Source organism: Rhipicephalus microplus, chromosome 8 (assembly GCF_043290135.1).
Source record: "Rhipicephalus microplus isolate Deutch F79 chromosome 8, USDA_Rmic, whole genome shotgun sequence".
Lineage (NCBI taxonomy): Eukaryota > Metazoa > Arthropoda > Arachnida > Ixodida > Ixodidae > Rhipicephalus > Rhipicephalus microplus.
In genome coordinates, this window is record NC_134707.1 from 94,065,184 (window position 1) to 94,137,272 (window position 72,089).

General features: G+C 44.4%; 1 protein-coding gene across 6 annotated transcripts; it reads right to left on the reverse strand.

The window, feature by feature from the left end:
- Positions 1-1,394: 1,394 nt before the first annotated feature.
- On the reverse strand, positions 1,395-51,565 carry LOC119185278 (uncharacterized). Of its 6 annotated transcripts, XM_075872345.1 has the most exons (6): positions 51,360-51,565; positions 21,249-21,328; positions 17,082-17,257; positions 7,944-8,041; positions 5,579-5,680; positions 1,399-1,583 (listed from the first exon to the last, which is right to left on the reverse strand). In XM_075872345.1, the coding sequence occupies exons 2-6, from the start codon at positions 21,249-21,251 to the stop codon at positions 1,432-1,434; spliced, it is 531 nt and encodes a 176-aa protein (XP_075728460.1). In that variant the 5' UTR covers positions 21,252-21,328; positions 51,360-51,565; the 3' UTR covers positions 1,399-1,431. The 6 variants fall into 6 exon arrangements, 2 of the variants coding, with proteins under 2 accessions (XP_075728461.1, XP_075728460.1); XM_075872346.1 differs by lacking the exon at positions 17,082-17,257 and having other exon boundaries at positions 1,395-1,583; XR_012885729.1 differs by lacking the exon at positions 21,249-21,328 and having other exon boundaries at positions 1,402-1,583.
- Positions 51,566-72,089: the final 20,524 nt, after the last annotated feature.

Here is a 72,089-nt window from a genome sequence, read left to right on the forward strand (position 1 = left end):
TTTTAATGCCCGCGCGCATGCACTATATATATATATATATATATATATATATATATATATATATATATATATATATATATATATATATATATATATATATATATACCACCAGTACACACGCGTCAATATATAGTGCGTGTGCGCGGGCAGTAAAAGCTCGATCATTCGGGTGCGAAGGGGGCTTTAAAAATGTTCGAAATAAGAGTAGTTTGAATGAGCATAACGATAAGTATAGCACGAGAACAGACCGACGACAAATAGACAAGAAGGACACGAAGGACAATTCCTTTTGTCGTCGTTCAGTTCTCGCTCTGTAACTATTGTCATTTCATACCAACTAGCCCAAGATGCCACACTTCGAATGAGCGGGCACGTGCTACAATTAACAGAAATCGTTTCACACTGTGATGGGTATCCCAGATACGCCATCTTTCAACTCGTCCCCACAAATACGTTTACACTACACGCTTGTAATAGGTAACTTCCTAAATTAGGTCTATAATTTTGCAGCACCCGAAATTTTCTCATCACTCAGCTATACGTCAGAAACAAGCAGATACTTGCATTCACGTGACCAGTGAATCCAAATGTCTACATAAACTATGCTTGTGATACAAAACACATGGCAACATTAGTGCAATCAAATTTTATGGTCTTTTTTGTTAATTTGTAACAATACAAAATTGCCGAAGAGGACATGGCTAAAGTCAAACGTTGTTTGTGTGGGCCGTGCCACCCCATATGGAGCAGTAGAGCCAGAGCGAGGGCATGTACGGCCATAAAAATATGTGTGCAAATGAACTACTACACTTTTTTTTCCACTACGAAAAGTAATAAGTAATTACATAGAATCACAAGGAGGTGTTTCGGCACCAAGGCACAAGTTCGAATTAAATTTAAGTTGGAACTAACAAATTTCTAAATAAAAACTTTTTACTGAAGTCTTATGATCCGACAAGCTAGGTCAACGCGTCGCTCGACGGCTTAAGAGTACCGTGGTAAAAATTACGTGTGATAAAGAAAATTACTTTATTTTAAAGATTCTGGCGTTTGCGGTCTGAATTGAGTGTTGAGTGTACAGACGATCATAAGCAACAGCTATGAGAATCCCACAACGGGCCCATGACTTACAAAATTACGTCTTATTATGTAGTACTGCTTCTTTGAAAGCTATAAGATACAACTTAGAAAGATTTGCTCTATGTGCATCATGCAAAACTGTTGCGTATAAGGTTTTAGCTCTTCCTAACTTACTTTGAATGTATCCAGCCAGTGGATGTTCATGCAGGGTAAGACAATTCTCATGAAGCACAATGAAAGTGGTAGATGTCCCCAAGAACACTATAGCGAAGGAACCTAAAGCAGGATTGAGTACAACGAATAGATATGAAAGATACTGGGGGTGTACGGATTATCAAAGCTTCTTTAGTTCTACAAAATATCGTTTCCTTTATTTGTACACTGAGAAATGTAAGGCCTATATTGTTTGCCACGGCATTTTTGGTTGAAATATTTCTCACAGCCAGGTGTGGGTCCACTTCTGAGGTGACTTTCTCTTATGTACATTTCGCACTTATGAGAATCTGAAAAAAGACAAATAAGTGGCCCTAAAGCGTTGTCTTTAAGAGTTGAAAGTGATAGCGATATCCTGTTCCTAGTGCGTAATTTAAATACTAGTGCATGAAACGTTTTAGAGCCAGCTATGCACACTACGTGTCCTTGAGGGAATAGGCTCAGTAATGTATGTGCCTTTTGTAGAAGGTGACCACTTTTGAATCATGAATTCCTTATGACAATCATATGTTCTGGCACCCGATGACAAAGGGGCTTGTACCACAGATTATTATTGCCATATTTCATGTTGTATTAAAAGGCTTATAAACAAAATGCATGTGTTTGGATCATTGTGACAAGAGGAGGTCACTTCACTAGCCTGTAAACATGCATCATTGGTGGCTCAGTGAAACAGACGGCGTTATTAGTAACTTCAAAACCATGACAAAAGTAAAAAACAAAATTTACGAAAAACAGATAGCAAAATTAGAAGAACATTCACTTTATTATGACCGTGTGTGTTATAACAGAATTTCAAGGGCTGCGAAGACTTACAACGAAAACCAAAAAAAATTGAAATAGTGAAAGTGTTTAGCAAAAAGCACGCATGTACAGTGAGATCTATTTAACTGTGATAGTGCTAGTACTTTTTTCTGCTACGAAGGAAACGTTACCTTGCCTCAACATTTATCTGTACGAGATCCTACAGCGTCGAACTTTTGTGTGAGGAAAGGTTCGCGAATTTATGTGTTCTGCTGCAAAAGCAAATCTAATTCTAACAATATTGTATTAGGTGTTAGTTTATCAAAATAATAACTGAACTTATATGCCTGGACAGAAGTTTAATAAGTAGTCTTGCGGCATGTGACTTCTGGGTATTCAAATACAGTCTGAAAGTAGTTTGCCTTAAATTTGGTCTGATATACCGAAGCTTACCAACACAGCATTCTAGCATGTAGACAAGGTTGCTTTTCACTTTTAAATTCTTTTTTTTGGCTCAAATCTTGAAGCTGTGCTCTTGACAGTAGTCTTCTTCATGGGGATTCCATACCGGGAAAATTATTTTCTTGCAACGATGGCAATCGGGGTGAAGTATGGCGTTCATTTAGATGACGTGATAAGTCGAATATGTTCCTCTATCTTTGATTTACTCCCATGAAGGGTGGGCGAACCAGCAAACAATGTTCAAGGTGATCACAATGCCACACCAAGTTTTGAAGCTTCTGAAGATTGCTGTTGCTGCTGGGGGCTGATGGGAGTCTGGTGATACCAAGTTAGTTTTTGAGAGCATAACGTTCTTATTTATTAAAAAGTTCCTTGTGGTCAACGCCATAAGCCCATTTCATGACATCGTCTATATATTTCAGGTTCTGCCGAAGTTTAGCTCCGTTCTCTGTGAAGTCTGATTCATAAGTACACAGTTTTCTAAAACGTGTTCTAAAACACAGTTTTCTAAACACTATGCTTGGCTGTTTAGGAGAGCTGTGAATGAGAACTTTCGAAATGAACGTAGGATTGCCTATCTACGTGTTCCATAAACATTTACTCATCAGTTCATTAAAATAGATGACCACAGTGGCATAGAAAAAAGTGATTGGTGTGAAAGATTACGATTCTCAAAAAGAGATGACTGGATGAACGTAACTGAAGCCTGTAGTATTGACAAATGTTTCTTCTCCCCGTGATGCCAGATCAAAAATGCATAGTCGACACAACGCCCGAATTAAAACTATATTAGTCTGCAAGCATCTAAACATTTATCACCAAGTTCACTCGTACACATGTTTTCAAAGGTTGGCCCCGTCTCCGTTCCCTTAGAAGTTCCACTAACCTGCACATCATGTGCGCCATCAAATTGAAAATTGTGTAATGGTAGGCTCAGATCTAGTACCAGTGCTAGTGTAGCGCTGTCCGGTGTTTTGATAGAAACCTGAATTGGAAATGCCTGCAATACTGCAGTATACTGGTAACCGCACCCACACACGCGCATACGCACACATATAGGGCGTCTCAAGAAATCTGCCCACTAGTATTGACACATTACAAAATGGAGGTATCAGCGTGCTATTTGTCGTGCTCCATTTACTGTGGCACAAAGCACTTTCAAGTGCGTGTTAGTGTTAATTATGGCAGTTTGACAGAAGTTGAAGAAATAATCTTTTTAAACAGTTAGAATAAGCATTCGAGTCAAATGGGCAAGTTTAAGTTTGTTGTGCGAATGGTCCGCATTCATTTTGAAATTTCTGAAAGGCAGCCACTGCCATTCAATGCAGGGTGATATGCCCGGGGAGGGGTTGAGGCTGCCACCCAGGATCCGTCGAAGGACGACTCTTGCTACGCGTCTTACGAACAAGTAGAAGATGCGTTTAATTTACATATTTGCAAGAGAATAACTTTGCAACGAGAGCGTACAGACGCGCCTTTCCATCATAAGGGCCCAGAGCGCACTCGAGACGAGCGGGCCAGCGAAGTCCAGAGAGAGAGAGCTCCGACCGCACACACGACGCGCTTTTTATACCCCTCGTCCGTGCACGTGCATCTTCTCAGACGCAGACTGTGTGTCCCAGCGACGCTCATGTGCGTTTCCTGCGGCGCACACAGACGCCTCCCGCGTTCCTGCAGGACGCGGACAGCGTTTGACCGTTACGCCGATGAGCGTCCCTTGCAAGCCACCTCCTTGCTGTGCCGGTCATAACAAGGGCAACTAATTCTGACTAACTCAGCAGGTAAAACTGAAACCGATGCACAAAACAGCGCATCAACCTTTACCCAAAAGCCCCCTCCTCGATGACACTATTTTTTTTGCCGTTATTACATTCAATCAACATGTTTCATTGCGTTGCAGCACGTTTCTGCTGCATGGCTGCTTCTCGACGCTAGCTTATAGCCCTCCCCCAATGCGAGGGAAACAGTGTCATCACAGATGACATCTGCACTGGTTGTGAGGTACAAGTACTGAACACCTCAAAGCGGCGCTTCAGATTTAGTGGAGTAGAAACGCTGTCATTGGTTATCGGTGCAGTGCGTCTTGTTGTATATGCCGGGATGAGTATTAAAATGTGAAGCTTCTGAAGTTATTATTGAAGGGGCGGCCGTATTCTGAAATGTTAAATGGGTGCACTTAGGTTTTTTTTATGCTGTGAGATATGATGACAGGCGTCTACCGACAGTTCTCTCTGTGTCTGTCGCGTGGGCCAGTTTATAACAACCAAGGACCCGTCTCAAAAGGCACGTGTTTTCGCAGATCAGTTATGAGCCAATGCAACACGCGCATGTTTGGTGAGCGGCGCAGCAGTGGCGATGAGATACATTTCCCAAGGCTTCGCTTTCGGTAGCAGTAGTATGTCACTATGTTCGAACAGTTGGCATGCATTTTGAATAATTTGTTGAATTTCCGGCTCTAACTCCGAATTTTGTTGCGCCCTCCAATTTTTTTTCTTTACGGGCGCAGTCGAAAAAGACTACAAATTATTGCAACAAGTGAGTGGTCTTTATTGATCTCACGCTAAGTGAACAAATAAAATTGCTTTTTGTCGTTTCAAGAATCTTGAACCTAATTGCTTTGACAACTATCCTCTGTATTTAAATGTAAAACATGTTAGTACAGCTTCGCTTTCAGCAGGAAGAACGAGATACATGACGAAATCACAGATGCTATGCTCATAGAAGTCACATAACTAATATGCCACCCAGCCACTTTTAAATTCGTTAGCAATCATACATATGCATGTATGACTGCTTTTAACACTTTTTTATATGTCTCACATGAACGGATGTGTAAGCAACCCTGTTGTTGAAGTTCTGCCAATAAATAAAGCTCGACTTGTGTTCTTCCTTCGCTAAGGCTTTCGGTCGTGAACTAATGAAATCCTAAACTATGAATCTTTATAAGTGCATCTGCATTTCTTTATTGCAAATGGCGCTCGTATCTTCCATAAGTTCATTGACTTAATCACTCTTTTAAGAGCGTCTAGATAGTAGCTGCTACTGTTAGGAGGATGACGTTGACATGATGTTGCCTTACCATCTGTGATCTTGTTACTCATGAAATATACGGTGAATACACTGCAGGAGTAAGTATCTGGTTCCGTGTATTCAAGGATTGTCTGATATTCAGCCTTCGTTCCTGAAAAAAGTTTTTGCAAAATAAAATATCTTGATGAATATTGAAGAAAAAAAGCATGCACAGAGAAACACAAACGTTCATGTGCAAGAGACCTTTCGTTGATGGATGGAGCATGGTAACCTTCATACCTGAACATCAGCTGTAATTACAAATAAGTAAGAAAATACCAGTAAGTGTGGGTAACACAAAATTTTATGAATATAGTACCTATCTGTACATAGGTGGCTAGACATTCATAATTATTCAAGTCACATATTTAAACTTGAATAAAACATTCATAGCCCTTTCAGAAACGACGTTTCAGTATCAACCTTTAAGCACGTCAAGCTTTCACATTCTTCTAAGTGCGTGATGTTCTTTCGGAACAGCGGTAGCTTCATTCGTTGAAATATTTGTTGGTAGTTTTTTTTTGCCGAATAAATTGAATGAGCTGTTCTTACAAAAACCAATCATATTCTCTCTCTGCGTATTTAAGACAAAGCCTTTTAATAATTTACAAACTAATATCTTATTTTTTGGTATAACTATCTATCAAAACGAATTAATCACATTTTCAATTGGCTCCCGCAAAGTAGCACTTTAAATTTCTCGTCGAACGTAGTATTTGTTCAGCATGATAAACATAGGCAAAATTACGCTGCAAGTTTTGGTGAAAATAAAGCGCATTTCTTGTGCAGAAGGCGTAGTATCTCTAAATAAAAAAGTATGCTACTCTTTCTTAACCACCAGTCACAATCTACAAAAACAAACTCGGACACACCTTTGTGTCTAAATACTCGCAATTGGTTAAGATGTTTGGGTCCAAAGCGTGGCCCTTCACGTACTCAGAAGAATGCGCATGACTAAACGGTTAACACCAACGCTTACACAATCAAAATAAAAGAATACATGAACACACGGCTTCCACTTGCATGTACGCCACTACAGAAAAATGTGCAAGAGGAAGCTAGCCCCTTCTTGAAACTTCAACAGTAATGCAAGAACATGATTCATGTCAAAAATTTGCAAACCTGTGTTTCCAAGTCAATTATAAAATGATATGATAATACGTAAGGGAGCAGTGTGAGTGATACCTGAAATTATCATGCAGAAGTCTCTGGTTTGTTAGTCGAAGGAATGAGTGTCGTTTTTTGGTGTTGTGGCAAGAGATGTTCTTGCAAGTTTTGAAATAAGACGTTGTTGGGAGCAGTGAGTAGTTTCGGGGACAGTGACGCTGAGAAGGCCTATGGTAACCTCCCAGGAAAGGTAACAACTCTTCAGCGCTGTAGCATACGTGGAGAGACTCGTCAAGTCGGTGAACATAGAACAGCTTTAACTTTTCTGTTCTAGAGTATTTTTGAGTGTTTCTATTTGAACGTATACGAATGATTCCCCCCGTTGTTTGCCACACTAGTTTGAGTTGTTTTGAAACAGTCGAATGTGTGTATGGGTGATGTTTACATTGACGTAATTGTGTTACATTATGGTTGTGGTAATAACTCTTGGTTATGACCCCATCTTTAGACCACATTGTGCGTTCAGTGGCATGCAAAGAGAACATGAGGTTAAAATGTTCATTGTGTAGTGGTGCATTTAGGGGGGCCGATACCGCTGTCCTTCGAATCTTCCCGGTGATTGCTTCTTATTAATGGCGTTAGCGAGAGACCCAAAAGCCAGGAGACTTACGTGGCAGGCACATCACATGAAAGAAGAATAACTTCAGTTTAGTGATATCCTGTCGCCGAAACTACGTCTTCTACTGCGACATTCGTATCACTACATTTACCCAGATGGTTCTTTATTTATATCCAAATATACTACACTACTATGGGTTTTTCGCTTGCGTAATGGACGAGAAGAAAGCAAAACGCACCTCATGGTTTATTTGATTAGGTCTTGCATTCAGTGGAATATTGTAAACGAGTTTAGTCACATCTGTTAGCATTGATCTCTGAAACTTCTAGTGCATAAAATAGTACTATTTGGAAAGTATAGGACTAATCCACACTTATTAATATTTAAAAGGAGTGCGCCTGAGTCAAGAATAGTGTATTGCTCGTCGTGTTCTCTCACAGCATTTCTTGAGTGTTTCGACAATATTAGTAAAATAGCAACGTATAACTCACAGAGCAGCCTGCAAAAAAAACGATATAGTTCCCCGCAAACCATTCTTCACCGACGTGCTTCATTCTCTTCGGTACACACCTTTAGATTGTGTGGTCGTGCTTTCCTTGAAAAGAATAGACAAGCTAAAAATTAATTGGTTGACACAAAAAGTACCTACTTCCACTTTCGTAGACGTTCATGGATGTCGGGGGATGCATATTATGATTTAGATTTTTCCTATCGTATATAAATATTCCAGTATAATTGTCTCCGATGCTGCAAGGAGAATGTTATGTGTTAACACAATATCGATATACGCGAATGATTTTATTAAAGGTTTGTTGGAAGTACTCAACAAAACAAAAAGAAAGTAAGCAGTTTTTCCTAGGTAGTGCAAAGCCAATGCACAAGGAAGCTGATCAATATCATAATTTTCTATGGTATATTATTGTTAAACCTGGCTGCTTCAAGTTTATAGCCTCGCCATGCGTGGCACTATTACGGTTACAGTTCACTGCTCGAACATACCCCTATTCGGGATTGGCTTGTCGTTGCGGTTGTCCTTTAGGCGTAGCAGCAAGTCTCTTTTCGCGGAATGCTGGCTGCTCTACGGGAGTACGTACCTTCTTGTTACAACCAATTTCAGGAACTTCCTCGACATAGCGCACTTATTTTTTTCCTCCTGTTGGGCGTGATTTCTACGCATGCGTGGCTCCACACGACGTCACTCCCATTAACGCGTAGCGATGCTTCACTTGGAAAAAGTGCTACACGGTTATGGACTCGCAGCTGCTACCCCAGCGCAGACGCAGCTTGACATGACGTCTGACCAGATGTGTGAGGTTGATGGTTGCAAGGTGATGGCGCATCAGAATTTTTTCGCTATAGAGTCGGACAAATTACGGCTAGCCGAAACAGCTTCCCTTTTTGAAGTTTTGTTTCAGAATTCTTTGTAGACAAGCTGCAATGACGTACTTGGGATCCTAAGAGGTCTCGATGGGGAAGGTATTTTGATGGTGAAAGCAATTTTAATGTGTTTATCCTGATAATATTGTGAGTAACGGGTTGTTCAGCCAGGCTCGAGCTAAATCACGCTGGTGATAATATTTTCAGATGAAGAAGATGTACAGGTGATGATGTTATCACCGGAATGCCTGAATTAGCACACTTGATGATCCTTCCGCCCAGTTCTTGGCTGATCCCCCTTTGTGGGCGAGTGCCAGCAAAGCTGAAGGTTCATCATCATCATCATCAAAGAGAATAAAGAGTCATTCGCTTGTCGTGCTCACACTAATTCTCCCGCGCGGTGAAAGCGGCTGCCTGGTCGCTTGACAGTATTATGAAATGCGTCGCGCATAAGCCTCGAAACGAGATACGTGCACTATCTCTGTTCCTCGGCAACGATGATCAGGATTAGCTCTAAGAGGAGAAAAGCGGTAATTAGGAGGAGATGCCTGTCCGACCACCGTGTACGGCTTAATGAAGCGACTGATGAATTTGTCGCCTATGCCGGGGACGCGTAGTGGAGTCCATAAAAGAACTTCGTAACCAGAGGAAAAACTCACAACACGACAAGACGAGTCGTAGCGAGATTTTCGAGTGTCTTGTGAGGGGTCGGTGTTAACACGGGCCTGGAGACGGCAGTGTGCCAGACCAGATAGAAATCCTTCAGAGAAAGGAGCCGTCAACGGTGCAGGGGCCGAAAGGAAAGAGACATCCAGAGCGAAACTTGGTGAGTGACGATGGACGAGAAAAAATGGAGAAAAGCCGGTAGTGCGTTGAGCAGCCGTATTATAGGCGAATGTCACGAAGGGTAGAATTGCATCCCAGTTCGTGTGATTGGGGTGAATGTACATGGCGATCATGTCCGATAGGGTCCAATGAAACCATTCAGTTAATCTGTTGGTCTGCGGATGGTAGCTAGAAGTGTCCTTGTGAACAGTGTTCGAGGCACGCAAAACTTGCTCTACAATGGAAGAGAGAAAGACTTTGCCACGATCACTCAGGAGAATGAGTGGAACTCCATGACGCAAAAAGATGTGGCGAAGAAAGAAATCGACGATCTCAGTGGCAGTTTCAGATGGTATAGCTGTTTCTGCATAGCGTGTAAGGTGGTCGACGGCCGTGACAATCCAGTGATTCCCATTGGATCATATAGGAAGAGGGCCATACAAGTTGATTCCAATGACTTCAAAAAGGCGAGGCGGGACAAGGAAGAGGTTGCATTAGGCCAGCCGGAGCAGTTGTCGGTCGTTTTCGCCGTTGGCAATGCACAAAGAAGGCGACGTACTTAGCGACGGCTGAAGAGAGGCCAGGCCAAAAACAACGACTTCGTATTTTGTCGTAAGTCTTGTGATAGCCTAGGTGAGCGGTGGTTGGATCATCATGAAAGGCTTCCAAAGCTTCACGTTGCAGAGAACGTGAGATGACGGGTACCGACTTGTTGCCATCGATGTGGTAAACGCAGCGACATAAAGCATCACCGACAAAGTTAAATTGTTTAAGTTGTCGACGGAGTCTGGCGTTTTGAAGAGTAGTAGAGCCAGTCAAGCGGTCAACAAAGGTGCGGCAGTATGGGTCGACACGTTGTTGTGAAACAAGGACGGATAGGGTGGCACGTGATGAACTTAGCGCTGCAATTGGAGAGGTGCTGTCGTTTTGAAGTATCGATGGTGAGTGGCTTCCGCTGGCCAAAGGACAGCACGATAGAGCGTCAGCATCTTTATGCTTCTTCCCAGAACTGTAGGCGACATCGAAATCATATTCCTGCAAGCGAAGCGACTAAAGACCGAGGTGACCCGATAAGTTTTTCAGCGATGAAAGCCAGCGTAGGGTGTTATGGTCAGTCGCGACAGTAAAATGACGGCCGTGAAGATATGGTCGGAATCTTTGCACTGCCAAAACAACACCAAGGCACTCCTGCTCGGTGATAGTTTAGTTCTTTTCTGGAGCAGTAAGAGCACGACTTGCGCAAGCAAACAGGCGTTCGCGTGAGTTTTTGTCCAGCTGCAAGAGTACCGCACCAGGACCATGACTACTTGCGTCGTTGTGAAGAATGGTGCGTGTGGTGGAATCGAAGTGGCACAGTACCGGATCCGACGTGAGGGCTTGCTTCAATGCCGTGAAAGCGCTTTCGCAGTCTTTGGACCAAATGAAGGGGACGTTCTTTGTGAGGAGTTGATGGAGCGGCGACGCAAGCTCCGCGAAGCCACGTATGAAGGACCGGAAGTAAGAAGATAACCCAAGAAAGCTGCGCAGGTCCTTTTGACGTAGCGGACGAGGAAAATTGAGGACGGCGGCACTGCTTCTCGGGGTCGGGCCGAATTCCTTCTTTGCTGACAAGGTGGCCAAGAACCTTGATTGTCTTGCTGGCAAAGGTACAATTCTTGGTGTTAAGCTGTAGACCGGCTTTTGCAAGGCGTGTGACGACTTCGTTAAGACGTTGTAGATGCTGCGAGAACGTGGATGAAAACATTACTATGTCATCGAGATAGCACAGACACGTTTTCCATTTCAAACCATGCAATACGCCGTCTATCATGCGTTCGAATGTGGTGGGCGCACTACAGAGTCCAAAAGGCATCTCATTAAACTCGTACAACCAACCTGGCGTTGAAAAGGCGGTCTCCTCTTTATCAGACTCCGACATCGGTATCTGCCAGTAGCCTGATCTAAGGTCAAGGCTAGAAAAATACTCGGCGCCCTGTAATGAATCCAGTGCATCGTCGATACGAGGGAGGGGATAAACATCCTTGCGCGTTATTTTGTTTAGCGCATGGCAATCGACGCAGAAACGCACTGTCCCATCTTTCTTTTGAACGAAAACAACTGGGGATGACCAGGGACTCGAGGAAGGACGTATAATGTTGCGCCGTAGCATGTCTGACAGGTTTTCCTCGATGATCTGGCGTTCTGCCTGAGACACGCGATGTGGACGCCGATGTACAATACGAGAGCTGTAAGTGTGGATGCTGTGGGTAGTGGTGGTAGTCATGCTGAGGGTGGGCGAGCTCACGTCAAATAGAGAACGGTGTCTATTTAACAGGGCGAGCAAATCTTCAGTATGATCAGGCGTTAAGTCTGTGCTTATGGTTGCCGACACAGGTGTGGAAGAGGCATAGAATGGCAGTGATTGTGACTTTAGGACATTGTTGTGGTTGTTGTTCGGAAGAGTAATAATCGCAACAGGCTCACTGTCGATTGCGCAAGATAATGTTGAGCCACAGGGGAGCAGTACACACTCGGGCGTTTGACTTATGGCGGTTAGGTACGTAGACCCATCGAAGAAGCGAATATGCCCTGGTGTGATCACAGTGCCCCTACGTAGGATATGACCGTAAGGGAGAATTAGTACGTCACCATCCACAATGTCGGTGCAATTAACACTTATAATTTCTTTGATGTATGGCCGAAGTACATAATCTGAGGTGGTGACAAGGCGTATGCGTCAATCGTGTTCAAGCGGAGAAGAGTCAGGGCATTTAGATGCATGAGGCGCTGATGACAAGATATGAAAGTGGACGCAGAAGACAAGAAATCCCACCCCAGAAAGAGAGAGTGGGTGCACTCACAAAATACCACGAAAACAGTGTGATGACGAATGCCTTCTATGCAGACACGAATGCTACACTGTGCAAGTGGACAAATAAGAGCGTTAGTCGCCGCACGTAGAGGTGGGCCGCCATAAGGCGTGGTGACTTTTCGAAGGCGGGAACGAAAATCAGCACGAATAATCAAAACAGCAGCGCCACTGTGTACAACAGCCTCGACGCGTACACCTTCTACAAACACTACTATCAAATTCAATGGCCGATCGGGAGTTAGCTATCCGGTGGATGCAGTTTTCACTCCTAAAACTGCATTGGGCAGTTTTCACCGTGGGCGTTTGTGGAATGGGAGGTGGGCTGCAGAGGCGACACTGAATGGCGACCTGGCGAAGGCGACCTGCGGCGAGACGTGAGGGAATTCCCAAGCATGTCAGTATGGTAGGTAGGAGACGGTGAACGGTATTAGGACGATCGGGAGGGTGGTCGTAGGTAGTTCATGGTCGGACGGAAGCTTCGATGTTTTCAGGAGCGTAGTCGCGTTGCTCGTCTTGTTGGCGCCTTCGATAAAACCGAGCGATATGTCCTCGATAGCCGCAGTAGTAACAGATTGGTCGAGGTGGGCGCTGAGGTGCGTAGTAAGGTGGTGCACGCACTGGCGGTGATAACGAAGTCACAGGCGTATGGTCTGCTGTTGTAGGCACAGAAGCGGTGGGTGCGGCAGAGAGCGCGGCAACTTCGGCGTACGTGCGCGTCTGGCACCCGCAGGGACCGTTGGAACACGTTGGGCGCGATGCGGAGGCGATCTCTTGTTGAATCAGGTCTCGCAAGCTATCTTTTTCAGAAGGGAAAGTAACTTCCACAGCACGGGAAGAGCAAAGCCCGTGAAGCTCTTCACGAACAATGTCACGAATAAGCGCACGCAAGTCGAGGGGTGCAGGCAAACGAATGTCGGTGGCATCGTAGCAAAGGCGAAGAGACTGAAGCTCGTCAAGTCGCTGACAGACGGTTATCACGTCCTGGGTCGTGGCAGGATTTTGCGTCGCGAGGGCGTTAAAGGCAAAGGTGTTAATGTCTTTAATAATGTGGCGTATTTGGTCGTTCTGAGACATGCCGGTGTTAACGCGCTTGCATAGTGCAAGGACATCCTCAATATAAGAGGTGTAAGACTCACCCGGCAGCTGCGCGCGTTTAGCGAGCTTTTTCTTTGCTGCCTCAGTGAGAACTGCAGGGGCACCAAATATCTGACGAATTTGCTGCTCGAATGTGTCCCAGTCGGGAAGATCCGGGTGGTGGTTCCAGAACCAAGTTTTCGCAACGTCGGACAAGTAAAATGGGACGCTGCGCAACTTCTGTGGATTGTTCCACCTGTTCAAATTGCTGACGAGGTCGTAGTTCTTGATGCAGTCTTCGACATCATTGCCTCGGAGACCGGAAAACACAGGTGGATCACGCAGGCGAGTGTTGTTGGGTGGAGCGGGTGGCGGTGGCTGCAGTAGGACGGTGACGTTGGATGGGCCAGGGTTTTTTTTGGGCCGCCAAGGCAGGGGGTTGTCTGCGATGACCCGAACGGAGCTCCAGTGAGAACGGGCGACCGGACTTGAGGGAACGAAAAGTACCGTCCACCACTCGTGAGCAACCTGTTTATTCAGCGAGGCTCGAGCTAAATCACGCTTGTGATGATATTTTCAGATGAAGAAGATGTACGGGTGATGATGTTATCAAAGAGAATAAAGAGTCATTCGCTTGTCGCGCTCACAATATCATTAAGGAAGAAGCGCCAGATGCTTCATCAAACGCAAAAATTTGCAGTTTACTTGAGAATCTCTCAGACGCAATGTTAGCAGGAGTGACGCAAAAAATAGGGACCTTAAAGCTTTGCCTTTACGAGTTGAACGCTATAGCGAAATTCTGTTCCTAGTGCGTACTTCAAAAATCAGTTCACGAAACGTTTTCGAATTTGTTATGCACCCACTATGCATCACCTTAAGGAAATAGGCGCAGTAGCGTGTGTGTCTTTTTTAGTGGGGTACCGGCTTTCACTTGGGGAGCCTTTATGATGAACACATATTCTGACGCCGGTTGGCAATGGAAGCTGGTACCACAAATTATTACTGTAGTATTTTATGTTGCATTGTGGAAAATGTGTACAGGACGCGTGTGTTTGTTAAGCATGAAACCTACTTTTACTGCATTGCCAAGCAGAGGAAGTTCTTTTCACTGTTTTCACCAGCAGAGGTGTGGCCGTGTGGCTTGACACGGAAACAACCTGGATTCGATCCCCGCTCAGACCCAACAACCCTGGTACGGTCTTCACTCTTCTCCATAGTTTTTTTATATTATTTACTCATTTATTTGCATCGTTCTCGATTATTCGATCACGTATAAAATGATGACGTTTCACTCACAACCACTGACACCACAATTTCCGCCGAACAAGCTCTTTAGCTCTATAACGTTGATATATATTATTATGTAAGCTCTCGTCGACACGGCGTCGCTGTGGTGTCATAAATCGCCAAGTTTATTATTGTCGTCACAATGAGGGGCCCTATTGTGATCTAACCGGACGATGTCGTTTTGTGATATTGCTGCTTGAACAAAGCTGGGTCCATGAAATAACCAGTAAAAAACACGTTCGGTGCAGTATGCTTGCAAAGAATAAATAATTTACGGAGAAATAAATGATCACGACTGTTTCAGTCTCACAGCTGTCTTAGTCGAATGCTTAGGGGCCTGGGCTTTCCCACGTGCTGATTTTGACTGCACGTTATGGAAGCGTACTTATTGAATCTCAAAGACGATCGAGTTTGGTGAAGTAGACATGCACAATGTTGAGTTTGCACATCGACGTAGTCATTGTAACCGTGCTTTCAAAATAACTTCAAGGAAGCATCGAGAGTACCCGAGCTCCAGTTTAACCTCTTACTCTAGGTCGGCCTGCCTTAGTGAGATGACTTCTGTTATCTGGGCAGATCAAACAGGGCGGCAGCTTATTAACTGGCATGGTTGCTAGACTTGAGTGTTTTTAATACCTGGGAAGTGGACTACCAATTTATCACCATGTTTTAGGAAGTTGCTGTAAACGTCTTCTTTCTTTCTTTTTTTTGTTTAATTCCACTGCAAATCCGCCCTACTCAATAGGAGCTGTCGGTCCACAGTAGTTCAGAAAGTGTTCATGATGCGTTGCAGCATGTATAGTAGGGCTCCTTGAAGTTCAGTGGCGTCCAAGCAATTTTCCGCAAAAATGTGATAGACGTGTGTCTATCTCCAACAATATATGTTCATCCAATCTGTTTCTTTCTCGACACTCGTAGAAAAACCACTGCCTCCTCACAGTGCTGATTAAATCAGCGCGTACAGCACCATCGCAGGTTCCCAACGTAGCACCATGAACGACGAGACGCTATCCCAAAACACCGTATCCCTTTCAAAGCCAGAGTGACCACCAGCATTGTCTAAAAAAGGAATGCCAGACACCGCCTAAGGTATGTGTACTCAACTGAACAAAAAATACTTAATATGATTTCCATCTTGAAGCACCACTAGATGATCTCTCGCCCTCATGGTTAGGCTCCAAGGCTAGGCATGGGTGAGAGTAGGTAAGGACTGGAGGAGTGGGCGGTCAATGGCTGGGTTGGGTGCTTCTGTCTGGCACTGAAGAAATAGAGGAGCCGCTGCTGATGTTCGAGGTGGTTTTACCATGGGCCTTCACGGCGTCTACACTGCAAAATGAGGAGCAGGTGAGATTGAATCAAAGTAAATTCCTGTAGATTCCTGTAGATTGTGCTCCTAGTATATATCATGTTACTTTGGTAGCTTCTCACAAATGCTACAAAGCTGCTCATTCACGACTTGGCCAGTAGTGTTCACTTCGCATGCATCTAATCAATTGTTGTTAACATACTACCTATACTCAGCAGCCTAAATTTTCATTGACCTCGATAGAGAAAGCGATTTGGCATTGATGTGCACATTCAAGACAGCACGTAGTGTGTCCCCTTTCACACAAGAAGAATCACAATTACAGATGACCTCCAAGCTTGTCACAATCAGCGGTCATTATAAGTTATTGTTGACCGGGAGCTCCTGGAATTTTCTGCACGCCAGCTTTACTTGTTTTTTTAAGTAATACTCTTCTAGACGTTAAGCAAATACATCAATGATCAGTTGGGTTTTAGTTTCGCTTCGGTGTTGCTCGTGCAGCTAAAATCATTTTAAAATTCACTGCTTATCTTTACTATTGTGAAATGATACCAGATTCACAGAAACATAGCAGTATCATGGTCCTAAAACCACCAGACTTCACCGTCCAAGAACGTCTGCTTCTTTCAAGAAGCATTTGAATTTTTGAGACCGTACTTTCCGCACTAACTTTCATATGACGCAAAGTAGGTAAAGAATAATATGTCTGCCTCTCTAGAGCGCATAATGTTCTCACTACTCTGAACAATTATTAGTTTGAGAATAAGAGCTCTAATAATCAAATGCATGGAAATCAGCACAGATTTTGCCATATAGCCCTAGCACTGTCAACCAAAGTAAACGCATTTTAATGAAGTTTTTAATAACGACGAAATGGTCTAGATGAGGAAACCTGCCTTGTTTCCTGAAGGATTCCTACTGGCTCTCGAGAAATAAAAAAATTATAAAAATTATAAGTTTTAGAACATGTGTTGATACTCAGCGGCTTTTTGACTCATCTGAGTGAGCTCATTGGGACAAAATGTAGCGACTCTTGAAAAGCTAGTGCCTAACAATGCAATACTTACTTTGTTAGTTCCATCACATCAATTTCTGTAAAATTGTATTCCTTCGATGTCAGCCCCGTCATAACACGGCGTATACACGTGGTCTCAATGGAGAAGTTGTTTTTTCCACTAGACATCTCAAAGGAATTGCTGTATGTTTGACGGTGAAGCCATACGTATTCGCTTGTATTGACGACCTGTCGTTTTGCAAGTGTAATGAAAGTTTAAATATTAGGCTTCCGATAAACACGGAGTATTCTAGACGTGTGTTAATGTTAATTAAGCAATCATATAGGATTCTCGTAGCTTCTTTAAGGACAAGAGAAAGGAATAAAATGACTGCTACAATTGCTAATTTTGAAAATTCAGAAAGGAAATGTTAGCTACGTTTTTTTCATGACATTTTTCCTGTGCCGAAGATCTTCAAACCTCTGGTTATATTTTCCTTGTGATTCAGCTGCAACTTAGCTTGTTCGAATAAAAAAACTATTCCGTGGTACTCTTTCGATGAAAATGGGACACAATATCTTTTTTCCTAGCTCACTTGTTCTGGAAAAATCAGTTGGCATAGTATTTTTTCTGCGGCACACATTTGTATAACCTGAAACTATTTACTTGAATAGCTATGCCTGAGCAGCCCATAAAGGCTGCCTAAATTTCCACTGGTATAAACTCATGCTACCTCAGCAACAGTTCGTTTCAAAGCAAGCAAAGCCACACGTTACTCTTGTGAGGAAAAATTGGGATCATCAAGCTTCGTCTTTAAGAGTTAAACGATATAGCAATATTCCACCAGTGTGAAATTTTTCGAACGTGCTGTGAACCTACTACGTCACCTTAAAGGGACAAAAAAGTCATATAACAATTTAAGTCAGAGTGAAAGCTCTGTGTGTGACATATAAAACGACAATATATCAACAACAGTGCCGTGCTTACCGAGAAATTAAGGTAAATGCACAAGTACACATGCGCCGCTGCAAGGCATTTTCAATATGATCCCGATGACATCAGACAGACTACCTACAATTATTCACTATTAAACAATCTAGCTGCACTATATAAAGATTCTTTCGTGCATCATAAGATGCAATAAATGCTGCTTGTTCGTTTCTGTTTGATTCATGGAAAAAAATCGCCAGACGTCACCATGGAGAATATCGCGGTTGTTCCAAAATTCTATTTTGGCATAGGTACAAAGGATAGATAATGCCATCAAGTGGGGCACCGTTGAAACAAAAAATGTTTGCCATTTCGGAGCCAATGGTGAGATATTGATCAATAGCCGTTGTTGCTGCTGTGGCTCCCACTGCTTTCGGTCTGCTGCTACTAGCGCAGTAAATCCGGACCACGCTATGCACGCCAACAGTAACGCAAGTCGACCCAGACGATGGCCATCTTGAGGCGGGTAATTTGAAGGGCGCTAAACTAATGCTGACAAATCAAGCGTGATTTTATTTCAAAGTAAGCCCTTTTGTTGTACAAGAGCAACACTACGAGGCTTCTGGACCACTATTTCGACAATCAACGTCGAATTATTAATTGCCTTTGATGTCCCTTCAAGGGATGAGGCGCAGCAACGTGCATGCCTTCTTTAGTGGGCGGCCGTTTTTAAACTTTGAAGTGATTATGGTGATTTTATGTTATCACAACTAATGGTCTTGTACGCTTGCACCACACGTTATTACGGCAATATTTCATGTTGTATTGGAAAGCATGTAAACAGGACGTGTGTGTTTGTGAAGAGAGAAAGCAACTTTCGCTGCATTTCCAAGCAAAACAAGTCATTGAATGCGAAGCAGCTCTTTGACTAGACTATGTAACGCTGCCCCTGCGTACAAACGCGCCGCTCCCTGAAGTTTTTGGCGCTGCGAAAAGTAGGTCACGCCACTGCTACGCGTTGACTTTACGCTTTCCTCGCAGAGCATCGGGACGTGTCACGCCCAGCATGGTTGAATAAAACTTGCTTTGTCAGAGTTGGTGTGGCATGACATGAGTCTATAATGAACATAAGCGGTAGATCTAGTATGCCATTGTATTTACGAGAACATACGTGCAGTCGTATGTTATATAGTAAATTATGCATCTATGCGTGCATAAAAATCATGACATAACATTTCAGGTCATCACACGAATTACGACTTGACGTGGCATGAATTACTTATCTACATCAATTAAATTTCAATATATGAATTTTAACTGAGTGGTATTTGACAATATTTTTGTTAATGTTGGCGGGCAACAATCACCATAACGTAGCACTTGCTACATAAACAGGGTGTTTCAACTAAAAAGCACCAAGCAATAAAAAATTAAACTGAGCGCTATCCGTTTCAACTAGCACGATATTATTCTTAGTGGTATGTAGTGTGTCAGGCTATACTTATATCTACTGAATAAACTTTCAATACTTGGGTGGCACGCAAGCAGCGTGGGGGCTGAAATCCCAGTCTGTGATGGCTGATTCTTATTTGCTTTGTTTTAAATGCCAAGCATTTCTACGAGCAACGCATTCACTTTGAGCTTCTATCTATCTATCTATCTATCTATCTATCTATCTATCTATCTATCTATCTATCTATCTATCTATCTATCTATCTATCTATCTATCTATCTATCAGCCCGCCTAAATCTAGGTGATTTCTTGAACTGATATCGGTGCACTGTGCACCAGTATTCGATAAACTAACCATCGTAGGGACGTGCTGTCTTTGACACATCAAACGTCAAACTTTACAGCTTTATCAGTTGTAGATACGCCAGCTCTCACAAAACAGCCGTCCCATCAGGTCATCGTCAATTGTAATAAACGCTATCCACTGAAATCGATTCGTGTAGCATTGTCTAGGATAGCCAATCTCGTGAGCACCAGTTCTTATTAGCGTGCCACTTCTGGCATTTTTAATAGTCATGTTGCTGTTAGAATTGTCACCAAACGGTAAACAACTGGGTGTATAAAACATTCGGCTGTTTACGTGCGTCAATTCGTGCTTTTGTTCACATCTTTAGCGCCACTTCATAACGTTTCGCACAATGAAAATAAGTCACCTTCTATGCGCATGCTTTAGATAAGATCTATTCCCAAGCTAAACCAACAGAAAAAAATGGATTTTTTTTTTTTTCATTTCGCATCTCTTGTGCCTACGGACACCGACCACAGTGGGGCAGGACTACTGCAGCATAACAACACTTGTGGTCCTATAACAGCTTTCGCTTTATTATGAAGAGTAGTATCTTACTCGCAAGTTTATTACCCTTCATTCGTCAGGTAAAAACGTTATAAACGAACCCGTTGAGTCCACACGATAAGGTACATAGACAACGGGAGCCGATTAGTCTTAAGTGTGGCTCCTATATAATTTTAACTCTTCGTTGTTGAGCGGTACTTTCTTACGAAAACTATAACTCTGTGACACGCTTACAGTCACACCGCTCTCTTTTTTTTCTCACCAGCCTCACCTCTTTTTCTGTTTCCCTTTCGTCTTTTTTTTCTTTTCGTTTCGTTTTTCTCTAGTTTCTTTTCTCTAATAATTTTCTCTGCTAGTATTTAAATGGATATTTTTCTTTCTTTTCAGCTACCTGATTCTTGGCTAAACCCCTGGTGTGGTGTGAGCAAGAATTGTATTCTTTTTATTTAGTCATACTGTTAACCCTAACTTGAGGGTCATTACAGGGAGCGTGCCGAAGATTACATGAATATTTGAAGGGCATTTGTAAGACGAATTCTGTAAGATAAAGCAAACATCTATTAGACACATGGCTACATCCATATAACTCGTAATATTTTCAACATATATTTAGGACATTTTAAACATTTTGATGTTTGAATCAACAAATACATGAACACAAATAGTCTATATACTTTCAACAAAATGCTCGTGAAGAGCAATTTCATATTCACTCAATGTACTTTTTAGCACCACATCATTCGTTAATCCATTCCACATTTTAATGGCATCAGAGAAAAAAGTAAATTGGAATACAACTGTTCGAACGTGCATTCGTTGTTCGAATGTACTGCGTGTTGCTCTTAAAAACATTTTGTAAGAGCACGTCCAATAATAATCCTTGTCTGTTTTCACCCCTCCACGTAAAATCTAGAAAAGCATTTTCAATTTCAATTTTCTTTAGGACTGACATATACATCAACGTCTTTCTTTTTCAGGCTATACCTTCTGCCATTTCACTTACCATTTCGCCATGATTCCCCCCTTTTTAGCCTATTCCTCTCTTGCCCTCCTTTTCTTCTTTGTTAGTGTGGAGAAGAGGCACTGAAAAATAAATGCAGAAGCGCTACGGAAATTCCTTTCAACGTTGCATAAGACAAGTCCACTTGTCGAAACATTAACTCATGCACCCGTCCCCTGTTTACAAAATACCCTTCAGAAGCTTGCCACTTCCCCTTATTTCTTTATTTTATATCTCTGTTTAGCAATATTCATACTTCTAAAGGTTGCTGGTGTAGTTCAAAATTGTTTTTATTAGCCAGCAACAATCTACATTTAACAGCATGTGAGCTAGACCATGAATTGTGATGTGCTTGCGTGAACACACATATAGTGACGGTATTTCTACCAGTAAAATTCTGATCTAGACTTTTATTTCAAAAGAGCATATTGCCTTTTTGCTTTTCTCGGGCAGTACCTTGAATATCTTTATATTATCTACAGTGATAAAAAACTGTTGAAAAGAAGAAGAGATGAAAGAAAAAAGCTACAGAGGACTTTGCTTGCCCTCTATAGCTTTTCTGGTTTTGCACCTTGTACTTTTTCGCTTTCTTTATTAGTATACTCATTATTATTACAGTAAAAGTTTTATAAGATCCCAACTCGGGTCTCGCGAGGTGCCGTAGTTGTCCACCGCCGCCATAGATGTCCGTAAAAATTCGCGCGAAAGCACAAAGAAAACCTAGTACCAATGACACAGTGAGGCTCGAACTCGGTTCCGCAGAGTGCCAGCCCAGTAACACTGAGCCTCGCTGCTTTTCGGGACTTGTTGAAAAACTTGCCTTAGGCAGGCTTGCTGTCAGAAAAGCAATCGCGTCAGTATGACTCATAAAGCGTTTAGAACAGCGAAAGAACAAGCAGTCGTCACACAATGCGACGTGCAACGAGTGGGTCGTCCAACGCTCCAACCCTTTAGAAGAGCTTGTTTTTATGGTGCATACCAACTTCAGGCATAACTTATCATCGTAGTCAGCCACAGCATGTACATTTGGCACCAATTTTTTGGTGATAGTTTAGCGAATACCACGCTTTTCAGAATAATGACAAAAGCGTAGTCTCTTCTAGACTACGCTTTGACTCTATGCGGTGCCTTTCACGCGGGCCTGGCGTTTTTGTTGTTATTATAGTATCATCGATATGTTATTAATATTACGTACCTATACTAACTCGAACAACTTACCACTCTCTTGAAGTTTTGTTGCGTGAATTTCACATGTTTTTAACAGTTGATTATATAACGTGCAAGAAAAAAAAAGGTTGGTCTTCGAAACGGCAGCTTGGCCTTGATTTCTTACCAAGCAATGTACATGAAAACCAGTCATCTAGGGATACGGATATCGTGATATGGTAATGATTACTACTCGGCAGTACAACAGAGAAGAACAAAGCTAGCCGCATGAGGAGCAGTTTCTGGCTTGTGAAGTGAAAACTTCTTTTTATGCAGTCGTCGTTATTCTAACCAGAGAAAAATATTTTCAGAAGCCACATAGCAGAAGCTAGCAATAAAAGTAACTGGTACAGCACTTTTTACTAGACAGCACTTCATTAGTTACTGCCCCAGGGATGTATGTCGTACTGTGTTTGACTACTTCAAGGCAACAAAATGATTTCTGAGCTAGTAAATCTTAACTTATTCAGATGTTTAGTTTCCAATTTGTCGTTAGGTCATTCAGGAGCGAGAGAAGGTTTGACCAGTTGCTCAGCAACCTTTTTTATTTATTCGCAGTTTTGTCCCTAAACTAAATTTTCTGGCCGTTTTAGTTGAATTTATGTATTCTACCACACGGTTATTGACCCATCTCAATTCGGGAGTGAGTGCCATACACTTGATGACATCATCATCATCATCATCATCATCATCATCATCATCATCATCATCATCATCATCATCATCATCAGCGTCGTCGTCGTCGTGGTCGTCGTCGTCGTCGTAATAATCGAAGAAGACGACGTTGGGGCGTCTGCTCTTGTGTTCTTTGTTAATTTCTAGTATTTATTTTCCCTTGATCACTCTCAGTAGTTTAAAAGACATGAGCTAACAATTCAATTGTACTTCGTTAGAACTACCCGGTTATTGGCCAATATCTCAGCGTGGTTGTGTGTAACAGATTCAAGGCTCTCCTTCGCTCTCTGTTTCCCTTCCTTCCTTCCTTCCTTTTTTCTTTCGGTTCCAGTACAGTCTTGCCTATTATCGTTGCAACAAAATGTTTTGTGTTGTTGTTTCTACGTTGCGACACTGGAAGATGTGATGGACTTCTGTGAATGATGCTCGGGACACCTCCATGACCCGACACTTCGAGTCTGACAGTGCAACTGTTTCTTGAAGTGAATGCTTTTGCCCGCTGCTGCAGTCACCGACAGTGCGGCCTGAGTCTGAACGCAATTTTCCAGCAAATTTCTCAGCTACGCATTGTGCTTGGAGAAATTAGCATAGGAGGTGCTTTACAGCTGACTGTTGAGCAGCCTTAGATACCCAAAACCTTCCATGGTGATGTGTTTTGAAAGTTGGCTGAAAGGCGAGACGTTTAGAGCCAGGCACAGGAGATGCGACCGCACTTGTCAGCGAGAGAAAACCAAGTGATTTATTCAGAGACGCCCGTTCTAGACCTCGATGTGGGCAGCGCCACCAGACATTTGTCAATAACAGAGGTGGCACAACACCTCATTCCTTCAAGAACTTGTTTACTTTACAAGTTCAGACATCCTGGGGCCCTACACGGCGGCCACTACGCGTTATCACAACACCATCATCCCAACAATCACTGTCGACCTCGGTTGCAGTGTCCGGCATGTCCGTCGTCTAATTCGCCGGGAAAGCATCCTGCGCTGCACCTGTAGGAATTGCAGAGTCCGTCGAGTTCTGGTGTGAGGACCTTACAGGTGTCACAGGTTACGCTGCAAAATTGCGTCTTGGTCCATTTCTACAATGTAACAGCGGGTTGTTGGCCCTCGCTTACCACAGTAGCTCGGACTCCTTCAGGTCGAACTCAAACTCGATCTCCTGTCTCCAGTAGAGGCAGTGGCCTAGCCCGATATTGCTAATGCAGGTTGCATTCACTTTTAATTTTGTAGGACGTATCATTAGCCGCCACTTTGCCTCTATTAGGCCAAGATGCTAGCAGCAACTCTTTCATTATCGGTACTCGTGTCCTGAGTTCCCCCCATTAGGACCTGACCGAGACTGGAGCCATTTATGCGTGGTGTATTCCTGTAGCTGAGTAAGGCTAGATGCGGCTTGCTTGATTTGTCAAGATCTGTCTGTGCGAACTATCCGTTCATCCTCTTCATTGGATTGAGGAAAATGGGGGATGCTGATCGCAAAAGTGAAACCACAGAAATCGACAAACCCCTTCAGCTTCTCGGAGGAAGGTCGTGGCCCGTTAGCGGATCTCACAACTTCTGGGATACCACATCAAGCAAATATGCTCTGGAGCACCTCTACGACTACAGAAGCGGGAGTAATAATCCGCGATAACCAGAAACGTTTGTCCTTTGCTGTGAAAGAGGTTCATACAAAACATTTCCATTAGCGCCGCGGTAATAGTGTGCTCCGCTGGATTTCTCCGAGTGCGTGCACACTGCTCGCATTGAGCTACCATAGACTCAATGTTTTTGGCAACCCTTGGCCACCACACTGAATCTCTGGCTTTTCCCTTGTACCGGTATACCTTTTGATGAACGTCATGCAGCAGATTCAGAACTACTGGTCTCAAAGAATAGTCACCACGATGCAGGGACCTTTGAGCATAATAATGTCACAGACTGTGATCTCGTTAGCTGCCGCACTACACGTCACCAAATGTAGGGGCAGAATTTTTCTTGTGTGGCCTACCTCCCTGGGCTAGATCAAGCAGATATGTGCACTCGTCATCTGTGCATTGAGCTTGCTTGATGTTATGCGGATACAGTGGCTGAGTTGAGGATGCGTTGTAAACCACTTCTGTTGCAAGCAATTCCACCGTGTCGAGAGAAAAAGAAACCTTCGGTGGTATTGTCGAGAAAGGATGGGCTGTTGCAAGTACATTTACCTGGACATACTGCATAGTTAACTGGTAGTCCATCAGCTTGAGGCGCAGGTTTTGATGTGAGGGGGACCATACTCATTGTCATTTTGCTAAACAAAGTGACTAGCAGTTGATGATCCATTTCCGCGACAAAGTGAATTCCACATACCAACTCATCCAACCTGCGCATTGGCCATATAGCCACCAGAGCTTCTTTATCAGTCTGACTGTACCTCTGTTCCATGACCGTTATGGAGCGAGAAGCACATGTTACTGCATGGTTGATGTTCTCCACATGGTTGCGTTTCTAGTAAGACTGTTCCTAGTTCAAAAGCATTGGCATCCACTGAAATTGAGGTTGCGTAGGATTGGTAATATTTAGTGAGGCACCTATATGATACCAGGAGCTGTTTTATCTTGCTGAAGGCCGACTCTTGTTCGTGGTGTCACGCACAAGCCATTTTCTTGCTCAGAAAAGCACGCAAGGGTGCTGTTATCTCGGAGATGTTAGGAAGGAACCTTGTGAGATGGTTCATCATTCCGAGATTTAGGCGAAGTTCCACGATGTTCTTGGGTGCTTCAAGAGTCTTTATAGCCTTTCGTTTGTCTGAATCAAGTTTGATGCGATTGGTTGAGACGACAGCACTTCTGAAAGTACATCAAACCCACGGAAGTGGCACTCTTTTTCTTTAGAGGGGTTCCGGCTTTGGAGATTTCTGAGAAGACATGCTCAAAGCGGGAGTCGTGCTCTTTCTTGTGGTGATCGAAAACGAGGATGTCGTTTATCATATTTGCAACACCTTCTTGTCCCTCGAGGATCCTTGCCATCTGGTTTTGAAAATATTCCGGGGCGGGTGTGATAACAAACGGCAGGCAACAAAACTGTATTGGTTAGAAGGTGTTATGAAAGGTGTCAACTGTTGAGACTCTAGAGCATGCTTGACCTGATGAAAGCCACCTGTGGCATGGAGCTTAGAAAAAAATTTGCTTCGCCTATCAGACAGAGAAATCGCTAAACAGTAGGCAATATGCGGCTTTCTCGAAGCATATTCTCATTCCGGGGAGTCTGGTCAATGCAAAGTCGGTAACCACCTGAAGCTCTTAGAACTACTACGAGTCCCGCACACCAAGGTGTTGGTTTATCTATCCGACGAACAACTTTTTCGGTCTCTATTATGTCTAGTTCTTGTCGAACTTGCGATTGGATAGGGACAAGTCTAGGTGCACGAAGTTAAAATGGTAAGGAGACAGGTTTGAGTCTGATTTTGTACTCATATTTTAGCGTACCAAGGCTCTTGAACAGTTCCGCATGATGCTCCAGTTGGGGCGTCACTACGCCTCCTGGCCTTCTGATGATTTCAAGAGCCTGCAGCACGGGTTAACCCAGTGAGTGACTGCACCACATAGAGTAGTTAGAAACTGCACCACATAGAGTCACTGTGCAATTTCTTTCCCTTGCCACAGGAGCTGAGGGCTGTACAATCCCAGCTCACGAAGTGGTTCCCCTCCTGGACCAGTCAAGAAGTTGTGCACTTGGTCGAACCCAAGGGGTACTGCAGCAAAATCACGAAATCAGCTGGCGCTAATCAGACTTTCGCACAAAAAACCACCGTGCAAGAGGCAGTATAAATACAAACCGTGACGTCTACGCAATTTGTGTGTTCGGGTGCGACAACAGTATCCATGTGGAGAGTGGAAAGCTTGGCCACTTTTGCTTTACAGGAATTAGAGGCCTCAGTGAAACGTCCTTTTTTTCGGTAATTATAGCAGTGAGATGCACATGCTGGGCATTATGAGCGAAGATGCGATAAACGTCCGCAAAAAGAACAAGTAGCCTTTCCAGCGAGTTCTTTATTGACCTGCGCGTTGCGCTGTTTAGCATCGAGACGCCGTGGCGCTTTGTGAGCTTTCGTTGCGCTCATCTCGACCCGTATAATTGTTTAGGCAGTTACTTTTGCCTTTTTTTCTTTCTCGGCGTCTTCCCACTGGCACGCCAAAATCCAAGCATCCTTTAGTGATAATTTGGAAGTACGGCATAACTGCTCCAAAAGATGGCGATCTCCAAGGCCTACCACAAACCGGTCAGGTACAAGACGCTTTTGACTTGAGAAGACGGGTAGTTACAACGCTTTATAAGTCGGCATAATTCTGCATAGCAATCAGTAACACTTATCTGGTTCTAAAGTGCGCCTATTACAAGCGAGAAGACTTGTGGAGCTTGTTGGCCGGATCCACGAAGTGCTCGATGAAGCGCTTGACGACGGTTTGATAGGAAACCAGCTCGTCTGCATAAAGCGAGAAAGTTTTGAGCGAACGACGACTTTTCGGGCCCATACAGTACAATGGCGAACGTGTCTGGACTTCGACAAAAGCGTGACAGATTCCGGAGAGCATTGCGTAGTCCTCGTAACGCGTTTTTCACGTTGACCAACATGCAGCATTGGTGAAGTGGAATGCGTCTGGTTGCCCAATAGAAATTTCGAGCAACTTGCTTTCAGGAATTGGTTGCTCGTTAGTCAATGCTTCTTTAGCTTCCTTGGTCAGAAGTAATGAAGGTGTCTGCTTGGCCACTTCTGACACCTTGCTGGGTTGGTCACCTTGTTGTGCACTTCTCAGCAACACAAAACCAAGTGCATTATTTGCAGACGCCGGTCCCAGTCTCTGACTTGGTTGACGCCACCAGGCAGTTGACAATAACACAGATCGCACCACAACATACAAGATTTATGACGACGTCGAGGACTGGTTAGTCGTTGAACTGTCGAACAAAAGCTTTCGCGCACCTTCTTTGCTTTGGCGGACAGCGTTCGTACATGGTACGAGAACTGCGACATCATGATGTCTCCATGAGTTGATTATCGGCAGCAAATTCTCAGCATTTTCCCAAACAATGACCATCATGATTACTCTCAGCAACTCATTTAGTAATGCATCCAGAAACCGATTGAGAGTGTCACCTTGTTAGCGGAAAATATGACCCGCCTATTTCGACAACCTGAGCCCGAGATGCTGGCAGCCAGACAGCCTCAGACATTTCTTACAAGGCAGAAAAGAACAGCTGTTTGCCAGTCTTCTTCGTAACCCCCTGACAATCGTTGAGCAATTGTTCAAATAGGCTACAACTACCGATTGAGCACTACAGCAATGGTGCCGCCCTTACGTCCGACCAAAGAAAACGTCAATCAGCGCCTCTGCTCTGGCAGCCAGCTGTTAACGTTCTCTACCAGACCTTATTCATGAGGTTGTTCGGGCATATATGCGCAGCTTCCTTGTCCCTCCGCAAGAACCTGCAGTGGCTTCTGTTGCGGAAGTCAAGTGACAGCAAATGAGGCAAACCTTTCCGTTGCCCTAATTGCTACTAGACCAGTGATCTGTCAACTATGCGTCGAGCGTGCGTCGTCCAACACCTGCACCATACAACTTGTCTATTCTGGTTCATTCTCACAACGAGTCGCTACGAGTCGCTGGTCGCAATGTACAGCCCGCCACTGCTGCTGCTGACACCGTTGAAGAGGCCTCCACAATTTTTATTTATTTTTTTATTTATTCAAGGTACCTTACAGGCCCTAGGGGTGGGGGCGTTGAGTAAGGGGGGCGATACACTAGATACAAGTACATATACATGTCGAGTTGGCAAAAATACATGAGGAAAGATGCATTTGCAATATATTAAACAGAAAGCATTATAGATAAGTATATACATGTAAAGATGACGCACGCATGCAAACCGTAAGCGAAAGTGTACGTTTATTGAGCACAAGAAGGCAGTGGTTACATGGCACAGCTACCGCAATCTCAAAATGAATTCAAGTTTTATAAAACGAAAACTAATACTATGCGCGATGAAGATAAAAAAACGATAGATTTCATAGCGGCAGTACAGCGGGGTGAATTTACTGCACGAGGAAAAAAAAAAGGCGATATGCGAGATAACTGTTCGTCAGAAATAGCTTATCTGACGTTGCATGCGAACGATTCGCTTTGATGATGATGTTGTGTGAAAACGTTCCCAAAATTCATCCTTGCGCTGCGGAAAGGCATCTACTCGGAGAAGTTTGTCAAGTGGATCGGTAACATATGATGGACTGTTTTATGATTTGTCTCGGCAGCAATGTATTCAGGCAAACTATTTCAGAGAATAATGGCGCGGGAGAGTGCCGACTTGTTGAACGTGTCTGTAGAGCCGTATATACGGGAATAGCTGAGATGATTGTGTAATGTACGTGAGGTGAGATATGATTTGTGCAGACCAGTAACGGTGATTCGGGAGGAGTGAGTCATTTTATGAAAGAATGAAGTCAAGGAATTGTCATGACGGATGTTATAGAGTGGAAGTGAAGGTTGTGGTTTAATATACAATATACTGGAATGGAGACTAGTTATTGGCGATGAAGTGGCTTGACCTATTCTGAATTTTTTCCAATGTTTCAATTAAGTATTTTTGATGGGGAGACCAGATCGAACAGCCATATCCTATTTGAGGGCGGACCAGAGTTAAGTATGATAGTTTGCGAATGCTTGAAGGTGCTAATTTCACATTACGTTTAAAGAAACCAAGTGACCTGGAGGCGTTGGCAGATATGGCTTTAATGTGGTCGAACCACAATAGAGTAGGTGTAGGTATAATATCCAAGTACCGATATTGCGTTGCAATCGAGACAATGAACTGATTAATGCTGTATGAAAATTTGGATCTGCTAGATTTACACGTGAATGATATTACTTTGAATTTGGAGACATTTAGAGTCATGAGCCATGTACTACGTCAACCATTTAATACCTCGAGGTCATTTTGAAGTGACAGGTGATCTTTAAAGTTTTTAATTGGGCTATAAATAAAGAAGTCGTCGACAAATACCCTGACGCATGAAGAGACATGTGCCGGAAGATCATTGTTAAATATGAGGCAAATTAATGGTGCGAGTACGCTGCCTTGTGGTACACCGGAAGAAACATCAGTTAGAGAAGAAGAAAAATTGTTTACTGTTGTGTACTGCTGCATATTAGATTGAAAATTGCGAAGCCCTGATAGTATACGGGAGTCTTACTTCAAGGCGGATAGTTTCAATATCAGCCGACAGTGTGCAAACCGGTCAAAAGCCTTCGAATAGTCCAGAAACACGCAGTCAGTTTGATGAATATTGTTCATATTTGCATAAAGACCTGTGGTTAGTTTGAACACCTGAGTCTCACACGAAAAACCATTTTGGAAAGCGTGTTGATTTTTGAAAAATAAATTATTGCATTCCAGATGTCTGTAAATATGCGAAGCGATCATGTGTTTTAGCATTTTACAACAAACGCATGTAAGCGAAATAGGACGGTAATTTTCGCATGATGTTTTATTTCCACTTTTGAATATTGGTAGTACTGCCCCGCCGCGGTGGTCTAGTGGCTAAGGTACTCGGCTGCTGATCCGCAAGGCGCGGGTTCGAATCCCGGCTGCGGCGGCTGCATTTCCGATGGAGGCGGAAATGTTGTAGGCCCGTGTGCTCAGATTCGGGTGCATGCTAAAGAACCCCAGGTGGTCTAAATTTCCGGAGCCCTCCACTACGGCGTCTCTCATAATCATATAGTGGTTTTGCGACGTTAAACCCCACATATCAATCAATCAATATTGGTAGTACTTTTGCCAACTTCCAGTCAGACGGTACTTTGGTACGTTCTAGAGACTGCCGGACTATTTAGAGTAGAATTTTCCTTGAAACCTTTACTGTATTTTTAAGCATCTTAAAATTGATTCCATCTACACCGCTTCACGTAGATAACTTGAGATTGTTTATGGCTCCAACTATGCCGTCTAGCTCAATGTCTATTTGTTCCATGAATGGGTAGTCAAGCTCGGCTACATAGGGTATGTTTGTACTGTTCTCTTTTGTGAAGGCAGAAGTGAAAAAGGAATTAAGTGCTGTTGGGCATTGGCTAGCTGAAAGTGGGACGTTGTTGCAATCGTGTAATGAGATGTCCTGTTTTTTTTGCTGGTGGGATTGATGACTTTCCAAAATTTAGCTGGGTTGTTTTTCAGTAGTGTGAGTTGATCAATAGAATAATAGTTCGTTCGAACCTTACGTAAAGCAGCGCAACATGCTTTTATGCAGGTTCTATATTTGAGCTAACAAGAAGAACTGCCCGAGCACTTTGCTTTATTATATAGCTGTTTTTTATTCCGCATTTTTTGAAGATTTTTAGTGAACCACGGATTTGATTTATCCTTGCTAATTTTAACCAGTGGTAGATATTTGTCTAGTAACATACACAAAATTTGTTTGAAAATTAGCCAGTTCTCTTTGACAAACCAATTGTGGAAACAAGGTAGTAATGTACTTTTAAAAAAGAATGCTAGTTGATAACTCATCTCCTGATAATTGCATTTATTATAGTCTCTAATTTGTTTTACGTGTACAGCAGCTACAAGTCGGGGTATGTTTATCTCTACTTGGAGTAGCGTGTGGTCACTGAATTCGTTCAAATGATTCGTTTTACGCATTGTGTCCGGAGCAGTAGTTAGAATAAGATCTAGAATGTTTGCACTACGTGTAGGCTTCTGAACAGTATGAAAGAGGTTGAAGTCTAGAGTCAAGTTAAAAAAATCATTTGACGTCTTACATGGTGATGACAGCTAGTGTCATCCAGTCAATGAGGGGAAGTTAAAGTCACGTAATGTGTGAATTATGTCTGCTTTAAAATGTTCACATGCCTTGTTGATACTGTCTTGTAGCATAGTAGCAGCCTACAAGGATTTTGGAGGAAGGGACGGTACAGGCTACCCAAACTATTTCGAGATCAGAATTAGTGTTCACCAAAAATGAAGTGATGGTTCTTTTATGCCCTGAAAAACACCGCCTCATCTTTTACCAGTGTGATCACACCTGTAGTTATGGTACAAGCTAGCTGAGGTGAAGAGTTCATCATCACTGATGACCGGATTTAGCCAAGTTTCTGTGAAGGCAATAATTTCAGAACTTCTTTCACCCAGAAAAGCAGAGATGAAATCCTGTTTTGTCATAATGCTGTGTGTGTTTGCTAGTGACAGTGATAGTGAAGTATCAGCATACCTTGTTTGTTTATTCTGCATGTGCGTGCAACGCTGTAGCTACCTGACAGATTCGATAACTGTGATTCTCGCAGAGTCATATATGTATATCTTGGAAGCGATTCATAGCTTATGCTATAAGCACAGAGAGTGCGCATAAGCACAGAGAGCTTATACGCATTTTTCTGTTTCTTTGTTTTCTCACCAGAAGCCAAGTTTTTGGTGAAAAATGTTCTCGTATGGAAAATGCGGATCCTTTTAGTTTGTGTGCGAACAGCAGGATTTGCTCTTTATCCTCGAAGAACGTTAGTTTTGCTATTAGAGTCTTCTGCTTATCTCCTGTGTATTTACCTATTTGGTGCACACGCTCAAATTTCTGCTCCGTCCCAGCGACGCCTAAATTTTCTGAGCAACATTTTGCTATTTTTTTGTTCGGATTTTGTCCAGTCTTCATTAGGTTCATCGTCCAGCTCAAAAAAAGAAGGTTAGATCGCCGCAGTCTAATTTCAGAGTTACTACACCACAATAAAATTTCTGTTACTGTCACAGAACGAGCGCTAAAAATGAGCGCGCCGCCAAATTCTTGCCACAACGGGCGGGAAAAACGCCGCGAGGTCAAAAAGAAAAAAAAAAGCAAACGTCCGAAGCTCCCCGGGCGCGCGCTCTCCCCGCGGAAGCGTGGCGTCGCAGACGAACCTCCTCACCCCCCATCGGCGGCCCAGCAAGCCCGCGATTTTTCTAGAACGAACGGGGCGGGGCCATACCGAGTTGACTCACCGGCCGGAGAGGGCATTCCAACCGTCTCGCCCTCTTCCCAGCTTTCGCCGCGTGTCGCGCCGACGAAATGACGAGAAATTTCTGGAAGGTGGCGCGGAAGGTATTTAATCGAGCGGCCGAGACGAGAAATCAGGAGGCGACGGAAGTGAGCGCCAGAGTGCGTAGAGATTCCGCCGTATAGTAGGCGAAGTTTTGGTCCGTAGGGACGGCTCGAGCTACAGGCAAGAGCGTGGGTTTACCGCTATCGAGCGAAGACGCGGGCAACAGCTGCGTGTGTGAAGCCGACGTGTTCGGGCGAAGAAGTTTGAAGCTTGGAGAGTGGCCTATTGAAGACGGGACGTTTCCTGGAAGAGAAACTCCCGCGAGGTTTCCTGGAAGAGAAACTTCGAGGGCTGCGGAACGACAACAACGCTGGACTTTGAGTGAGTGATTCTCGGAAGAGTATCATCCAGACTTTGGTTCTAAGAACTTTGGACTGAATAGGTTTGCTATCTCTTTAGTCTTTAAGTGTCTTGGTTGTTCAATGCATGCGACTGCATTGTAGTGCGTATTGTTGTCTGTGTCCGTTGTTTCAAGTGTGGTTGATTGTACTGTGTAGTACGTTGTTTGTTTGGTGACGTATTGTATGTAATTATTGTGGAGTGTGCATTCTTGTGTATTGTTTTCGATCTGCCATTTTTGAGAATATAGTATTTGTTTTGTTTATCAACTCTCGGCTCTGACTTGTTCTTTGGGCCACAGCCGGCGTCCGCTGGCGCGCCAAAAAGGACCACTTCTAAATTGTCCACGCTTTCGTGGTGCGGTTCGGGGGGCCAATACTCCGGCCCTTGGAATTAGCCCGGCGATCGCCTCCCTAATTAACGGGACAGGTGTGACAATTGATCTGGCGTCCGCGACAGGACCTTTTGGTGCACAGTGTGTCCAAAGCAGTGAGAAAGAGCCTCGAGTTGTTGATAGTGCTATCGGAACGATTTTGTGTGTTGTCCAGTGTTCTCGTTAACGAGTTCAGGAGAGTGTTCCGATAGACTGATTTAGGCAGATACTTTTTGCACGCGGCAAGGTTTTAGTTGCGAGTTGCGAGACACAATGGATCTCGAAAAGTTAGTTGCTCTTGGTGAAAAGATGGGTCTTTCTGGCGCCGAACTACGGAAGTGGGTCACCCAGAAGGAGAAAGAAGAAAAAGAGAGAGCCAAAGAAGAAAAAGCAGCCGAGCTGGAAAAAGAGAGGTTGGCGGTCGAAAGAGCCAAAGCGGAAAAAGAAGCTGAGGTGGAGAGAGAGAGGTTGGCGACAGAGAGGGCCAAGGAAGAAAAGGCAGCTGAGTTGGAAAGAGAAAGGTTGGCCGCTGAAAGGGCGAGAGAAGAAAGAGAAGCAAAAGAGCGACAGCTGAAAGAAGAGAGGCAAAAGAGCGACAGCTGAAGGAAGAAAGAGAGCAGCAATTGAAGTTGGAGCTGGAGAGAGAAAAGTTGGCAGCCGAAAGGGCGAGAGAAGAAAGAGAAGCGGAGATGGCTGAAAGGGAACGGCAGCGGCAGCACGAGATGGAACTCGAGCGGCTCCGTTTGCAACAGCGAAGCGAAACTCCCGTCCAAGCTAGAGTTGAAAGCAGCGAACGGGAAGATCACGCCTTCCGCTTGAACCCAAGCAAGCTGCTCGTAGCGTTTGATGAAAGGAAGGACGACCTTGACGCATACCTTCACCGATTTGAGACGATTGCGAAGAGCCAGAATGGGCCGGAACATCAATGGGCAACTGCTTTGAGTACTTGCTTGAGTGGTGAAGCGCTCAGTGTGTACGGTAGGCTGACGCCGGCCGATGCAGCCAACTATGCAAAGGTGAAAGCTGCTTTGTTGAAGCGATTTAGATTCACTGTGGAAGGATTCCGGGACAGATTTCGGACAGGAAAGCCAGCTGACGGGGAGACGGCTACGCAGTATGCCGCCCGACTTTGCCATTATTTCGACAGATGGATTGAACTTTCAGGGACAGCGCAGGAGTACGATGAGCTTAGAGAGCTGCTAATTAGAGAACAATTTCTTACTAGTTGCCACCCAAGCCTGTCACTGTACTTGAAAGAGAGGAAGGCTGACTCACTTGAAGACATGCTTGAATTGGCTGATCAATTCTTGGAAGCGCAAGGTGGAACTAATTTGGCCAAGGTCAAGAAGGATTGTCCCGATGATTCGAAGAAATTGGCTCCCGAAGAAAAGAAGCGTGCACCAGAGAGCATTCCGCGATGTTTTCTGTGCAACCGAGTGGGTCATCGCGCGAAAAACTGTCGAACAATCTTTACGAACCCTACGGTAGTAAAATGTTTTAAGTGTGGTCAGACTGGGCACAAAGCAGATGCATGCCGAAACGGAGCGAGTCAAACTCACCAGGTATCCTGTGTGCAAGCAGCACCAAAATCCGATAATAATGCCGTCACCGACGGATTCGTAGAATTGAAAAATGGGGAGAAAATTCCTATTGTTGGTGCTGTAATGTCAAAACAGCCAACCGGTGTTACGAAAGGAATGCCAACGCTGCCTGGAAAAGTTGCGGACAAAAAGATTACGGTGTTAAGAGATACCGGCAGCTCCACTGTTATCGTGAGGAGAAATTTGGTACGGGAAAGTGAGTTGACAGGCAGAACGAAACCGGTTTGCCTAATTGACCGTACGGTTCGGATGCTTCCCGAAGCAGAGATTGAGGTGGAAACCCCGTACTTCCGCGGGAAAGTTCTCGCTCTATGTATGCCGAGCCCCCTTTACGACCTTGTCATCGGAAACATCGACGGGGCGCGAGGACCGAATGATCCGGAATGTTTGGGAGAAGACCCTAAGATAGAGCCCTCGCCAACCCAGCGACCGCGAGATACAGTGGAGGAGCATCTCGTGACGGATCTCACTAGAGCCCGAGGCGAAGCCGCGGCGCAAGAGACAGCGAAGGAGAAGACGATCGTGTCGAATAAGTTCACGGGCCGAGCAAACGGACTTACGTCGGCACGACCTCAACCGACCGACAGTGTAAAGGAGACGGAGTTGGCCAGCCGGGCAAAATGTGGGGGCATGATTAAGCGGGTAAATAAACAGACAGGACCCGTCGAATGTAATGACGCGTTAACGGTGTCGGAAGAGACAACGATGGCTGAGACGACGCCTCAGATATCGTCGTTGGAAGGGGCTCGCCGGAAAAGAACGTGGAAACCCAAGAAAAGATCGAGCGAGCACCGCAAAAAGGGGCGCAAGCGCTGCTCGAAGTACTCAGGATAAGTGCTGAGGTCGAATCTGAATGTGTTGGGCAGTGCTGAGTGCCATATGTTGTGTTAATGTTGTGTTATCTGTGTCACAAGTGTCGAAGTGTTGTGCTGTGATGTGATGTATAGTATTGTATCATTGTTGTAATGAGAGAACTTTGTACATTTGTATTATTGGGAATGTGTGGTGGAGTGTTGTACTCATGTGCTTGTGGTTGTGTTTTCACGTGTTGTTTAATTGAATTACAATGTACAATTGTATTAAGTGGTCTATTGTGAATGTGAAGTGTCATGAGCGACTGATGGTGTTACAGTCTGTGAGAGTGTGTGGTGACTGTTCGCGCTCGTCTGTGGGGTTTTGAATATTATGAGATAATATTCTTAAAGTGGGGGGCAGTGTCACAGAACGAGCGCTAAAAATGAGCGCGCCGCCAAATTCTTGCGACAACGGGCGGGAAAAACGCCGCGAGGTCAAAAAGAAAAAAAAAAGCAAACGTCCGAAGCTCCCCGGGCGCGCGCTCTGCCCGCGGAAGCGTGGCGTCGCAGACGAACCTCCTCACCCCGCATCGGCGGCCCAGCAAGCCCGCGATTTTTCTAGAACGAACGGGGCGGGGCCATACCGAGTTGACTCACCGGCCGGAGAGGGCATTCCAACCGTCTCGCCCTCTTCCCAGCTTTCGCCGCGTGTCGCGCCGACGAAATGACGAGAAATTTCTGGAAGGTGGCGCGGAAGGTATTTAATCGAGCGGCCGAGACGAGAAATCAGGAGGAGACGGAAGTGAGCGCCAGAGTGCGTAGAGATTCCGCCGTGTAGTCGGCGAAGTTTTGGTCCGTAGGGACAGCTCGAGCTACAGGCAAGAGCGTGGGTTTACCGCTATCGAGCGAAGACGCGGGCAACAGCTGCGTGTGTGAAGCCGACGTGTTCGGGCGAAGAAGTTTGAAGCTTGGAGAGTGGCCTATTGAAGACGGGACGTTTCCTGGAAGAGAAACTCCGGCGAGGTTTCCTGGAAGAGAAACTTCGAGGGCTGCGGAACGACAACAACGCTGGACTTTGAGTGAGTGATTCTCGGAAGAGTATCATCCAGACTTTGGTTCCAAGAATTTTGGACTGAATAGGTTTGCTATCTCTTTTGTCTTTAAGTGTCTTGGTTGTTCAATGCATGCGACTGCATTGTAGTGCGTATTGTTGTCTGTGTCCGTTGTTTCAAGTGTGGTTGATTGTACTGTGTAGTACGTTGTTTGTTTGGTGACGTATTGTATGTAATTATTGTGGAGTGTGCATTCTTGTGTATTGTTTTCGATCTGCCATTTTTGAGAATATAGTATTTGTTTTGTTTATCAACTCTCGGCTCTGACTTGTTCTTTGGGCCACAGCCGGCGTCCGCTGGCGCGCCAAAAAGGACCACTTCTAAATTGTCCACGCTTTCGTGGTGCGGTTCGGGGGGCCAATACTCCGGCCCTTGGAATTAGCCCGGCGATCGCCTCCCTAATTAACGGGACAGGTGTGACAGTTACCTTGCTAGACACAGCACGCAACACATCAGCCTTAGCCTCCGATAAACCTGCGCTATGGGGAGACGTGGAATGGCTTTGCAAGGCCGCGAATTTATCCATAAGCAAAGAAATTTTGTTGCTGGCTTCAACATGCTTTTCTTTCGAATCTTTCAATTCGGCCAATAAGATAGCTGGGCGTCTTCAAGCTTACAGATGGCGCTGCAACAGATGGGTTTTAAAGTAAAAAAAACACACCTTCAGTTATACTGCACACTTGTTCTCTTTATAGTCCATTTCATTGAGTCATGAAACTAACAAAAACAAAATAATATGGAGAATAGATCTGATACGACATTTTAAAATCGGAAAACAATTACCATTGCGCGAACAGGACTGTTTAGGTACAATCATTATCGAACGCGAGTTTTACCATAAAATACCAGGCATAAGAGTTATTATCTCAACTTAATTCGACCCGAGGATAGCACTTTCCATCCTCGTTAAGTTTGCCTATTGGTACAGTTGTCATTTTTTTAGTAATCACTTGTGACATACCTTGCAGCCCTGTTCCGTATTTTTTCATGTTTGTCACTTAAAGACAAATGCCAAGGGATTTCATACGGCACGAACGTATTGAGGCATGGGGTAATGTAGGCTAAATACGCCATTGCCAGTGCCTGTCTCAGGCTTCGCTGTATAGGTATAAAGGTTTGGTGGCCTGCGCCACCACGAATTCAACATGAGCATTTTTGAGTAGCCCTCCATTGCTTTTTATTCATTCTCTGCCTACTAGCAGCTGCACAGAAAAACCTGCTGTTCTTGAGTTTTTGCAGGAAACTGGAAAGCTGTTCGTAGAAGACGGGTCGGCCATAGACGCCACCCTTATTCCCATCTTTAATTCTCTCTCATTTACTCCCTGCAGACACGGCTTCCACTTAAGGCTGCAGAAATAGCGTATTTTGCACTCCTCATGCTCCTTCTCTCATCGCTCGCGTATGGTGGCCAGCGAATGGCATTTAACTGCGGTTAGTGGTTGTTTTGCGGTAGTTGCTCAAACTAGAGATCTTTTATTTTTATTTTTATTTATTTATTATATACTGCAGACCCTTAGGTCCAAGCAGGTGGGCAGTTACAAGGGAACATAGTCGAACAATAGGTGGCATAAAGATTGTTTGGGGTAAGTGTTCCATACACTCATAGCGAACACAAGAAGCGACATAGCAAATTATTTCATAACACATGTACCGGACAAAAGAGAAAAAACACCACAAATTGATACTTCATATGTTGTGCGATTACGGTAAAAATAAATACAAAACAAATACAAAACAATAAACACAATTATTTTCCCCGTTCAAGCCAAGAAAGTAATGAATACATAAGTATACAATAAGTACAGCACATACAAGATGAAAAAGAAAACGAAAAGAAAAGAAAAACGCTGTAATAAAAGATTGGAAACCTGAATTTTCGGGACAATGCTATTTAGAGCGAAGGAGAAATAGATTCTCTGAGGATGCCCGAGTTGTTCCGTTCCAATCTGAGACCGTGCGTCGAAAATATGAGAACTTATAAGCGTCTGTCCTGCAGAAATAGGGTGTTAGATATTTGGCATGATGATGCCTTGTGGGTCTGGTTGATAACGATTTTAGGTACGGCGATGGGTCAATCGCAAGTTTGTGGTTCAGAAGAAGAGAAAAAAGGTCAATTCTTATCTGTTTTCGACATGTGCTAAGAAGGGAATTGCCATTGGCCTTCTTTATCTCAGAAGGAGAGTCGACTCATGAGAACTTGTTAAAAATGAACCGTACGGCTTTCCTTTGTATTCTTTCCAGGCACTTGATGTTAGTTTAAGTGTATGGGTACCATACTTCACTCGCGTATTCTAATTTAGGTCTTATTAAAGAATAATAGGCCAGTAATTTAACAATGCTTGGGGCATTATGAAGCTTATGTTTTACAAAGCAAAGTTTTTTGAATGCAGCGGAGGAAATAATATTTATATGTTATACGATAAGGGAGCTGTTATTGTAACACCTAAGTATTTATAGCTATCGACTTGCCTAAGTGGCAAAGAACCAAGCTGGTAAGTAAAAGACAGGGGTGCTTTTTTACGCGTTATAGGGAGAAGTACGGTTTTATCGGCGTTTAAAACCCTGCCCTATTTTTCGCATCACTGCAATACGTTATTTAAATTGCTATTTAACACAACCTGATCATCAAGATGAAAAATTTCTTTGAATAATACGAAGTCATCTTCAAATAATCGAATTTGAACACCAGGGCTCACTACGCTAACAATATCATTAATATAAACCAAGAAAAGCAGGGGCCTAGGACACTGCCTTGTGGCACCCCTGAAGTGACTGCCAAACTTTCAGAACGTTCACCTCCAATGTCAATATATTGCTTCCTGTTAGTCAGGTAAGCAGAAATCGAACTGATGAAGTGTTCAGGGAGGCCAAGAATTCTAAGCTTTATGATCAGTTTAGTGTGCGGAACTTTGTCAAAAGCTTTACTAAAATCAAGAAATATTACATCTACTTGGCCTTTAGAATCAAGAGATGAAGCGAATGAGTGAACTACTGTTATTAGTTGAGTTGTCGTTGAATACCCTACTTGGCCTTTAGAATCAAGAGATGAAGCGAATGAGTGAACTACTGTTATTAGTTGAGTTGTCGTTGAATACCCTTTTCGAAAGCCATGCTGATGTTCTGTTAGTGCAGCATTATTTTCTAGAAATTCACGAACACAGTTGGCTTTAATATGTTCCACAAGTTTGCAGCATCGGGATGTCAGTGAAACAGGACGATAATTTTGTATGTGTCCTGTCACCTTTCTTGAACCCTGGAACAACCCGGGCTATCTTCCAGTCAATAGGCAGTTGTGCAGTGATGACTCAGACACGATACAAGATTACAAGAAAGTTTGCAAGAAGCTCGGCATATAGTTTGAGAAATATGTTAGGGATCTCATCGGGACCAGAAGAACTCTTAGTTTTTACGTTAAGAAGCATATTAAATAGCCCAGCATACGATACAAAACTCCTATTTAATTGTTTGGAAAATGTGCCGTCACACGCGCATACAGTTGCATTAGAGAATACATCTTGTAAATAGTTGTTGAAGTGTTGAGCAACCTCACACTTATCTGTCACCGGCTTCCCGTCAACTCATATTTGAGTAACTGGTTTCTTGATATCTTTTATGTAGTGCCAAAACTTATCAGGCTCATTTTTCATGAATTTAGGAAGCGGTATTTCGAAATAATAATCTTTTGCTGTGCAAAGTGCACGAGCGAGGTCATCTTGCATCTGCCTTATGTTGTCATTCTGAACATGTTTTTTTTTATATCTCTTTATCCTGCGTTTTAGTTGAATGATCTTCCGATTCATCCAAGGCGTTTCCTTTTTAACTTTCTTCAGTTTACTAGGGACGAAATTATCCAGGCAATAGTGGCCCATGTATTTGAACTTGTTCCAAAGTAATTGAGCGCTGTTGCCCTCAAAATCAATCAAACAGTTTTGCAAGTAATTAATAATGCTTGGGTCATTGGCATGAGAAAAGTCCTTAAAAGAACGTGCAGGGACGTGTTTATTTTTTTAAGTGGTTGAAGGGGTAATAATATGCTTTCGAGATGGTGATCAGACAGCCCTGGCTCCACTTCTACAGTGCAATCAGAAAAATCACGACTGATAAACGCCAGGTCTAACACAGAGCTAGATGAAATCTGTACACGAGTTGGTTCATGGACTACCTGCATTAAATTATACCTTAACATAATATCGAACATAATGCTAACGTGTTTATTATATGAGCTACTGGCAGCAATGCCTTGACAATCTACTCCCGGCAGGTTGAAATCACCGAGAACAATGTTCTTATTTTCGTGCATTGGCATTTCAATATTCAGCGTCTCTAATACATCCGTTGTGGCATCTGGAGGTCTATAAAGTGCGTACAAAATCAAACTCTGACCCCAGATAGAGATTTTAACACGCAGGCTTTCGATACCTACTAAGTCATCTAATAAAACCTATCTTTAACTAAGATAGCCATGCTTCCGCCCCTAGCCGGCCGATCTTTACGAAATGCTGTGCAAGAAGGGAGCAATATGTCATTGTCACATATCTCCTCATTCAACCAGGTTTCTGTTAAGACAGCTACATGAGGAGCATACTGTAGCAATAAAATTTCTAAAGATTCAGTTTTGTTTTTCACACTGCGGGCGTTTACAATCAATATTCAGAGTTGTTTAGGGCTTTTAAAGGCATCATGTCAGTCGCAAGATAATGTCGATGTACTATCGCGCTGACCTTTTACGTGCGTGGACTGTGCGGTTTTTGTTGCTTCAATACGTTTGTTCAGCGTTTCGTCCCAATAAAAGTATTCTTTATCTATTCTTAGTCTGTCGTGAATAAGCGAGACCTTCTTCCCGAGTTGCTTTTCACTTTTAGCACTTTCCCACAGTAGTTTTCGTTTTCTTAATGTTAATGCGCAGTAGTCATTGTGGACAAATACTGAGCTGCCTTTTAGCGTTTTTACATTAGCGAAGATTTCCTGTTTTTTGTTGAAATCTTGGAGGTATATGATCACTGGGCGCTCGCCTTTGTGATGTCCAAGTCGATGAATGCGACCAATGGATCTACATTTCACGCCAAGCTTAACTTCGAACTCGTCTTTCACAACCTTATCCTTAAGCGATGTTTCAGTTTCATCGGATGATTCGGGTATTCCATGAACTATCAAGTTAGATCGTCTGCTTCGGTCCTCCAGATCTGTAAGTTTTTGGCTTGAAAATTTATGACATGCTCCACTGACTGTAGCACTGCCTCTACTATATCAGCTTGCCCTAAAGGAACATCATAGAACATCATCATTTGTTGAACATTATAGGGTTTGTAAATAATAATGTTGCCCTTTTGCATGATTAATGGTTTCAAACCATGCTCGAAAACCTAATCTGTGCCTAAATAGCAGTCATATAGGCGATTATTCGGAAAATAGGCATTTAGAGGTACCTATAGGCATTTAGGCACGAACACTTAAACATGCATTTACAGGCACTATAAAACACTATACAAGACCTTCTTAACATCCTATATGTGTTCATATATCAAAATGATATGATAGGCACGCAAAGAACAAAACAGGCACTTGCCTATATTCCGGTTCTTAGTAATAACGTGCTGGGGAAGAGCATTAACAGCCAAGCTGGTACACGCAGTTCTAAGCTGCTATGAACACAAACGAATCATTTGATAGAGCGGCTTAACCAAACGCTTTCAGATATGCTTTGAATGTACTATAATGCGGAATATAAAACTGGAATGAGATACTACCGTATATCAGTTTCGCGTGCAATATGGCAAAGCAAGACATAGCTTATAGCCGCGAAGTAACAACCATGCTCGACGTTATGCTGACGGCATGAAAACAATGGCATTGAAACAAGTGCCGATGACGCAACGCAGCTTTCGTTGGGCAGTTTGTTCTGAATAAAAAGTCACACCTTTGATGCAACGGCGAAGCAATAAACGCCATCGCAACTAATTGAAAGGTCCCTGCAAAGTGAAAAAGCAGGTAGAAATGTGCCCCGTATTTGTCACGCACAAACGACGCACGAAACGTACTCACAACTACAGATGCACATGACTAAGCGTCTCAGTTGTTACTTCACTGTCTCTGAAAATCACGCGCTTTTGATTTATCAGTGGGCTTCAACTTCCTAAAACCACCATATGATTATGAGAGATGCCGTAGTGGAGGGCTCCGAAAATTTCGACAACCTGGGGTTCTTTAACGTGCGCCCAAATCCGAGCACACGGGCCTACAACATTTCCGCCTCCATCGGAAATACAGCCTTTGCAGCCGGGATTCAATCCCGCGACCTGCGGGTCCGTAGCCGAGTACCTTAGCCACTAGACCATAGTGGCGGGGCAGCACGCGCTTTTCGCAAACGGAGACTGCAATGATTGTAGTGACTTTTGTGTGCCTGGTAACTACAGCAGAATCGTTCCAGGTGAAGCCCGACGCCAGCCAAAACGTACGACCCTCCCCTCCTCCCCAGCGCGAGATAAGGGCGGGCGAGGGAGCGCCACTCCCCTCCTCTAAGTGGGGCAAAGTATAAGCGTGGGTGATTGGAGCACGTGCCATCACGTGATCTGATGACACGCGATCATTGCGCCACCTTGCTGGTATACTGAAAAAAAAACACAATTTCTCTGACATTCCCGTCAGCAGCGGAAAGTGGTAGATATATATAGCCTGCCGTTTAAGCGAACGCAGAAGGGCGTGATCTTCGGCGTTGCAGGGGTTGACGCCTCGTACTCACGATTGAGAGGACCCAAATTCGATGATGCGCGCCGGAGTGTATTTGTGGTATTGTTTCTTGGACACACACGCACACACACACACACACACACACACACACACACACACACACACACACACACACACACATATATATATATATATATATATATATATATATATACATATATATATATATATATATATATATATATATATATATATATATATATATATATATATATATATATATATATATATATATATATATATATAGTTTCATTCATAATAGGGGTGATGCTTTCTTTTCGTTCGCCGATCTATGTTATTAAGTTTCAAATGAATAAGGTCGTGTGCTCCTGCATACTCGCTTGTTCGAGTTTGCAGTAGTTGCTATTCAAAGCAGATGCATGCACGCACGCTACCAATGCATGGACATTATACGTATACGAATGAACAAACAGACCCCTATGCTGCGTAAGCGTGACCTTCGCACGCGCGCGCGTGTGTGTATTTACACACACACACACACACATATATATATATATATATATATATATATATATATATATATATATATATACAGAGACACACACACACACATATATATATGTATATGTGTGTGTATGTGTGTGTGTTTATATATATATTTATATATGTGTGTATATACACACACGCGTGCGCGTGAGAAGGTCACGCTTACGCAGCATAGGGGTCTGTATGTTCATTCGTATACGTATAATGTCCATGGATTGGTAGCGTGCGTGCATGCATCTGCTTTGAATAGCAACTACTGCAAACTCGAACAAGCGAGTATGCAGGAGCACATGACCTTATTTATTTGAAACGTGAAGTGAAGTGAAGTTTTATTTTCCTTTCACACAAAGGGGGTAGCCGGGGCTAAAGGCTGGAGTGCCTGACAGAGGCCTCGGCTCCCTTGTACAGTCTGACATAAATAAACGAAAACACATAATTGCAGTGTTAGCTGCATTTGCCAGTGTAACACAATGTAACACAATGCTGCCAAGCATGCAGCGTAGACAAAATACAAAGCATTATAAATATACAGAATATAAACTTAATACAAGCTTATACAAAGCACAAATCAGATTCGAGTAAATATTTCTTTGTTTGTTTTTTGAATAATTTCAATGCAACATCAAAATCAACATTCGTCAACATTTTATTAATAACCACAGTGACCTGATAATTTAATTTTTGTTTGCCATAGTTTGTGCGCGTTTTAGGGACCCGGTGGATTTGTTTTCGAAAGTGATATGCATCGTTAGACAAAGTAAAGTCTTGAGTGTGCAGTTGATTGCTCTTAATATACTGCAACAGTCGAAAGAGGTAGACTTGGTTCGCTTTAAGCAGATCGTAAGTACGGAACAATGGCAACGTGGAAAAGTCTTTGGGTCTGCCACGGTACCCATGAATGCACCGCAAGGCTCTCTTTTGGAGTACTAGTAGTTTTTGATAGTTAGTAGGCGTAGTTGTTCCCCATACGAGAATACAATAGGTTAACTTAGAATACACAAGCGCATAATACATCTGCAGTCTCAACCACACGGGTACCAGACAAGCTACTTTGTAGAGACAGCCAACACTTTTACTTATTTCAGATGCTAATTTTGACACATGTGTGTTCCATGAAAGGTTCTGGTGGAACCAGACACCAAGAAATTTAATGCAGTCGACCTCATGTATTCTTACCCGACCAAATTGAATATTGGCCTTATATGAATCAGCAGTATTAATTGGCCTAAAAATAATGTAGCTAGTTTTGGATAAATTTAAGGAAAACATGTTGCGTTGTAGCCATGACTGCAAGTTTCCTAAGTACCAGTTTACCGTAGCTTCCGCTTGTACAAGAGATTTGGCTGTAAAAAATATGTTCGTATCATCCGCATACATAATCATGTCATGAGAGCCTGGTAGTTTAGTAATATCATTAATATATATTAAAAACAATAGAGGTCCTAATATAGAGCCCTGGGGGACTCCACAAGTGACAGTTAGTCGGTTAGATGCAACATCATTCACCCGTACGTACTGCATCCTATGACGTAAATAATCCTGCACTAAGTTATGTGTGACACCACGTACACCATAGTAATTCAACTTTTCTAAAAGGATATTGTGCTGTACGCAGTCAAACGCCTTTCGAAAATCTAAAAAGAGACCAAGAGTGTAGTGTTTGTGTTCTATATTTTCAAGTATTTTGTCTTTAATAACGAGTAGCGCCTGCTCTGCGGATTTTTTCTTCAGAAAACCGTACTGGCAAGCAGATATCAGGTTGTGTTTAGTGAAAAAACATTCGAGCCTGCAATTGATAACTCCTTCAAATAATTTAGAAAATACTGGTAACACAGAAATTGGTCGGTAGTTTGACATTTCCATTCGATTGCCACTTTTGTATATCGGACAAACCTTGGCGATTTTTAGGTCATCAGGAAACACACCTGTAGTAAACATTAGGTTTACAAGATAAGACAATACGTCAGATATCAAAGGCGCAACGCGCTTAATGGGGACAGATTTTATATCGTCATGACCTGCAGATACATCATTTTTTAACTTGTTGATTAAAATCACTATTTCTTGAGAGGAACTGGGTGAAAAAAACACAGACTTCGATAAAGAAGTAATATTGTTAATCAATACATTATCAGGTTCAGGTGTATCACCGAGCGGTTTACCAACATTGACAAAGTACTTATTAAAAGCACAAGCTAAATCAAAACCACACAAATTTCCGTCCGGCGTACTTATCTCGTTCAGCGCATTATTATCTTTCCCTTTCGTTAGATTAGCTACTTCTCTCCATACTTTACCACTGTCGTTTTGGATTCCCGTAAAACGCTCGATAAAATAATTTGTTTTTGCTGTCTTTAATTCTTTACTCAGTTGATTTCGATACTTTTTATACTCTTTTAGAATGTTGGGATCCCGGTTCTGAATAAAGGAGTGGTACATTTTGTTCTTAGTGCAGATTTTTTCATGCAAATGTTTGGTTATCCACGGCTTTCTGAACTTCTTCCTATTTACTCTTCTTCTAATTAGAGGAAAAGCGTCATTATAGGCATTTAAAAACTTCTTAATAAATTCTGAGTACGCCCTGTTTACGTCATCAATACTGTATATGTTATGCCAGTTTATATTCCGAATGAGGCATTGAAACTTGTTTAAATTCTTATCATTTATTTGCCGCGTCATATATCTATCAACTGTAACCTTGCGTTCGCGCACTCTGTTGATAAAACAAAAAATTGGAATATGGTCACTAATGTCCGAACTCAGTAATCCAGATTCAATATTACGCGGTTCAATGTTTGTAACACAAACATCTAAAAGGGTGGCTGTGTCAAGAGTAATTCTAGTAGGCAAAGTAATGTGATTGTAACATGCGAAAGATGAAATAACACCGTTGAAATCGGCAGTGCACGGGTCGTCATGCAATAGATTTATATTAATGTCGCCCATGAGTACAAATGGAAGAGTGCTAGAATTCAAATTTTCAAGCATTTTTTCAAGGAAATCTAGAAACTCTCGCTTATTTCCAGTCGGTGGCCTATAAATTGCTACGACAATTACATTGGGCAGTGATACCGCTAAACATTCAACACTAGGGCTCATTATTGAGTAGTCCTCAAGAACAGAGTGCGGGTAGCAGCATTTAGCATATATAGCAAGGCCTCCACCTCTTCCATTGGGACGTAGGAGACCGTTATAAGCGTAGTTATTGAAATGAAGGCGGTCATCATGTGTGAGCAACCATGTCTCAGAAAATACTAATACATCGAATTCTGTTGTTAGTAAGGTAAAAAGGTGATCGAGGCGGTCGCCTTTGTTTTTGAGGCTTCTTATGTTAAAGTGAATAACAGACAGTTCCTGGCGTCGGTTATGGAACTTAGCGTTGAAAGATTCAGAGTTGTATAAAGAACAAGTCGGTATTTGGAACATAGCCATGATTCCTCAAGCGAGAAATAATACAGCTATTGTGATATTTTGCACAAATCGCTCTCACCGGCAATCCTGACGGCATTGGAAGATTCATTCCGTCTGGCGAAAATCTTGCCCCCGCTTGTCCAAACGAATTTCCAAGACATTTCTTTCTTGCGGGCAATTGTGGCTCCCAGTAGTTGCTTATTAGCACGGGTTAAATGTTCGTTAACGTACACCCTATCGGATCCAGGAAGCCCTAGCATTTGATTTGTGATCTGTCGTTTCCTAGCTTTCGCAAGAACGGCCTGTCGCTTGTCTCGGCGCACGAAGCGAACGATAATGTTGCTCTCGCCCGTTACTCGTGTTGCTATCTTGTGACATGTGTCAATGTCAGCAGCACAAACTGGTTCGTCAATAACTTCGCCAAGTTTTCGTATGACATCATTAGCATTGTCTGCTGCCTTCACGCCCTTAAGCTCTAGATTATTCAAACGGCTATATTGTTCGAGCTCATCAACTCGTTGCGCTAGCTGCTTGTTTTCTTTCTTGAGATCTTCGTTACTTTTGAGCAGGACGCTCAGTTCCTGCCTCAAAGCTTTCAGTTCGGAGTTAATCGCCTTGGTTTCATCACAAGTGTCGCTACAAAACTTCACACTTTCTTTAACAGAGCGCATTTCAAGTCTCATTTCACGCTTGAAATCATCGAGAGCTTTCACAAAATCCTTCGTCATTGCTATGAACAGAACAATGCAGGCCTGGCAGCAGTGCTAAGAAACTTATAACGTGAATACACGAATGTCCCAATAACACAAAAAGCAGCAGCAGCAGCGGTGGTGGTTGCGGTATAAGACAAAACGTAATAACATAGATCGGCGAACGAAAAGAAAGCATCACCCCTATTATCAATGAAACTACAATTTGACTTATCTGAAGATTAACTGGCTCAGGCATCGCTTCGTTCTGTAACCAAGTAAACAGCAAGTGTATTCTGCTTTTTAGGGGGAAAACTTATTCAATGGGACACATACAATCGAGAGCACGACTCGCCGCGGAGTTACCCCTGAAACTATCAAGGCCTTGCCTGTAGCAGTGTATAGCAACGCAACACAAAAGTGCTAGCGCCTTCCGGAGAGACCCGCTACACATGAGCTGTTGCCTTCTTCAACCTCGGGCTCGCTAGACAGGTTAACTTCAAGTAGATCTGGTGGAGTTTGCTGAAGAGGCTCAATGTTTGCGCCCACAGCACAGCTATTTCCGCTGTTTTGCCAGTGAACCTGTTTATGCCATTGAGAATGAGGCGGTTCGAAGCGAGCGCACTCTCTATCAAGAAGCTTCAGTACAGAGCCGAGTGAAATTGCCTCGTTGGTCCTGTTAAGCGCAGCCATGTTTTTAATAAATGCGAAGCATTTTTAGCGAACTTTGGCGTTTTTCATCTGTCTATCTATCTATCTATCTGTCTATCTATCTATCTATCTATCTATCTATCTATCTATCTATCTATCTATCTATCTATCTATCTGTCTATCTATCTATCTATATATCTATCTATCTATCTATCTATCTATCTATCTATCTATCTATGTATCTATCTATCTATCCGCTTACGTTTGGGTGCCCTCGTGGTCACCCCCTAACTTGGCGTGAACGAAAATTAACATGGGAAGGTAAGATGGTTTCACGAATATGACGCGCTGGTTAAGACATAAAAAATTATGTCACAATCCGGCCACGTACATCATCAAACACTTCGCGCCCGACAGTGGCACATAGCCATCGGCGGGTATGTGCCGCTGAAATGCGGGTATGTGCCCGAGGTGATTCACACTTGGTATCCACTACAGGAATGACGAGTACACACATGCGCAATTTTAGCATGTGAGCGTTAAGAAATACCCGACATCAGTTGCGTCTACTCAACGAAGGCAAAGAGTAAAATTTAGGGTCGTAGCTGCAATCGAACCCTAGCATTCTGCTTGGCGATAAAGCATTTTACCCAGGTCTCAGAACTACATTTCAAATAGACGCTAATCTTCGTGAAACGTCAGTAGTGGGTGCAGTGCGGCCTGACCAATTTTATAAATATTACATTTGCACTCCTTTGATACAGCCATCGCGTCGTGTTAACGTCAATTGTGGTTAGTTGCCATGCGCTGAAGTTGGGTTATGTGGCAGTGTCCAGGGCCAGCATCTTTGCAAGCATCAGCGCTTTATATCAACTTGTGGTGTTGCTACTACGCATGTTCCAGTTGGCATCGTTGCGCAAGTGGAAGCAACTGGTTATATAAACATCTGGAACTTTACAGCATATGTCTGTGCTTGAAAATTCGTACATAAATGTAGCGTCATTTCATGATGTTTAACTTTAATAAAAATTGCAACACGGTCACCTTCCCTCCGTATGCTTCGCATAACGTCGATTTCCAGGTTCGTGGGATCTGCCAAATTTTTTTCGACCCGTGTCGCCAGTGCATAAAGTGCTTTTTGGACATGCGAATAATTCGCCTCGGAGTTCGTCCCTGCCTGACATACGCAGTGAAGTAAGCGGCGGGAGTGACATTGACTCTCTCCGCACACTCCCAAAGTATGTGTCGCAGTGTGGCCCTTTCCCCGTACGATTTGCGCGCGTCCGTCGGGTATAGGCTTGGCTAACACAGGCGTACGATCACCAGGCTGGGGTACATATTTTTATGTAATAATATCTTAGGTGCGGCCTTTATGTTGTTTTATTTGTTTGTGGTTGAAGGTATTTGTGCCTGTTTAGTCTGTATTGTTGTGCGATGTCGTTCAATGTGGTCGGGAGATCACCCCATGACAATTCCAGTTACTGTTGTGTTATTAATGTTAATTTGTACTCTATAACAAAAGACAGTTACAGCGCGAAAAAATAAACGATGGTAAAAGCGATGGTGCAAGGACAAGCAGTGCGTATATGTCCCCACATATCGTCTGTCGTTAACTACTTTGCACTCACAACAGCCTCCTAAGATTATGTTGAATCGTCTCCGTTCCTGAGCACATGAATTGTCAGCTTTGAAATGACTTCGCAAATTACTAGAGTTTTGCTCTGATCTATTATTCGTATTCTAGCAAAAAATTTGTAACGTATTTAGGCGGGCATGCACTCGCATAGTTTAAGAACTCCGGTACCACAGAGTCACTGGATGCTCAGAAATACATATTCTACATGAGAACGAAATTCGGTACATATTGTCAACGTTTGTCGAACTCACTCGCCAAACTTTGCAATATGAGGCAAAATGAATGATTAGTTATTACTCACTTTTATGATATCGAGTTCTCCATCAAAGTTTGAATCGCTTTGTATATCATTTCCTACACTTCGTAAGAACAGCTTATGGAATAAGAACAAAATAAGTCCAACTGAATGCGCCCTATTTCCCAGCATCTTTAGAAGTGGCATTTCGTATGTTGCTAAAGCCATAAATATGTTCTTGCTACTAAACGGACTGATCTCTAGTCAGTAAAGTGACCCTTCTTATAGAATTGAATACACGTGAACACGATGTGACTTTATAGAAAATAGCGAATAATGAATTCACAGAAGAGTGTAATGAACTTCATTGTAATCAAGAGTTCATTTGAACGTAATTGTTAAAGGTTATTGCCTGACGCGAAATCAATAGCATCCGTTTATGAATTCTGGTTTCCATAGAGTCGCTGGCTTTTTCGTACAGAAATGTGCTTGTTGTGCATTGAACAGTGAATCCAAAATGTTTCGTTATTGTTTTGCCTTGTATTCTGTGTGGGTGTTGGAAACTGGCAAAAGACGTTGCTAAACTCAAGGAAGAAATGAAGGCAGAGCTGTTAATGATGAAATAAGAGATGAAACAAGAGATCAAACCTTTGCGTGATACCCTTGAAAGAGATATACAAAATGAAATTCGTTTGCTAACAAATGAACAGCATTGATGGAAAGCCTTCACTTCAGCTGCACAAGAACAAACTGGACGATGTGATCACAAAAAACACGGTTCTTGAACGCGAAAATACCTCTCATCGTGTTGAGTGTAAATTACTTGACAGCAAGGGCAGGAATCTTGAAGCAAGCCTTGTTATTACTGAGCAATACTCGAGGAAAGCAAACTTCGAAATACAAGGTTTACTGAAAGAAGACATTGAATTTGTTATTAACATTGTCTCTATAATTGGCAGTGCCATAAGTGAACACATGACTGCAGGTGATACTGAGGTCTGTCATCGGGTGCCGAGCCGAGATAGCTGTGGATGTAATATCATTGTCCAGTTTAAGTCTCGTGCGAAGCGAGACAGCGTTACAAGGAATGCAAAACGAGCTCGACTGACTAACAAGTATGTCGGACCGACCAGTGAAAACGCTATCTATGTGAATGAGCATCTTCGCCCAGCCTTGAAGAAACTTCTAGCTCTTGCTGTGAAGAATAAGTATGAATAAAGGTGAAAATCCGTATGGTCATTTACCGGGAAAATCTACGTAGAGCAATCTGATAATACATACGCCGTGCATGTTGTGAATGAGCATGACATCGATAAGGTTTTCTCCGGGTCGTTATATGCAACTGTGCAGGGGCAAGTGACAAGCTACACTGAGCACTGAACCGTATTATCAAAAATAAATAACGACTGTGCATGCAAAAGGTAAGCGTCACTTTCTGCCATTAAGTCTGATTACCCAACTTGCCAATCAGTTTTGCCTATTAGTACTCGCTCTGTAGAGAATGAAGAGCAGGACATTTTGCCTTTTCTGGAGTAACTTTCATTTATATTGGCTGATCCTATGCTTTCTAAAACATGGTATACGAATAGCAGTAGCAAGTTGAAACTGCCTCTATATAAGAGTTTACTTTCCAATCGATTGGATTAACGTGGAGTGGGTGTTGCACTTTATGGGACTGCAGAGAAATAACGACAATTGATGCACGAACACTGTGGGCCTACAGAAGGTTTTGAAAAGCTCACCGTCTTGGATCGAAAAGAAATATTCGCTGTTGTTAGTAGACCACCGAGTGGGAATGGTAGACTTTCTAGAATTTTATAAAAGTTTTCTGGATTTTGTTTGCAAAAATGGCTTTCACTTGGCATGTGGCGGCAATTTCAATAATGATATTCTTGATGACTGCACTGCTAGAGAATTTGTTAAGCTACTGTCTTCGAGTGGTTTCAAAAAATTATACATTACTCCAACTCGCATTATGTGCGACACATCGTCATGCCTTAACCTTTTAGTAATAAATGCAGAGACAAAACTTACACAACTGGCACTATTGCATCGGGCATTCACGATCACCTCCCTGTTTATGCGCTCCATGAAAACCAAAAAAGAATTCCAAACCGTGAAGTACAAACATTCACTGTGCAGCGAATAACAGGAAATGAACTGGCTCCCTTAAACCTGAAATAATGGCCCAAGATTAGTCTACTGCCTTGACAGTAACGTGCGCTAATTAGGCGTACAAAGAGTTCATAGGAAAGTTTTGCAAGACATACGAATGGCATTTTTCAATAAAACAAGTAAAACCACCGAAAAAAAGCAAGAAAACCATGGGCGACGAAAGAACACCTGAACATTATCTCGCGTAAGAATTCCTTGTATCACTTATTTCTGAACTCGCGTTCGCAAATACATATAAAATAGGTTAAAGCTTTTAAAACCCAATTCAATAGTGACCTACGACATGCCAAACAAGCTTATTACGAACAACTTTTTTTATATGCCTCATGAAAACGCCCTTATAAGAGAGGGCAAATAATTATTGGTGTTCTTGGCCAATGGGCCAAACAAAGCGTTCCAAACACTATATTTCACGATGGAACCGAACTGAAAGGCGATACCCTCGCTAATCACTTTAACCTATATTTAATTAGTGCTGCTATTCTTTCTGCCAACCCTACCTGCACTGTGACGTCAAAAAAAACCAACACAAGTCCTATTGCCGATAGCATTTATTTATAAAGTACTGACGAATACGAAGTCTGAGCTACGTTTCAATCCTTGAAAAGTACTAAAGCGTTAGACATCAATAACCTTCAACTGGGTGCTATTAGGCGTTCTGTACCTTCTTTTACACTTGTGCTGGCTCGCATATTTAATTTAACACTTGAATCAGGTGTATTTGGCTAGGCACTGAAATAAACTTGAGTATCGGCAATATTGAAAGCAGGTAGCCCAAATGACCCCAACAAGTACTGGCCTATTTCGGTGTTACCTGTGTTTTCCAAGGGACTACAAAAAATTATACACTGCCGTATGATCAATTTCTTTGATAAATTTGATGCCATAACTAACGCGCAACACAGATTTGAGAAACACTGGTGAACAGAAACAGCTCATCTGCCAATCAAAGAAACGATGATAAGGAACATAGAAGGGAAAGCATTATCGCTGGCGTTATTTAAAGATTTCAGCAAAGCATTCGATTGCTTAAGTCGGAACATTTTATTAGACATATTAGACTGCAATTGATTGCGTGGTAGCTGCTTATCACTGTTCAAGTCTTACTTGAGTGACATATATATGCGTTTACGTCAACGGTCACGTGTCGTCTTTGCTTTCAAACAAATTTGGCATTGCTCAAGGAAACGTTTTAATGCCGCTTTTATTTGGAATCTACAATAATGAAATTGCGGATATTGACACTAATGCTGAACTTATTAGGTACGCTGATGACATCACTGTCGTATAATCTGGGAACTAATTGCGCAACTTCACAACTGATTGTAATGCACTGCTACGAAGGCTCCATCTGGTCTCAGCTAAATCAACAAGAAGAAAACTAAGGTAAATTTTTCGCTCCAAAAATAAGTTGCTTCAGTGTAATAATGCAATTGCTTTTGAAGGTAAAAAATGGAAATGGTTGACGGCCTCAAAGTTCTTCGTGTGCACTTTTCTTCCCAGCTTGCTTTGTATACACATCTGAACTACCTATGTGAAAACCTCTCCTCTGTGAAAGGTGTCTTATCGCGATGTCGTAGTTCTCTTCCTTCAGAAGTCAAATTACATGACTAAAATGCTTTATTGCATGCCCAAATAAATAATTGCTCTTTATTATGGAGCACAACAACTATAATTACCATACGTATACTTATCGTGCTACAGATGAACATTACGCTATATTGGCAACACGGACTGTTATTACAACACTAGAGAAGATTATCCTAAATCCGGTATAATTAGAATCGACAACCTTTATACTTTCCGTAAAATAACATTCTGCGTGATATGCTTTGAAATCTCTCAAAATCTACGCAAAACATTTGCCCTCTTAAGAACGTCGTAAAATAAATGTCAACACTAAGAGCCCTGAAACATGGTCATTTCCATACTTCAAGACGCATTATAAGCACCAATGGTTAGTATATACTCTGGCTTCTAAACCCAAGGCTGGCCTTTTCGGTTTTCATAAAACCTACAATCGCCTCAAGACTCGCTACTTCTGACCTGGCCTCTCCACTAGTGTTTCCAAGTACACCGCTTCCTGTTTGTCTTGTGAGCACTGAGAACGTTCGACATCTACTTCCGCCGGCCCTCTACGACCTCTCCCATGCCCGTCCGCTCTCCTCGAGTCCGCCGGCATAGACTTATACAGACCCTTTCCGCTTACACCCGCAGGTCACAGATGGATTGTTGCTGCCGTGTACCATCTTACTTGCTACGCTGAGACCGCAGCTCCTCCTTCTGGTGCTGCGTCCGAATTGGCCGACTTTGTTCTGCGTGACAATATGTGCCCTGGCGACCCTTGTGCTCTATTGAGTAACCGTGGCAAGACATTTCTCTTTCATGGTCCTACAAGCCTCTGGCACCATTCATAAGACCACATCGGCATATCGTCCGCAAACAAAGGGTCTCACTGAGCGTTGTCCTAGAACCTTGTCAGACATGATCTCTATATAAGACCAGCCAATCACAAAAACTGGAATACAATACTACCTTTGATCACGTTTACCTATAACACTACTGTTCAACGCGCTAGAACTTACAGCCAGTTTTTCCTTTTGTATGGTCATGCTCCAGCGCTTGTTATAGACACCAGCTTCTTGTACACGCCCTCCGTCACATCTGCGTCTCTTCCGGAAAAGTTCGCTGCCTGTGTCAACAACTTCTGCACAATCACCCGCGCCAACAACTCTGCCACTCAGGCCCAGCGAAAAGTTTGGTGCGATGCGACACGTCGGGTTGTGTCACTTTACCCAGGTGTCAAAACGGTTCTCTGGACGCCTGTTCACACACCCAATGTAGCTTGGTTGCAAGGAAACCAGGTGCGTTATTTGCACTTTGAAGGTTTATCCTTTGCAAGAGGCAAGTTATCTTTTTATTCACTCCTCTTTCTTCACTTTTAAATCATCAAGCAACATCTATATTACCTGCATTTCGTGTCTCTTTTAATTATTCTTGCGTCCAAAAAATAAAAACGAGTCCTAAATTTCTTCCTTTTTCTCAAATTTGAGAGGTATCACTCATGACTTGTTGTTTTCATTGTTTCAGAATAAATGAGTAGCAGTTTGGTCGAAGTAGTGGCTAAGTGGTTGCGTTGTGAGCCTGAAAGACTTAGCAGACGCGTGTTTGTTTCCAGCCGCAGCAGTCGCATTCCGATAGAAGTGAAATGCTACAGTTTCCTTCCGCAAAAGGTGAAATGCTCCAAATGTCGCCTTCTTCGCAATGCAACTGTGGCCGCACGCATCGAGCACGCGCATTCCAAGCCATGCAGCCGAGCACCTCGGCCTATAGGGAGGCCTGTGTACTCATCAATGCTTGAACGTGTCAAAGAACTGCAAATGATTGAACTCAACCAAGCCCTCAGCACTGCAGGGTATTCTGTAGTCATTGTCACATTGGGACGTCAAGCGCCGTAAGACAATGCGCTGTCGCTCAGTCGCAAGAATTTTTTTTTTGAAGAGCAACATCTGGATTTATGAGCGCAAAGTGCACGTGCCCTCAGAAAAGTACGGCCTGAGAAGCAGAATGCAAAATATCTGTGAACATCTTTAGTTTTCGCGACAATAGGTTTTTACCCCAAGCTCGTTTACTGAACGAATGTGTGACCAAAATTTATTTATAGTGAGTCCACAGTTTTCTTGAGGTTGGGAAGAGGAAGAAGCAAAGAACTGTTGTTCAAACCCGATTTTCATAAATATTGGTGGTGGTGCTTCAGAATAGGGCTTGATGTGCTTCAATATACGCGACGTCTACAGCTGCTTGGACAATCCCACTTAGTGAAATATTTTTTGAAGCAACAAATGTGGACAGTGTGGCACTTTCTGTAGAAAATACCGACTGTCACTTTTTTTATACCACCCACAATATAACTGTGGTGCTAGTCTTTTCTGCGCAGTCGATGCACACAGAAGAAGGAGCAGTGATTCTCTCACAGAGCGCTTGTGCCCGTGTCTCAGTATTTTCAATTTGTTTTCCTGGAATTCCTGGGAGCTGCCGCTCCCTCCTTTGCGGTGATGTTTCAGGACACACCTGAGAATGTTCCAGGCGTGCAACCGTCGCGCCGGACTTCGTCGTCCAGGAAGCGTAGCAACGCGTCGAGCGACACCGAGAGTAAGGCAACCGATTTGTATTCGGACGGCTTTGAGTCATCGGATGATGACTTCACGGTCGTCATGAATCGATCTACAAAACGAAGACTGCTGCGGACGGCATCGTCGGCAAGTGTTTCCACCGTTAAGACTGCACCACAGTGGTGGCCGCACACCATGCTGTTTATGCCCAAAGACCCTGCATCTAACTTGCGACTCCTCAACAGGCAAGTTCTTTCTGTGCTTCTCGAGGAAACCGCGCCGAATGAGATCAAAGACGTGAGGATCGATGCACGAAAGAATGTCCTTGCTGTAGACGTTATGCACCGTAGTGCACTGCAAAGCCTTCGGCACATAACAGAAATCGGCAACGTGAAAGTTCGGCCAATGGTCGCTACAGGTTGTAATGGCACTGTAGGCGTCATTTAGGATGTGTATCTCTCCATCTCAGCTAATGACCTGCCAATAGTAATAAAGCCAGCGACTGAAGGCACCCGCATCACGCACATTACCAGACTCGGGAACTCACGCTGCTTGAGGCTTGTGTTCGAGGGAGACAGCCTTCCCTCGTATGTCAAAGTTGGCCCTGTTCGCCACTCAGTTCGTCCTTACATACCGAAGCCACTGCAATGCTACAAGTGCTTCAAGATGGGACACGTAAAAGGTGTCTGTGAGAACAAAGTTGTTTGTCCGCGGTGCACTGAGTCTCACTCAAAAGACGCCTGCAGTGCCACCATGCTACGATGTCCAAACTGACACGGCGCTCATGAGGCCTCATCCAAAGATTGCCCGCGGGTGCGAAACGAACACGCGGTACTCAGGCGTATGGTGCGGGACAATTCAACGCACAGGGAAGCTTCCGCTACACTACGCCGACGACGGCGTCGTGGGCGAAGGCCATCACGGAAAAACGCCTCTACCGATAGAGAGATGTCATCATCTATCAAAGAGGCTGACCTACAAACACCGAGCTCACTGAAGACGGATACTGCCAAACAGAAGAAAGGGACAGCAGTCACACCTTCCGAACAGTGGCCCTCTCTTCCACGACTTCAACCTACTTCGGAGCTTCATCAAATCCCGTCGCCCTCGACGACCCCTCAAACCAGTGATGCGATGAATGAAGATCAAGTGATAAGCTTGCTGCAATCGCTAATGAGTACCATGCGTGTCCTACAGAGTAATATGCAGACTTCGGCTGCGCAGACCGCCCTGCATGTGCTGGACACCCTAAGTCCGGTGCTTGCAGCTCTAAGGTAAAACCATGGCCAGCGAGGCATCGTCGTTTCGAGCGGAAGTCAAGAATGCATCTGTCTTTCAGTGGAACGCCAGAGGACTGAAGTCGCGCATGTCTGACTTTAGACAGTTTGTATTTGTGAACCGCTTACCCATTATCGTAATTTGTGAACCCAACCTGTGCGCTTCAATCAAGCTGTCAGAATATGAGTGCTTTATGTCCTCCACTCACAGAGACTGCAGCAAAGTTATTGTATTCATGCGCCATGACCTCACTTACGTTCACCGCAGAGTCTCGCCTGATGAAGGGAATCAGTATGTGTGCCTTACGGTGAAGAAAGATATGGTTGCTTTCAAGATTATCGGAGCTTACTTGTCTCCATCAAGCCGCCTTGACTGCGAGCGCTTACGCGGTATTCTGACATCGACTCTAAGGCCATGGGTGATCACTGGCGACTTCCATGCCCACCATTTCTTATGGAGAAGCTCCAGGGACAACTCTAAAGGAAGAAAACTGGTGTCCTTAGCCTCGGAGTACGAACTCTGCGTTTGTAACGATGGAAGCCCTACATATTTACGCGGATCAGCCTATAGCAGCTGCCTGGACTTTACATTGGTTTCTCGTTCACTTACCAGGAAAGTGCACTGGTTTTCGGATCTGGAAACGCGGGGCAGCGACCATATACCAACTTACCTGTGTATAGAAGGTTTCACCAGCTCCAAGTCCTCAAGAGGCCTCAAGTACACCAATTGGCCCAAATTCAATGTGTTATTGGAAGGCTGCTGTACCGACGGCTCATTATATAACCGAGAGGACTCGATAAAGGATGTCCTGCAGAATACCACGCATTCACTGTTAACTAGTCACACGCGCACCGATATCGACATCGAGCTTGAGAAACTTCGCGCAATACGCCGTCGTGCAGAAAGAATGTACCGACGGACAAAGTGCATGGATGATTTGAGGCTGGCTAGACGCATTCAAAAGAAAATGCAGCGGCACACGAATAAACTGGCTAGGCGACGTTGGACATCCTTTTGCAAGTCGTTTGATCCACGAAAGCCCCTATCACTGATATGGCGAACTGTCCGGTGTCTTAGCACAACCGTTGGTCAGCGACACCCGTTTACATCTCTGGCACTTCACCTTCACTGCAGAGAGATTGACGTCGCAGAATTTTTCTGTAGAAGAATTGCCGGTGATTCCATTTTCACAGTATCAAGAATGGGAACAATTGACAACCCACCGCCCTCACGTGATCGCCGTATGGAATGCCAGTTTTCTATAGATGAGCTAGAGACGGCACTGGCACTCTGCAGACGTTCTTCAGCACCCGGACCTGACGGCATTACCTATCGTGCCCTTTGTAATCTTGGAGACGAAGCTTCGAAGGTACTCTTACGCTTATACAACGACCTCTGGCAGACTCTTACGGTTCCCCGGGCATGGAAGTCAAGTCGCCTCATTCCACTTCTAAAGGCTGGTAAATCTCTTCGGGTATTGCCTCATACCGTCCTATCGCACTTGCAGTTGTATGGGAAAAACGATGAAACGAATGATTCTAACCCAAATGGAGTGGTATTTAGAGCACTACGAAATCTATCCAGTATCCATGACCGGACTCAGGCATGGCCATTCGTCAATGAACAACGTTGTTGATCTGGTAAAATATATTCAACACCAGAAAGCCTGTAAAAGACTGTGCGCCGCCCTGTTTCTAGACGTTAAGGGGGCTTACGACAATGTCACCCTTGAAGCCATCCTTAGTGCTTTGGAAACAGTAGGTCTTGGTGGCAAGATATATATGTGGGTGTACAGCTACTTACAGCTGAGGTCATTTTACGTGATGACAGCGAATGGCCCAACACCTGATTATTACAGCAGCCGAGGAGTTCCTCAGGGAGGAGTGCTAAGCCCTACCCTTTTCAACCTAACTTTCATTGGTCTAGTCGAGCAGCTACCTAGCACTGTAGAACTTTCTGTCTATGCTGATGACATCTGCATTTGGACATCAGGTGTGACAAGGCCTCAGCTTCGCGCCCGCCTTCAGAAGGCTGCTACAACGACGTCATGCTATCTTCGTAAACAAGGCCTCGAGGTGTCCTGCGGAAAATGTGCAGTGGTAGCGTTCACGCGGAAACCAATGTCTGCTTACAGTATATCGATCAATGAAGAATACATATCGTTCAGCAGAAGCCACAGGTTCTTGGGAGTCATAATAGATAGAAACCTGTCGTGGACTCCACACGTGAACTATGTGAAGAAGTGGCTGATCGCAACATGCCACATGTTCAAATTCCTTGCAGGAAAGAATTGGGGAGTGCCCATACCATCCATGCTACAACTGTACAGAGTGCTGTTTATCGGATTCTTACGGTACAGCTTACCTGCCATATCTAACACCGGTAAGACCAACCTGCGCACAATTCAGAGCATTCAAGCCCAAGCACTTAAGATATGCCTTGGAGTACCCCGCAGTGCTTCAACAGCTGAAACCATTGCCATCGCTCAAGATCACTCGATAAATACGCATATTATTACCGAGACAATGCGCATGCACCTCAGGCATTATGCTAGGACCCCTTCTCACCACCTGGCGAGCCTAGCTGCTGAAAGGCCCCGCAAAACATACGGCATTATTGTCTCCAAGCATCGTTCATCGTTTGCTGAGACATACGCACCTGCATCAAAGCCACTGATTCCTCCTTGGAGCTTGAGCCGACCGCGAGTTCACTTAATGATTCCAGGAATGAGGAGAAAATCGGACTTACCGACACATGCCCTGAAAACACTGAGTCTATTCCTACTGGAAGAAAACTACAGTAACCACGTGCACATTTACACGGATGGTTCTAATACGCCGTCTAGTTCAGGTGGAGCAGTGGTTTTACCATCACAAGGGGTAACTCGGAGTTTTAAGACTTCACATGTGACGACATCAACTACGGCAGAACTCGAGGCTCTGCGCAATGCACTGGAGCTCATCAATTCAGAAGAAAGACCAGGTAAATGGGCTGTGTTTTCTGAATCAAAACCAGCGTTACAGTGCCTGATATCAGTTCTCCGACGCGGATGTCACGACCAGTTGACCTACCAAACCGTGAAACTTCACCACCTGTTAATACAAAAAGGCCACGACATCGTCTTTCAGTGGTTACCTGGGCATAGTGGTTTAGGCGGCAATGATTCTGCAGATTACGCTGCTCGCACGTCACATAAAGAAGCGAACAGCATTCCGATACCACTTTCTAGAGTGGATGCGGCGAGGAAGATTCGTCAGCTGGCCCGCAGTCTCACACTGACTGAGTGGAACACACCAAGCATACGACGTACACGACTGCACGAGCTCGACCCTTCACTACAACTCCGGCCTCCACCCGGCCTACATCGACGTGAAGCTTCGCTTCTCTATCGCCTTTGGCTGGGAGGTGCTTTCACGAAAGCTTATACCACGTTAATCGTAATTACTGACAGTGCGGCGTGCGATGTTTGCGGCACCGACGAAAATATCGAACACCTGCTCTGTCATTGTCCACGATTTGCCTCAGATAGACAAGTACTTGCCAACGCAATGCGGCGACTGGATGATCGGCCTCTTTCTGTGCAGGTGCTATTATAGCAACGTACACATGCCTCGGCAGCCCACAAGGCAGTGAAAGCCCTGCTGTGTTTCCTGAGAAAGACAGGCTTGTGTGAACGCCTCTGACATGCGGTAGAGTTCTACACGCTGCAGTGAAATTACTCTCAGTCTCTCCCCCACCCCCTTTTTTCCCTCTCTTCCCTCTTTCTCGTCTTTCTTGTCCCCTTCCTTAATCCCCCAGTGTAGGGTAGCCAACCAGATGTCTTTCTGGTTAACCTCCCTGCCTTCTCCCTTTTTGTTACTTCCTTCCTCCTTCCTTCCTTCGATGCACACAATGTCACCTGAAACAACAAAAAAAAACCTGGCTACACACATAAATGTGAGGCCACGATCGGTCTTCTCGCAACACTTTTTACAGTAAATAATTATCAAATTACAGCAGCAGACATGCTATTATTCACCTACGCACCTACAGCGCAGATTCAACAGTGTGATGGAAGTAGGGCGGTGTCTTTGTCTTACATTTTTCCCATGTTTCTGTGCAAACAAAAAAAGGGCTTCCTTAACCTCGCATGTATATTCCGATGATCGAAGTACCCAATGGATGCCATTGTTCACGACGTAGACGTACTGATTACACAGCGTTGGAGTACAGGTGTCGGGCCAACTGAGCTCTCCGTTGAGTGACATCACACATGTGAATGACGCCAGCTGTACGCATAACGCCACTCGTCAAACGTTACTACAAACGTAGAGTGCCTGAACGCGTTTTTCAACAATAGGTGCTTAACAGTGAAGTTCGGTGATCTAACCACTACACTGTAGTATTTTACAATGATGCCATTTGTATCGCATTTATTCAAATTCCCCGAGTTTTTATCCCAACAAAGCAGTCGACTGTTCTGAATAGCGAAAAGCACTATTACCGAAAGTGTAGACATTCGTTAAGGCCAAATTATTGTAACTCGATGCCTGTTTTCATGTGAAATATTCCGATGCGAATAAATATACGCATGTAGGCAGAGTCAGTTAGCGCGTAATTATTCCTAATTTAACACCCCCTAAACTACTTCAAAAGCAATTGTTTTATTTGGTAATATCACAGAATAATACTAACAATGGAGAAGATAAAGCTTGAGACTGCGCGAGGCCGGGTATATAAAAAATTGCCCCCACCTCCCCGAGAGGCATAGGGAAGAAACGCTAATGCAATCATTGCACCGAGAGTACACGGCGTAGTAATTTTAGTGGTGTAAATTAATGACGAGACTAGGATTTGTACCGTAACTATTTATTTACATAATCATCAACCAGCCAACGGTCGAAAGTAAAGCGCACGCTTCACATCGTTTATATATACGTATGAGCGAGCGGACGGCAGAGTGGTGTGCAGGAAGGAGAGATAGTGAACGACGAGAAAAGGAGCGGCGAAGCACTGCACCAGACGATGTACCTGGCGGCCATAATGTTGGCGTCTTATCAACATAAACGCTGGCAGGCAGAGAGAGAAATAATTAGCAGCACACGCTAAATATTATAAAAATATTAAATATTACGGCGGTGGCGTGTCACGTTAAAGTCAAGGAAAAGGAGACTCTGGTTGCTAGGGGCGAAGATAAGTGTGTGCGCCCGCAGCTGTTGCGTTGCTGACAGCTGCCGACGCCGAGCGTGACATGGTTGGGGCTCCGGTTGCTAGGAGCGCGTGCACCAGCAGGTGTTCCTATGGGAGAGGGGCGGTGGTCGGATGCAGATGGACGCCTGACATAGCCCGACTAAGAAATGCATTCGCATTCGCAATCACAGCAAATGCACGGAGTGAATCACGATGAGTGAGAAGAAGCGTACGTTCTTCCGACTGTACGTCTGCCTATACGTCTGTCTGAATGTATGTCTGGTTGTCCGTCTGTCTGTATGTCTATCTGTCCGTCCGTTCGTTCAACCATGCGTTCATTCGTGCCTCCGCCAGTCCATTCGTCCATCCGCCTATCCATCTTTCTCGGTGCTGCCATCCACGCTTCCATCCATCCATCCATCCATGCACCCATATGTCTGTCTGTCTGTCTGTCTGTCTGTCTGTCTGTCTGTCTGTCTGTCTGTCTGTCTGTCTGATAATGGTAGTTATGTCTGACGCTGGACAACGTTAGACTAAAAGGAGCTTCGCCCCTAAAACATTGCACCATCTCCTAATAAATAGAACCATGTGTGTATGCGAACTGTTGGGGAGATGGTTCCCTACATTTCGCAGCCTCTTGACGCTTTAGCCCTCACCTCATTTGTATAATATTAACCCCAGGCCACTCGGGCCTGGCCGGCAACGAGGTGGCGAACGCGGCTCCCCACGCTTCCCTGATCAGGGCCGTAGCCCCTCTATGTCCCGAATCGGAATGCGAACCTGACGCGCTTCCGCGAAATTCTGGTCTGTTACCAATCTTCTCGTCGCCTCCACCTGGACTGGACACGTAGTCTGGAAAAAGAAACCGAAGAGCAAATACTACGCCACCAGACGAACACCTATCTCTGTCTGGTGGTCGCCAGACATTTTTGCCGGAAATCAGTGGCACCTGATCGACTTGCCAGGCTCATTCTACCAAAAAAGGCTTCGGTGGAGTACCTTGTCGGCTGCCCCACCTTGAATGCTGAACGCTCCTTGATGAGGCCCACTCGCGCAGTGACTAACTTCATTGGCGTCCCGGAATAGGGTCTGGCCACTGAAGCATGCAATATGCCGCAACTCTCTGGTACCTTTTTTGTAATAAAATATTTTATGCCAACATGGCTTGCTTAAGTGAGAGATGATGTACTTTAGTAAGAGCTTGTGCTGGCGCTAACGCTGACACTGTTTGTGGCGACGTTAACGCTGCAGGTAATCGCGGCGTCACGTCGGTGACTGAGGCGCACATGCTCAGCCTTATTATACTACGGTATTACAATGGCACCCCCAGCGGAGTAAATAGCTGCGACACAACCTGTCGCTTGCGACGCTCCAGGGGTGTGTGTGTGTGTGTGTGTGTGTGTGAAAACATTTATTTATGGAGAGTTTGCAGGCCCATAAGAGCCTTTTTACACCGGGGGAGTCCTTACTACTTGATCCTGCTGGACAAGGCCACTACCCGCGCCCGTTGGACTAGACCTTCAGCTCTGAACTACTGAGTAGGGCAGCCTCTTACGCCTTTCTAGTCGGGGAAGGGTTAGGAGGAAGGGTAGCATTAATCTGACATGCCCACACCATGTGAAAGTTATCGAACACTTCCCGACAGTGAGAGAACCGCCCATCGACTTCCTCGTCAAAATGTTTTACTACTGCAGGATACAACAATGTGTTGGTCTGCATGCGCCTTAGGGTTCGTTCATTGTCCTCACTCAGGCCCTTAGCAAGCATCGGAAAAAGCCGATGTTGTTCGCAAAAGTACAACAAAATTTCTCTAAATCGTAGAAGCGGTAGGCTAGTCTCTGTGGCGCAAAAGCCTAGGTAATGCGCCCGTCGGTTAAGCACGTGGGCGGTCGCATCCGCCGCCTCGTTGCCTCTAAACTCCTGCTAGCCCGCAGTCCAAACAATGCGTTTGGGTAAGTTGTCTAAATGCCTGACAGCTGTATAATAATGTAGGCTAAGATGACACCTAGCCTGCCAGATAATTTTCACAGGCTCGAGGTGAATATGTAATAATGATTAAAGAGTCTGTGTACGAGGCGGCAACTGCTATTGCTACCTCCTGAGCGCGCGTGGAGTTGGAAGCCAGATAGAAGAGCCTGTTAACGCGTTCGTCCTTGTGAACTACGCCACCATGTAGAATCCAGTGGGTGACAGCCTTACTACATCAATGTAGTATACACCTGTTTTAGATCCGTATTGTTATTCGAAGGCTACAGTGCGCGCCCCTGGTCTGCCTTTGTGTGTCTGCGAGTGCACGTTTTGAGAAAGAAGAGGAACCCAGACCTTGTGGCGCCACATCTTAGAAAGTTTGCGTCTCTCCTCTGGAATGAACTCCTGTTTTACGTGTAGGTGGCCCAACAAACAGCGTCCAGACACCATCTGCGAAAGTCGCGTATGAGGTGTGCCTCTTTCAATTCCTTATACCGAGTTTAGCACCCCCAGAGCGAATAACTTGGCATTGGAGGTGGTTACCGGTAAGTATAAAGCTCCATTTGTAAGGCGTCGATGCGGTGATCGTGTTCCTTCGTATTGTGAAGATAGCGTACGGAGTAGAGGATCCAGCTGAGTGCAGAGACATGATAGAGGCGAAGCGTATCCCTGCACCTCAACCCGCCGCGTTTGTTGGAAACGCGGTGGGTCATACGTCCAACCTGTTCGCCTATGCATTTCAATTTGATATGATAGATTCCGGTCTGAGTCTGTCAATAATGAACAGGCACAGGATCTAGATCTCCTCGACTTCTCTGACAGGAGCTTTCATAAAAAATATGTAATTTCGTGTCGTCTTTGGGGATGGCTTTGACGAGAAGCTCTGATTTTGCAGGAGCGCATTGGAGGCCACAGCCGAGAGCATAGCTATCGACGATAGAGGTGGCGCAATGGAGGCAGCTCTCCATTTCTCCATTGCTCCTATCTGTAGTCCAAGTTGTGATATTGACGCAAGGTAGGCTGGCAACTATAGTAGCCAGCCTCTAAGGAGGACAACGAAGTAGTTCTGGGTGCGCGTGCTATGGTGCTCGCGTTTCTGGCCCTTGGGTTACGAAAGTAAACGCGCTATTTATGTTCCTGCATATCTGTGTCTTTGTGACATTCCCTGGTGGAGGTGCGGGGTACGGTTGATGATGCGGACCACTGAGAGCACCCCTGGCGCAAGTCCATTGAGTAGCTCAGACGAGCCTACCCCTGTGCACGTACTTTCCAGCCGTCGTCTCCAGGCACTCAAGCCACAGCACGGTTTGCTGCCTGAAGGTCAGAGGACTATGAATCAAACACCGCCTAACGTCACCTTGCCAGCACCAGCGCACCTGGTTATCAACCAGCCCAAGGCGCCGAAGACATTTCTTGGAGCTGCTTCTGAAGACCCCGACGACTGGCTCGAGCATTTCGACCGGGTCGCCGTCTTCAACGATTGGACCACAGAGCGTAAGCTACGCTATGTGTACTGCTTCCTGGAGGACTCCGCGAAAACGTGGTTTGAGAACCATGAAGCAGCGCTATCGTCATTAGATGAGTTTCACCGCAAGTCCCTCAAGGCATTTGCCCGAGAGGACAGGAAAGAGACAGCGGAGCGTGCTATACAGGCAAGGGCTCAAAGCCCTAACGAAAGGGTGACGACTTACATAGAGGACATGGATAGGCTTTTCAGGCGTGCGGAGCCCCCTATGTCCAAATCCAAGAAAGTTCGCCACCTAATGCGTGGTGTTAAAGAATAGCTTTTGCCGGCCTGATTCGAAACCCACCTGCGTCACTTGCGGAGTTCCGTGAGGAAGCCACTGCCATGGAGGGGGCCCTTCAACAGCGTGCCAGGCAGTATAACCATGGTGTACGCCCAAGTGAGGTCACTTCTGTCACTCTCGACAATGATATCAGCGCGTTGTGAGAGGTTATCAGAGCTCTCATTAAGGAAGAGCTACAAAAGATGCAGGTGACAGCTTCACCTGTAGAGCAGCTCTCCATTGCGGAGATGGTACGCTCCGAGTTATGGCAAGCCGTTCACGCTCCCCAACTGTCCGAGGCGCCACAACAGAGGCACTACGTCGAGATGAGCTACGCGGAAGCAGTGCGACGTCCTCCATTGGACAGTACAGCCAGTGTATTTTACCCCAATGAGCGACACGCTCAGCAAATGGAGGTAGGCTTCTGTCCTCGCAGCTCACCGTTGATCGCCGAAGCAAGACCGAGAAAGAGTGACATCTGGCGTACAACTGACCACAGACCCCTTTGTTTCCACTTCGGGGAAGCCGGACACGTCTACCGAACATGTCCATACCGTCGTGTGGGTCTGCGTGGATTTCCGCCTAATGCCCCTCGTCCACGACCTGGCGAGCGACCACTGGAAATAGAGAGTTTCATCTCGAATCGTCGCAGTATCGAACGTCAGTCGCCAGAGTCTCGCTCGTCGTCACCTGCCCGCTACAGGTCACCGAGCCCAGCCTATTCACGCAGCACTCCGAGACGCCGTTCACCCAGTCCTGCAAGTCGGGAAAACTGAGTTCAGCGACCTCCGGAGGTGAGGCCGCTGACGCTGTCTCTACGGAAGATCCTCCACTATGACGACAGCGATGGCAGCAAAAAGATGTACAGACGAAGTCAAACGTGGTACGAAGAGTGGTGACATCAAACATTGCGGTAACTGTGGGCGACGAAGAAGTAATGGCGCTAAATGACACTGGAGCAGACACTTCCACTATGAGCATGGGTCTTGCCTGCAGGCTGAAGAAGGTTTCCACCCAGTGGGCTGGGTCGCAAATACGTACGGCAGGAGGCCATCTTCTCACTCCGGTGGGACAGTGCACAGCGCGAGTCAGTATTCACGGATTCCCGTATCTCGGAGATTTTGTAATACTGCTGAGTTGCTCGAGGGACATAATTCTCAGACTGGACTTTCTGCGTGATAATGGAGCCGTGATTGATTTGCAAAAGTCGCAGGTGACGTTTTCTACGGCACACGCTTTAGCGCGCAACCCTCACGGAAGTTACGTCAATGCTTTGAGAATTGTTGACGATGACGTCACGTTACCGCCAAAGAGTAGCGTGTTGACCTTGGTAGCCTGCGGCGTTTATGATGAATTCAACGACTATGAAGGTATTGCAGAGGCAAATATTCCGCTGCTGCTCAAACGAAACATCTGCATGGCCCGATGCCTTGTTTGGTTAGAGAATAAATTATCTCGAGTTCTGCTGACCAACATCAGCAATGAGTTTCAACACGTCCCTAGAGGCACTACTGTCACTTTCCTCAGTGAAATCGCTGACTTTTCCAATATCGGCACATTGGAAACGACTTCACCGCATAAAAAAGCTTGTGCTGACCTGGGAAGCCGCATTCACGTTAATCCAGACTTGCCAGAATCACGAAAAGAACGGCTGCTAAACCTTGTGAGGGAATTCTCAGACTGCTTCTCCACAGCATCGGAAGTTCAGCGTACCACCATTACAAAACACCGCATTGTTACCGAGGAGTCGGCGCGGCCTCTTCGCCAAAATCCATAGCGTGTGTCCTCTAAGGAAAGAGAGGTGATTAAGCGTCAAGTTCAAAAAATGCTGAATGATGACGTCGTTCCACCCTTGACAAGTCCGTGGGCGTCACCTGTTGTCTTAGTAAAGAAAAAAGACAACACGCTAGGCTTCTGCGTGGACTATCGACGGCTTAACAAAGTCACAAAACGCGACGTTTACTCCCTGCCACGGATTGACGACGCCTTAGACCGTCTACGCCACGCCCAGTTCTTTACATCATTAGATCTCAAGTCAGGGTACTGGCAAATTGAAGTTGACGAGGGCGACCGTGAGAAACCGCGTTCGTGACGCCTGACCGGCTCTACGAATTTAAAGTGCTGCCTTTCGGCCTCTGTTCCGCTCCCGCCACGTTTCAACGCATGATTGACACTGTACTAGCTGGACTAAGGTGGCAGACGTGTCTTGCATACTTGGATGATGTCGTTGTGTTTTTAAGCACGTTTGATGAGCATCATTCAAGGCTAAAAAGTGTCCTCACTGCAATAAGAAGAGCGAACCTTACTATCAAGCCCGAAAGGTGCCACTTCTGCTATCAGGAACTCAAGTTTCTCGGCCACGTGGTGAGCCCGGGGGGGTTGTAGCGTCATCATCATCGCCATTCATCATCATCGTCCTTTTTCTAGCCACCGCGCTGTGCCTCTCGTGCAGCTGATGCGACAGCTCGAGGCGCGAGCTGTGGAGAACGAGCTTCAGGCCTGGCGGTACAGACGTGGCAGGCGCCGCCAAATGCAACACCAGGCACCGATGGGATAACAAATACTATGCTAAAAATAGTTTACAGGGAATATCCGAATGATCTATTAGGTGTCGTCAATTATTTCCTTAGAAGAGCATGGATCCCTTCTGAATGGATGATTGCGAAAATTATACCATTGCTTAAGAAACAGGGAGCAGGCTATAATTTAGACAACATACGACCGATAGCCATAACATCTAATGTAGTAAAACTCATTGAAAGGGTACTTCATGGTCGTATAATTAGGTTTTTAACGAGAAACAACTGTTGAGTTCTTCCCAAATTGGCTTTAGATCTGGATATTCCATATGGCATGCACATGTAGATCTAAAAAGTTGTAATAATATTGCCCGGCACAAAAAGCACTTTGCGGCCTTAGTAACGTTAGACATATGTAAAGCATACGATAGTGTAGAGTATTCTATCTTGACTAATCAGTTATGGAGACATGGACTTCCACCTTATGTAGTAGCATGGGTGACGGAATTTTAGATGCGGAAGCATCTTATACTCGCGCCTTGTAGTGCGCCGTCCGCGCCGTCCGCACCGCTTCTCGAACACTCGACAGCTGACGCGCGCGCATGCGCCGTCGCGCCGTCGCCCACTCTTCCACCATCTGTGCATCCCTTCCTCCTCTACACACCGCGCGCGTTTCACTCCACCATCTGTGCACCCTTCCTCCTCTACACACCGCGTTCGACATCTACAATTCTCCTGATTCTCCAGTGGACGCGCATGTGGCGTCGCGCTTCGAGAACATTCAACAGCTGACAGTGCATGCGCCGTCGCGCTGTATATATACTCAAGGTCGACGCTCGCTCGCTCAGTTGCCGCTCGTCGGTTGGTTTGTACGGCGCGTCGACGTCCAAGGTCGCGGTGAAATGAATTCCAACGAATCCACAAACACAATGATCGACGTCCCTTCGACCAGCGCCGCCCTTTCGCATACGTGTGTACGTGTTCACTCATTTAACACCCCCTCCTACAACCACGTTAACCAATTTAGCCATCGACCCAAGTAAGTCGCAATTTAACACCCCATTTCACAACCACGTTAACCAATTTAGCCATCGACCCAAGTAAGTCGCACTTTAACACCCCGTTAACCAATTATATGCTCCGCATCCTCCTCAGTGTTCCCCCGAGGGAAGCTGCGGGCAATTTTTTTAAGTAGAAGAGAATTTTATTGTTATCAAGGCGGTTTCTCTTCCTGTAAGCACAAGCAAACCCGAGGTGTACCTCAGAGGTCAGTACTTTCCCCGGTTTCATTCAACATATTGCTTAGTACCATTCCCGTTCATCCAGATGTGAAAACCTATGTTTATGTCGATGACATTGCTTTCTTTGCTATGGCACATGACTTCCACTGTCTCTACACTATCTTGCAAGCATATCTTAACGAAATAGAACATGGCCTAGATGGATTGATGTGTAACCTGAATACCGGTAAATGTGCTATTCTTGTTTTTCCTATCAAAGATCCCGTGCACATATCAATTAATTACAAGCTTCAAGATATCCCACAAGTACAATCATTGAAATATCTTGGAGTTCTGTTTAGTGAACATCTAAAGTGGCGCCCTCACATTGAATACATCGTGACAAAAGCAGTACGCGCGATGGGTTTATTGCGGAGGTTGAGCAATTGTCGATCAGGTATGAGAAGAAAGGCACTTTTGATTATATATAAAATGTATATCCGACCTGTGTTGGAGTTTGGCTGCATTCTTTTTTCGGGTGCGCCAGCCTACAAACATCGGCCGCTCG

What these genes read in the sequence shown, in the direction of transcription:
- LOC119185278 (XM_075872345.1), bottom strand. An exon ending in GATGTGATGGAACTAACAAA is followed by an intron (nt 8,042 to 17,081) that starts GTAAGTATTGCA and finishes TTCTCCTTGCAG; the next exon opens with CATCGGAGACAATTATACTG. An exon ending in GAACGTCTACGAAAGTGGAA is followed by an intron (nt 5,681 to 7,943) that starts GTAGGTACTTTT and finishes AACTTTTTTCAG; the next exon opens with GAACGAAGGCTGAATATCAG.